General features: G+C 43.2%; 1 protein-coding gene and 1 long non-coding RNA gene across 3 annotated transcripts; both read right to left on the bottom strand.

Moving 5' to 3' along the window:
* Positions 1–34,252: 34,252 nt before the first annotated feature.
* LOC133884262 (uncharacterized) lies at positions 34,253–41,516 on the bottom strand. Its single transcript, XR_009903048.1, has 3 exons — positions 41,378–41,516; positions 38,473–40,818; positions 34,253–38,358 (listed from the first exon to the last, which is right to left on the bottom strand). It is a non-coding gene; the product is annotated as an uncharacterized LOC133884262 (long non-coding RNA).
* A 763-nt stretch (positions 41,517–42,279) lies between these two features.
* Positions 42,280–47,256, bottom strand: LOC133884261 (zinc transporter 7-like). 2 transcript variants are annotated; one of them, XR_009903047.1, is made up of 5 exons: positions 46,973–47,256; positions 46,240–46,889; positions 46,012–46,161; positions 44,077–44,440; positions 42,280–43,048 (listed from the first exon to the last, which is right to left on the bottom strand). XR_009903047.1 is itself a non-coding variant. In XM_062323613.1 (4 exons), the coding sequence occupies exons 1-4, from the start codon at positions 47,025–47,027 to the stop codon at positions 44,135–44,137; spliced, it is 1,161 nt and encodes a 386-aa protein (XP_062179597.1). In that variant the 5' UTR covers positions 47,028–47,256; the 3' UTR covers positions 43,707–44,134. The 2 variants fall into 2 exon arrangements, 1 of the variants encoding a protein (XP_062179597.1); XM_062323613.1 differs by lacking the exon at positions 42,280–43,048 and having other exon boundaries at positions 43,707–44,440.
* Between the last annotated feature and the right edge of the window lie 23,276 nt (positions 47,257–70,532).

Raw genomic sequence — 70,532 nt, 5'->3', positions numbered from 1 at the left:
AATTTACCTAGCAATTCTCTTAAGCGGTAGATTAGAACACACTAGATAAGCCTAGTGCACATTTAGATAAAAATTGAGATAGACTTATCTTGTGAAAGTTTTGGAGCCAATAGTTTTTAAGTGTCCTAATTCACCCCCCCCTCTTAGGATACAACCAGACGAACCCCAAGATGACCACAACATTCAGCCATGAAGTCAACAAGTGCTTGCAACTTGATTGCCGTTCGAGGTATGAAATGGACATCAAAATTTCCGAGTTCAACTGACCACTTAGCAATTTGTCTGATTGTATCTCTGTTGTACAGGTTCTCGCCCAGTGGGAATATTGATGATATGGTGATCTTGTGAGCCTGAAAAAAATATCGTAACTTACGAGAAGCCATCAGTACCACATGTAACATCTTCTGCACCTACGGATAGTTTTCTTTAGGACCGTGGAGCACTTCACTAATGTAGTACAACGGTCATTGGTTTTTCTCTCATTTGCCTTGGACTTCTCTTTCCACCACCAATACTTCACTTACAGCTCATGGTCCGGCCGCGATGTATAAGAGTAAATCTTGATTAGGGTTGGGAGCGACTAGCACATGGGGGGAGGGGGAGAAAGATACCTCTTCAAATTGTTGAATAACTCTCCTGCTTCTTTTGACCATTCATACTTGTCATGTTGTCTTAACAACTTGAAGGACGGAAGTGCTCAATCTCCTAGCCGGGAAATAAACCGACTAAGGGCTGTCATGGTTAGTCTCTGAACTTCTCGGACTGACTTAGGGGGTTGCATCCCTTCAATAGCTTTGATCTTCTCAGGATTGACTTCTATTCCCCTGTAAGACACAAGATATCCGAGCAATTTCCCCACGTTAACTCCAAATGTGCACTTCTCCGAGTTCAGCATGACTCAATTCTTGCGCAGGCTGTTGAACGTTTCTTGTAGGTTGGAGATAAAATCATCCTTCTTTTTAGCTTTCACTATGAGGTCATCAACGTAGGCCTCTACATTCTGGCTGATTTGTTTATGGAGTGTTATTTGCGTTCCTTGTTGGTATGTGGCACCAGTATTCTTCAATCTGATGGGCATCTTAACATAGCAATAGACTCCAAATAGAGTAATAAAGGAGGTTTTCTCCTCATCCTCTGGATGCATGCTAATCTGGTGATAACCAGAATAGGCATCAAGAAGGCTTAGATAGTCGTAGCCAGAGGTGGAGTTAACTATCTGATTTATTCACGGTAGAAGGAAAGAGTCCTTAGGACATGCTTTGTTGAAATCTGTGAAGTCGACACACATTCGTCATTTGTTGTTTGATTTTTTGACCATTACAGGATTTGCAAGCTATTAGGGGAAAATAAATCAGTCTGAGGATAATGGTTGAAGATTACTATCCAGGTCCCTCCAGGGCCTTGATCTCTGGACCCTCAGCTAAAGTCTCGACCTCCGAAGGCATCGGGCTCCTTCGTGCCACCTCATCGTACCTGCGAAGCCTTCCCACGACTCGGAACCACTCCTGGCCCCTCCGAAGCTTTCGGCCTCCAAACTCTCAGCAGCAAGCCTGACCCCCGGAGGTTGTGGACCCCTTCGTGCCACCCCACCGGCGCCCGGGCGGCTTTCCGAAGCCTGAGATACAGCAGGCCTCCGAAGACAATATCAGAGGAAAAAATGTCTCCCCCTGCCACCGACCGATGTGAAGTGACGGGCGATCAATGCCAGTGCATTTAAGGGTTCCCTGACACCCCTGACAGTACGGCGCTGTTGGGGGGTCGTTGTTAAGGACCCCCGATGGCCCATTGGCTTAACCAGCCCGACCTCTCGAAGCCTCGGCCTCCCGAAGGCTCAGCTTCCCAAAGACCGGCCTCCCGAAGCCCGGCCCCCCGAAACATCGTTCTTTCGAAGCCTCGATCCTCCGAAGCCATGCCTCCCGAGGCCCCCGTCTCCAGCTGCTCGGGCCGGCTTCCCGGAGGCTATAGGGTGAGTCATCAAGCCTCAGTAAAGATCTGCTAGAAGGGGAGCACCGGTCATACTTTGCCTGCAAGGAAGTGACCGGCATTAAATGCCTAGGTTGGTGGACGCCGCTCTGACACCCCGGCATAATGGAGGATATCCTGACACCCCTGATAGCGCGGCGCTGAGCCGCAATTGAAGATCGGCTCGCCTCCTTCAGGGGGCAGGCACCACGATAGTTACTACGATAGATATTTATCTCCCATACAGGGTAGAAAGTAGTTATCCGGGATAAGATCCAGTAATTCAATCAGATCCCAGATATTTATACATTGTGATAACTTGTACACCAAGCTACACACGGCCCTATAAATAGGAGCCATGGTCGCCTGGGCTAGAAAAGGCTAGACGACAGAAAGACACAGAGGTGAAAAAACACCAAGTCACACTGTAATACTCCCCCCAGATCGATCTATTTTTTCTACCATCAATACATTCGTGGTGTTCCTTCCTCTTAAACTTTGTCTCCAAGCTTGAGTCTCCTACTTAGAAGAAACTCTCGCCGTACTTGCTGGGGTAAGACGAACTCTTGCTCCAACACAAGCCACTCGGGGTGATCCACCTCTCAAATAAAACATGTCTGGGTAAGCCTTTTGATTTTCTCTTTAATGACTTCTTTCCAATCAGGTGTTAACCATCAGAGTTTCTATTTGATCAGTTTTGCATTGGGCCAGATAGCTAATTTATGCTCAATCATCTCCCTAGGGATCCTAGGCATGTAAGATAGTTTTCAAGAGAACACATTGGTTTTTTCCTGGTGGAAGGTGATGAGTGTGAGATCCTATTTGAGATCTAGGTTGGACCAAATTCGAACAGACTTAGCTGGCTCTATTGGGTCCAAAGGAATTGCTTTGACTTCATCGTGAGACTTTACGATGGCCTTAGGCCTCAAGTTTTTCGTCTCCTTGTCGGGTTGATACTGTGTGGCTATGTCTTGACTCTATTTATCACAGCGTAAGCCTGCTTTTGTGCAGCCCTGGATGGTGATGATTCCCTCGGGTCTCGGGATCTTCATGCACTAATAAGCGTAATACGTGTCTACCATAATTTGGTGAGAGTAGGTATTCCTAAGATGGCATTGTATGTCGTCACAAAGTCGAACAAAAAATTTTCTGTCCCAAAATTGTCATGCTTCCTGAAGGTAACAGGTAACGATATCTGATTGATGAGAGTGGCCGAAGACCCAGGTACTATATCGTGGAAGGCTTAAGTAACTGGGATGATAGCAAACTGAGAGATCTGTATACCTTCGAGTGAGTTAGCGAAGAGGATGTTCATGGAACTCCCTCCATCAATAAGGACTCGGGTAACCCTGTAGTTATTTATTGTAGACTTGACCACTATCAGGAAGTGACTTGGCCGTATGAAGTAATCAGGGCAGTCTTCTTGGCCGAAGCAGATTTCGGTGTCTGATCACTTCACGGCCTAACGACCCTTAGGGATGGTGGCTAGGACTTTTTGGGCCACCATCTTGTACTTCTGCCTGGACTCATAGGGTGTAGAACCATCGAACATATAGTCGATCATCTTCTCGCCCGGCTAGAAAGACATCGGGTCTATATCATTCTCACTGTCATCCGAGTCAGAGTCTCTGCCTTGGGTCACGACCTGAATATTCTTTCCCTTGGCCGCTTTTTTGACCCGCGCCTTGACCTACTATTCCAGAGGCGACACTCATAGATGTTGTGATTGTTAGTTTGGTGGAAGTCACACTAAGATTTTCTGCCTTGTATCGATCTGAGCCTATTACAAGGGGGGTGTAGCTAGCTTAGATGGATCTAAACCTAGTCAACAACTTTCTTCTTAGCTTCTGTCAGCTTCTAATAACTTGTTTAGTCTTGTATCGCCTATTGTCCTCTCTCCTTCTATAGGGCCCCTTGTCTCCGTATATATGGGGGTGTCATACATCCTCTGGACTCCTCATTCTTATTCTTAGAGATAGACCTTCCCGGTTACGGGACGCCTTGGGTATCTATATGTAGTTTTTTTTTCTATGGATCCTCTTCCCATAGATAAAGATATGCTCTGAGAATTACAGGAAACCCTGGGGTACTCACATACGATAACTATCCATTATTCATCGTCACTTTGCCATTGAAGGAGCCATTGTAAGCAACCTAATAGATTGGTGTATAAGAGTGTGAGAAACAGTGACGTCCTAAGAGGGGGGTGAATTAAGACATTTAAAAACTAATGACTCCAAAAATTTCACAAGATAACCTATCTCAATTTCTATCTAAATGTGTTCTAGGTTTATCTAGTGTGTCTACTCTATCGCTCAAGAGGATTATAACCTACCTTAGCAAGGTAAATTGCAAGTATAAATACGGAAATGTAAATAAGATAGAGAGACAAACTCGACACAATGGATTTTTATCATGTGCTATCGATGACACACAAGCCACCCCTAGTCCATGTTGGAGCTCCACAAAGGATATGCTTTCAATCGCCAAGTCTCTTCCGGTCACAGCTCTTGAGCTACCAAGTCACCAAGACAACCCTCAAGCACGATGAGCCACCAAGCCATTAAGGCAAGGTCGCACTACTAACCTCTCTTCTGGTCACTTGTTCACCGTCTTCAATTCAAATCTTTAGTCATAAATACAAGGGTCTTCATGTCCCCGCACAATCTTCTTGTCACTGCTCCACACCAAGTCAGAGTGTCAACAAGTTACCGATGAGTCAATAAGACTCCAAGGCGCTGACGTACCTCGTGGCACACATTTAGATCATTCCTTGATCCACTCTCTAGATTGCAAAACCTAGCAACACTACTCTATAGGCCTATAAGCACTAACCACTCTCTAATGGTGTGCTAATTGCCTAGGATGAACACTTTTAGCACTTTGTTGGCTTGATGTCTTCTCAAGTGTATAAGGGCTTCTCTAAACTCCAGCACCTTCAAATGACCGAGTAGGTGGGTATTTATAGCATCAAACCCGCCAACAAGCCGTTGCTCCAATGGCTCATAGAAACTATAAACACCGGATGATCCGGTGTTAACAGAAGTACTAACACTGGATCATCCGGTGAGTACAGCAGACGAAACTAGCAGTTGTAACCCCACTCAAACATAGTATAAAAATTTGATGTTCCGATGTAGCCTTCATTCCATCACCGGACTATCCAGTGAGTTGACTTGAGCCTAACTGCGCCACTTCTTCTCTATGCAAAAAGCTCTGGTGTTCACAATCTCCATCGTCGAACCTTCCGGTGTGTACAACACCATCTTTTTAGGATTTTTCACACTCTGTTAAATACTCCGATGTAAGCCTCCGGTGCACATAGCATTGATCACTAGACCATTCGGTGCCTTGATCTTCCCTCTTCAACTCTCAAAACGCCTCTGCAAGAAATAGTCCAGCGCATATTCTCCGGTGTGTTCGACTCAAGCATCAGACCTTCCGATGTTGTTCTCTTCTTCTGCCCGAAAGCAAAACACTCTGGTGCTCTTCAGTGCCTAGCACCGGACCATCCGGTGAGGCATTCCTCACCCTCTATCAGAATTTCTCCAGCGTGTTCATCGAGGTATCCTCAGACCTTTTGGTGAGTACAATCTGCATTGAACTCCACTGATAGAATACTCCGGTGTATACAAACTTCTCTGTGCTGGACCATCCGGTGAGGCAAATCTTACTATGAGTTTTCTAATTCAATCAAACTTTATTTCAGCTTCGGTGGCTTCTTCATGTATCGCATCTATGAGACTTACTAACATATATTCTTGACAAACATGGTAGTCTCAATAACTATATTATCATTAATCACCAAAATTACAATCATAACCTAATAGGGCTATTTTTCACTACAAAGAGATAATTGTTTACTTTGACCTTGGATAATGCAAGTAATAAAACATCAACATGTGAGGAGTTGATAGAGATAATCACAAACATGAACTATTGTTTGAGGGTGCACATTTGTATGTTAGATGTTGTGCACATATATGAAATATCTTGGTCCAAGAAGGAATGAAAATTGTTCATGTGGCAATAATGAAGATACGTGAGTTGTTGAAGCATATAGATTCTTCACCGGCACAAATTCAAGCTTTCAATTCACTTGCAACTAATGTGGGTCTACCTTCAATCTTGATATACCAAATCGATGGAATTATAGTTTCAAAATGATTTTAGAAGCACTAGAATACAGATTTGTCCTTAACAGCAATGCTAATCATTATGCATAAGTTTCCCCAAATGAGCAAGAATGGTTAAAAGTAGAAGCAATTTGTGCATTTCTTAAAGCTTTGAAGAGGCTATTAATGTTGTGTTAGCTCATCGGAAGCCAACTTCACACAAGTTCTTACGCCTAGTGCTTTATATTCTCCATGCCTTGAATGACCCGGCTCGGCAGACTAGTGTAACATCCCAATTTCTAAACCTAAAATAAATAAAAGTTATTTTTATAAAGGAAATATAACTTTTGCAAAAAAAAATCAATAAACCCTAAGTATATGTATGTGTATACAAGCATATCTACATATATAGAATTATGTATGTATGCGTATAGACATGTAAATATCTGGAAGGGACTATTTTCTTATTATGAGTATATAAATGAATATACATATCTATAAATAATTGCTTGTTCAATGTTTGATTGATTATGTGAGTCTATATATATGTATATAGATTATATGTTGTATATATACATAAATGTACAAGTAAATAGAATACTATACATAGAATTAGGGAGGAAAAAGGAAATAGAAAAGAAAAGGGAAAGAATAAACCCATCTCACAATGAAATCCGCAAGCCAGCCCATCTCTCTCCCCCTCTCTCTTTTTCCTTCGGCCTGCCTGGCTTCCAGACTGGCCTCTCTCTCTCTCTCTCTCTCTCTCTCTCTCTCTCTCTCTCTCTCTCTCTCTCTCTCTCTCTCCATTTCCTCTCTGGGCCGCATCACGTTGTCTCTCTTCCAGCCCATAGCGCGCGAGGATGAAGCCTAAGACAACGCCGTCTGCCTCCTCGCGCTTCCCCCTTTGGTCCTGTTCACTGACCAAAAAGGAGATGGAAACCTAGCCAAATCTGTGTCGACTACATGATGATGATCATCTAGAAGGACGCATATGTGAATGGGGTGGACTCTAGAGCCGATTGGGACGCTATTTGCAATGGGAGATGCTTTGAAGAGGTAGATTGAGCTCGGATCGTATGGACGCCGGACTCCATCGAAACCCTATCCGGCTCGATTACGAGCCCTTTCCCTCCCATGGATATATATGTGCCACCCAAGAGCATCTCCTCGTACTCTGCAACCTTTTGCCCAACTTTCCAGAGCAAAAGCGTCGGCAAAACCCTTCTTTTGACCAACTCTGAGAGCCACCGCCGTCTCCCATTGCCGAAGTTAGCCACATGCACTACTTCCTGATGACGACATGTAGGTCAAACAGAATTACCGTGAGCTCCTGAGTCTTTTCCGTTGCTCGTCGGAGAGTTTGGTGAAGCGCGACTCGATTCCGGAGTTTCTCCAATGAAGCACTACCGCAGATCAGTTCCTCATTGTCGTTCTCTCATCGGGGTTGACCGAAGATCGAAGAGGTAGGATCTCATCCATCGGATCTATCACATAGGGCTTAGATTAGATTGAACGTAATGGTTCTACGAGGATAGATCATGACCGTAGGATCTCGATCGATCGGTAAAGATTTAATGCACCTAACGGCATCGTTATACCGGCAGTAACACCATCATTAGCCACGTCATCCGCCACGTAGGTCACCCGCGTCAGCCTCTGAGCACACATGGTAGCGCCAACTCAGACGTGTGTGCACGCGTGGCATGCAAGTCAGCAATGCCTTTTCTATTGTTTATTTAAATAATATGATGATGTCATATATGATATATATTGTGTAATAATTATTTTTAGCACAAAAATAATTCTAAAAATAGGATTAATATGGTAAATAATTTTAATAATGTTTTAATATTTTTATTTAATTATGTTTAAGTTTTTATGTATTTTTAAAATTTAATTAAATGCTAGAAAAAGAATATCCTAGAAAATTATAGATGACTCAAAAAATCTAGAAAAAATTCTAGTAACATAATCTCATATGTAGTTAATATTTGTTTCCTATTTTAATCTTTTGAAAGTCATAACTTCTTAATTGTAGCTCCGCTTTGACTCATTCTTTCGCTAGAATGTCCGAAAACATGTGATCTTATGTGTGATGTTTTTTGTTATGTGATATTTTGTTCTTTTTTAATCTTGGTGTTTATGTGTTGCCTTTTCACTTCTGTTTACGAGTAGACATTAACGTTTTGGAGGAGCTAGAAGGATTATTGGATCAAGACTTTGAAGATCTAACTAAGTACAGTGAAGGCAAGTTATATTCTTGAACATATTTATCCTAGTTTTTAAAATATTTAGGTTTTTCTAATAGCACACAACAGACAACATCACTTAATAGATTAGGTTTTTCTGAAAATTTTGGCGAAAGAACAGATCAAATCGAAGCTACAGTTAATAAGTTATGGCTTCTGAAAGATTAAAACAGGACAAAAATATTAAGCATAGGTGAAACTATGTGTTTATGAATTTTTTTTTTCTAGAATTTTTCACAGCAATCTATGATTTTCTAGGATTTTTTGGAATTTATTTGAATTATTTACCTTAGAAAAGCGTTAAAGAATATTAATAAACATTGTTAAAACTATTATCAAATTAATCCTAATTATCATATTTTGTGCTAGAAAACATATTTAGTGCACTATTATTCTATTTAGGACGTTAGCATCAGAAAACAAATAAAAAAGAAAAGGAAAACCTGAGACTAGGCTGACACATGTCTTGACACGTTGGGCAGAAGGCTGAGCTGGCTTTGATATGGCATCTGAGGTGGCGATGAGGTGTTAGGCTGACTAGGTAGGTGACATGGCTGTTGACTATGCTGCCACATCGGATATTGGCATGATTTGGCGTCTACATGGCAGGATGATGAGGCAGGCTGACTGGGCTTACGAGTATTTAAATCTAGATTGCTAATTCCCAATCTGATGGCTTAGATCTATTCGACCCAACCGGTATGGATCTTCTAATCTCGACCATCTACTCAAGATCCGACGGTGCCCAACTATCGCGCTTCGCTCTGGCTGCGATTGTTTCGACGATGGCTCTTCGTTGGACTTTGGCTAGGACAGCGCTAGAAGCTGTGGTTTGCAACGGCAACGACAGAACAGGGAGAGAAGAGCATGGTGAACTCACCTAGGTGGCATGTCATCATCGGTGAGGCTCTGTTGAAGCTGGTGATGAGCAATGGCGAGTTTCTTCTTTGGAGGTCATCAGAGATGGTGTCTCGGCGGCAGATTCACTTTGATTTGCTAGGGTGAAAACTGTAGGATGCTCTGGGGATGCTCTATGTCGCTATTTATAGTCAAGAAGGACTAGAGGGTCATAACCAAATCAGACTAGGTTTTGCGGTGATGGAAACCATCCGAACTTGATCTCCTAGTTTAAATGTGCTCAGCTATGGATATGTTGGGCAAAAAAAATCTTGTTTAGCTCCTAGATTCTTCATGTTACACCTTGAGGTCGATCTCTTTCTAGTTTCACACGAATTTGAAATGGATTTCATGCGGTCGGCGGTTGAACTCAAACACACATTCCTCGATTAAGTCAGGCTCGACAAGAGTTAGTGCAGGCTACATCTCCATGAGGATAAACGAATGCATTTTGGTGTTCTTGTGCAAACTCCGGCTCGGATACGGCAGAGTTCATCCCGCGGCCTCCCGTTGTCACATTTGTGCTGGACAGGAACACACACACACACACACACACACACACACACACACACACACACACACACACACACACACACACACACACACACACACACACACACACACACACACACACACACACACACACACACACACACAGAGAGAGAGAGAGAGAGAAGAGGCGATAATGGTTGGGTTGTGCTCTCGCGTGAGAAGTGGGCCAAGATGATGTGTTGCATGGCCCAGAAGAGAAGAAAGAGCAGGAGGGAGAGAGAGGAGGGTTGGGTGGAGTTTTTTTATTTATATATTTTTTCGAGTTTAAATTTAAATAAATAGATTCCCGGCGAAAAGATTTACAAAAGTAGGCGCCCACCGCCCTCTCAGAGGGCTGCAGCTCTCTCAGAGGGCGGGTACGGTGCTAACCGCCCCCTGAGAGGGCGGTAGGCCTTCCCGCCCGGGCCCCACAGCTTACCGCCCCCTCAGGGGGCGGGTAGAGGTCCTTACCGCCCCCTGAGAGGGCGGTAAGGGCCCCTCCCTCCCGCCGCCCCGCGCCAGCCCCCTGCGCCCTGAGTCTATAAAAACCCCGAAAATTGGAGAAAAAACCAGAAAATTCGGAAAAAAAGAAAAGTTGAGAAGAGAGAGGAGAAGAGAGGAGAGGAGAGGGGAGGAAGAGAGATCGGCGAAGCCCTGCTGCATTTGGGCTGCGGATTTAGAAAAAAATTTCAGGTCAATCTTTTTATCCTTTTTATTGTTGTTAATTAGTGCAGTAGTAGTATATGACATAGATTTTAGATAGTTAGATCTAGGGTTTAGAAATTTGTAAAATTTAGTTAGAAAATTGCACGATAATAGTTGAATATAGAATATTATTTTTAGTACATTATTTTCAATTTGTTACCTGTAGTATATTATTTGTAGTATATTATTTTCAGTATGTTGTTTGTAGTATATAGTTTATAGTATATTACTTGTACATGCAGACGTATGAGTCAACAGTAGATGATAATTTGCGAACCTAGGGTAGCATTTAAAAACTATTTTATCCGATAATCAGAAATATAGTTTGTTGTCTTAACATGTGTTATGTTTGTGGGTGTTTCCAGGAATGGGAGATAAATTAATTTTTCAGATATATTATGGTGAGGGTGAAATTATGTACGGTCCCAACGGTGTAGATCTCTCTGGATTTCGCCATGTTATGAAGGGGCTTAGTAAGGCTAATGAGAGGACTATTGTGGGGGTGTGCAAATGGCTCATGCGGTTTTTTCAACTGGATCCGCAGCAATATGAGCTGAAGATGAAAGGTGTTCTGAGCCGTGCTAGTCATGGATACTTTGGTGAGCTTGTTCCCATCGAAGCCATATCAACTTGGAGGCAGTATGTAGATATATGCTGTGAACGTGGCATGCCGCTTGTTTTATTAGCTGCAGCGTACCTGAAAGATCAAAATGAGGTGAACTCTGAAGAAGCAGTAGCAGGACCAAGTGAGGCAATGGAAGATGAGTCAGAGGCGGCTAATGTAGGTCCAGAGAGGAGGTTGGTGATGTTCCAGACCTGGAGCCGATGGGTGTAGCTGATGAAGGGGAGCACATCCCTAGCATCATTGAAGATATGGATTTGGAGGATGAAGAGTTGGAGGAAGGCCTTGCCGATGGGGATTCTTCTGATGAGGAGGGTAATGCTGCAGTTCCTGCGGAGTGGCGGGATCAAGAATTTTTGAAGTTGGTGGTTAGCGAGGCTGACCAAACACCGTGGTCATACCATGAGAATGAGGTGTCATAGGGTGCTATATACCCTACAAAAGAGGCAGTTATTGATGCTGTGAAATTCTGGTCGTTGTCTCTTCGTAGGCAATTCAAGGTTGTTAAATCAAGTAAAAGAGAGTACGATGTGAAGTGCTTGGTTCCTGAGTGTCCTTGGCGGGTGCACGCATTTAGAGGGAAATGGGCAGACTACTAGCAATGCTCAATAGTTAAAGAACATAATTGTCATATTGAGGAAATAGAGTTCGCCCATCGGAACCTGTCTTCTGCTTTCATTGCAAATGTTATGTACGGAGAGATTGTGGACAACCTAAGGTATGAGCCACGATCAATAATCCGTGCTATTGAGCAAAGGTTCCAGTACACAATAAATTATGCGAAGGCATGGAGGGCGAAACAAAAGGCTATTGAGATTAGGTTCGGTACATATGAAGATTCGTATCACAATCTACCTCGTCAATTAGCCATAATTTGTGCAAGAAATCCAGGCAGCTACTATGATATCAAGCATTACCCCTCTACTGATGTGGAGTACAACGGAAAAAGAGTGTTGCAGCGTGCTTTCTTTGCATTCGGTGCAACAATCAAAGCATTTAGATATTGCCGACCCATCATATGCCTAGATGGAACATTCCTAACTGGGAAGTACAAAGGGCAGATATTGTCTGCAATAGGGGTCGACGGTAACAACCAAGTGCTGCCACTAGGGTTTGCGTTCATGGAGAGTGAGAATGGGGACAGCTGGTATTGGTTCCTAGAGCGGGTGAAGCATGCAATTGTTCTTGACCGACCAGCTGTGTGTCTCATTCATGATAGACATGCAGGATTGTTGCAGGCTTTGCTGGATATGCAACATGGTAGCGTGCGACGGGGTGTACCAGTACAGTGGTCAGATCTCAAAAGCAGGTGGTGCATGCGCCATATGGGTGCGAACTTCTACAGACAGTTTAAAAACAAAGAGTTAATGAAGCTCTTCAAGAAGTTGTGCAGTCAGAACCAACAACGTAAGTTCAATGCATTATGGGCAAGACTTGATGAACTGACTCTTAAACAAACTGCGGAGGCCGCACCTAACCGTGAGGAACCAATAGCTCTCGGTCGGCTCCCAACCGATACTTCGCAGATTGTACGGAGATATGGCTCATCTATTAGGAGCTTTTCACAGTGGATACGCAATGAGCCCAATGAAAAATGGGCTCTGTTGTACGACAGTGGTGGTGCCAGATATGGAGTAATGACTACAAACCTTGCAGAGGTTTATAACTGGGTCATGCGAGGAATGAGGTCCCTACCACTAGTTGGAATTGTAGAAGGCATTTTGCATGGCACCTGCAAGTACTTCATTGATCGGTTTGCAGCAGTTAAGGTTGTAATGGAGGACAATCGTATGCTTTATGACCGGATGCTATGTGAGTACATGGAGAAGGCAAATAGGAAGGCCCACATGCATCGCGCAAATCAAGAGGGCACAGCAGAGCACAGGTTCAGTGTCCTGTGTCGGGATAAGCGTCGGAGGGGGGGTAGACGTGAGCGGCATGTTCAAGAGTGTGTGCTAAGGAGTGGGACATGCATATGTAGTTGTCAGAAGCCACAATTACTCCACAAACCTTGTACACATGTCATAGCTGCGTGCGCGGAGCACCATATGCTTCCAAGGCAATATGTGTCACAATATTTCATGAAAGATCAAGTACTGAACACCTGGAACCAGGAGCTGTATGGTTACGGCATTGTTGACACTTTTACAAGTAACCCAGGGCCTTCAAGAATATATGTGCCTGATTTGGGAAAGATGAAGAACGCACCGGGCCGAAGACAATCTCGGCGGATTCGTAACGATATGGATGAATCCGAGGCTGGCCCTAGGATGCAGCGATGCAGTCAGTGCAATGAAGTAGGTCACACTTACAAATATTGTCCCAAAAGTGCAGGCGGTGATGCACCTGTTGTCTAGGTCAGCTAGTTTTGTACTTTGTATTAATATGTGTTAATTTCGCGTATGGTTAATTTGCATTCAAAGTTTGTTGTTCTTGTATTTATTTCTCAATGTACTAATGTACATGTCTTTCAAATGCAGAGATGACTCAGCCTTCGACCCCAGAGCTTTTGGACCCTGCCGTGGACAAGAAGCATCGCAGCTTCTTATCCGCCGAGCACCAGACGGACCTAGGAGTGTTTCGCCCACGAGGCCCTGGAGAGCTGCTGACGGTAGACGAGCGCTGGACCCACAGGTACTTAGAAAAGCTGATGGTGTTACATATCATTTCGCTGCTGTTGTTACATATTATTGATGTACTGCAATACTTATAGGTTGAGAGCGGCCGGACTCCTACCGCTTTGCCGGTTGGTCGAGGCCCGAACGACGGAGGACCCCGAGGTTGCGGCCCGTCGTTTCTACTTCGATCGGTCGCTGATAGCAGCACTGGTCGACCGTTGGAGGCCGGAGACACATACGTTCCACCTACCGTGCGGAGAGATGACCCCGACCCTACAGGATGTCTCCTACCTCTTAGGCCTTCCTTACGCGGGAGCTGCGGTTGGGGTGATCGATATGCAGGCTGACTGGTTGAACGACATGCATCAGCGATTTGGGCCGGTGGAGCGAAAGGCGGATGCACCCCCGTACGTGCCTGAGTTCTTAGCCGATGCACGAGGGCCAACGAAGAAGTGGATCCTACAGTTCCAGGTATGGTAACATGCAACCTATCGATTCCTAACAAATTATGTCGTAATGATTATTTCTGACACCAGTCATATATGCAGCCGACGTACATCCACCCACAAGCCAACGCATACGCGGTCTCGAGACATTTGGAGGCCTACCTCCTTTGGTTGTTTGGGTGGGTGATGTTCACTAGTGGCCAAGGCCACCTGGTTACGAGGACCCTTGTGCCGTACGCCCGGTCGATAGCGGACGCGCATGCAGAGGATGTACCGCAGTTCAGCTGGGCATCAGCTGTTCTTGCTACGACGTATCGGGCGCTCTGCGACGCATGCATGAAGAAGGAGGCGCTAGCCACTTTTGCCGGGTGTCCACTTCTTCTTCAGCTATGGTCGTACGAGCATTTCGCCATAGGTAGGCCAGTGGTGGATCGCTCCCCGTACCCAGAGGAGTGGTACGGCGAGATGGAAGAGGACGCGCCGACAATGGCCTCGCTGTGGTGTCGTCGACGGGTACGTAATTTACATTAACAGTTTCGTTCGCACACGCCGAGTCGTCTCGGCTGTCAGACGTGCACCGACGTTCTTCAGTGTCGGCACCCACACGACCCCTTCTATCACGTCTTGGAGGGTCCGAGCAACATGGTACGAATTATACTTTTGAAAATTATTGATCAATATCCTTTACTTATTGTTATTAAATATTCATTAGGTCCGTTTGCACAAGTCTCGACGCAGCCTCGCAGATTGAGCCCTGTACGTCCACAGTCAGGTACTCCGGGAACCCTTCTTCCTAATTTCTAGTACTTTCAGCAAAATAAGTTACAACTGTGTTGTCAACCCTTCTTCCTAATTTCTTCGGCGGCCCCACACCCTACCCCCCCCCCCCGCAACGTACTACGGCACGTCAGCGTGGCCTTCTTCTGCTGCACCGTCGTACCACGCAGGTACAATTATACATTTTTTACTACTACTTTCAATACCATATTGTTCGTATCTAACGTGATTATTTGTTCACAGGCCCCTCTAGCCAGTACACATGGACGTTTGCCGAGCCATCACAGTCCTCCTACCCTAGTCAGGAGGATGAGGCTGGCCCCGACACAGCATACAACATCGTCCGTGACTTCTTCGGGGGCACACCTGACTACGACGTCCTTCAGCGGTCCCAGGTTTCCAGTGCACCGCTTCGGACCCAGCCCACGCATGACGAGCCCTCGACACCGGTGGTCCCTACTAGGCCTAACAGACACGTCGGCCCACCTGACCCCCTCACCTACTCCAGGGATCACATGAGGGTTAACCAGCGGCATCGGGACCACGATGGGGCGCATGAACGACGGCAACGAGGGAGGCATGAGTAGCATTTTACATTTTTTGTAACTAACATATGCGTATTCGCTTCGTGATGTGCTCATATGTATTAAGACACGTTCACTTTGTATGGTCGACTTAGCATTTCGTAAATGCATTTCATATTTAGACACGTTCAATGAACAAGTGACCACACCACTAAACTTTAACCATGACTTGACAACACATGCCTCCTGCCGCAGGCTTTAAACAAGATGTGACAACACTACCCAGCTTTTTCAAATCAGTAAATGACAACACGGGTACCAATAAACGTGGAATCTCTGACCATGGGCAACGACAAAACTGTCCTATTCTTCAAGATGGAATCCGATGCTCCTCCCGCCAGCTACGCCCATGCCCTAATTCCTTTCTTTAAGAGCAAATCCAATGCTCCTGCCTCCCCCAACTATAAGTAGCCAAACCTCCTTACGGAGAAGCATCGCTCATTTCTCAAATATCTCAAGTGCAATGTCTTCCTCAGCTCCATCGAGCCCACCAAAGAAACATTGGGGGACTACCGTACCTGAAGGTCTCGAACCACCAATGTGCTTCTGTGGTGACTTTTGTAAGCTCCGCGAGTCGCAGGACATCTCATACACCTATGGACTACGCTTCTTCATGTGTGCCAACTACGAGTATGACAAGCCTCGCAATGCAACAACTGGTTATCGACCGGTACGGTAACAGATGTCCGCCTCATCTCTTCCGATTACGAACCCTCTTTTACTAACCGCTCATCTTGTTCCATTTGTTCAGTCCCCTCCACCGCTCTGTGATTTTATTCAGTGGCTCGACAATGAGCAAAATGACTCACAGAAGCAGTGGGTCGACATGAACATGAGGTGGAGAAGGGAAGCGTACGCACGTTGGGAGTACGAGCAACAGCAAGAGGAACTTCGTCTCAAGCGGGAGGAAGAAGAGCGCATGAGGAAGGCGGCGCACGACCGTACCGTGGCTCAGGCTCGAGAGGCTGAGAGGGAAAGGAAGCGGGAGAGAGCCCGTCGTGCTAAGGCGGCAGGTCCCGATGCCCTCCGAAAGGGAAAGTATCCTAGATGCACGCAGTAGAGAGTACCTAATGTAACCCGACATACTTTCCTTCCCTAAGGCATGTTATGATTAGGATCGGCGCACTAATAAGGTCTTAGTGCGAACCGTACATGCCACCTTTGTTTCCTCATCGTGTCGTCGCGGTTACAGTGTATTGTAATATTTTCACCATGTGTTCAATACTATGTTTGTCCTCGTTCGCACCCCATACCCACGTAAAATGCTGCAACTACTAATTACTGATTTTTTCCTCCCGTTATTACATAACCTACTCCAAATTTAATTTCTTAATTTCCTTACACCCCTTCTTTTTTTTCCTTCAATTAAAAAATAATACATTTTTACAGGATAAAATAGAAAAAAATTAATTTTACATGAAAAAAGCCCCTAACCGCCCCCTAAGAGGGCGGTTAGCCCCTCTTGCCGCCCTCTGAGGGGGCGGTTAGGCCTACCGCCCTCTCAGGGGGCGGTTAGCACCCGTACCCGCCCTCTGAGAGGGCGGTAGGCGCCTACTTTTACAAATCTTTTCGCCGGGAATCTATTTATTTAAATTTAAACTCGAAAAAATATTTAAAAAAACTCGGTTGGGTGGAGCAACTGATCGGGCCGGGAGTGAAAGAAAAGGGAGGGATTTGGGCTGAGGTGGAGAGATGTTGGCCGAGGGTTCCAACAAGGTTTTCTTCTTTTCTTTTCTATTTCCTACTTCATGTATTTCCTATTTACATATTCACACATGTATATATATACAATATATATTATATAGTATACACTGTAAATCAAATTATATATATATATATTCAAGAAATTTCAAACAAATATAAATCAAATATTTGCAAACAAAAATAAACACCTTTTGTATATCCATGTATATACACACACATAATTTGGTTTTATTTATTCTATTCCTTTGTTTTCTTTTGTACAAAAATATATTTTGATTTATTCTGGGTTTGGGCTGCTACAAGTTCGAGCACTTGATTTGCGGGCTAGGGTGGGTTAGGGGGAGTGAGCTTGTCTTGGTATGGGTTGGGGTGGTTATGAGCCAATTAGGTAGGGATAACAATTTAACTAGATTACATGTTTACCCGTGGGTAAAAACCCTAATAGGATCGGTATGGTTCAAATTTGGTACACACGAGTACGTTTATAGATGAAAAACGCTACACAATAGGTATAAGGGTACGGGTATGGGTTAGATATAACCGTAACCATAAAACTCATATACCCGTATAATCTCTTTGACAGGTGGGCCCAATCCTCCAACCTGCAAAGCAATACATAAAAAGCATGCAAGGAGCTATAACAGTCGGACCTCTCTTTCTTATCCAAGCCCGACGCGCAAGAGCCATCCATATCCCAATCCCCAAGCCATGGAAGCAATACACAGCCACCTTCTCCTCCTATAATTCTTGTTTCTTTCTCCCAAAGCCTTCGCCGCCAGCGTTGCCGGCGCGCTCGAAAAGGGCTGCAACATCACCAACGGGTACCCGCAAGCCCCGCCCTGCCTCGCTGCCACCAGCTCATACCTCCGCCAACCCTGCCTCCCCACCGCTGGCCCACGCCTTTGCCAACCTAGTCCCGCTGTCGCTAGCCCATGTTGCAATGAGCCAGCCTTGCCCCGCTACCGCCCTGCCCCGTGCTGCCGCGCACTGCACACCTCACTACCAGGCAAATAGGTATACCCGTGGGTAATGGATTTAACGCCCGCTTTTCACTCGTTCGTAAGTATACCATGAATAGTTAAAAACCAACGGATATAGATAGAACATTACCCATACCCGCTATTGCCATCCCTACCATTAGCATGGTTATCCGAGCTAGCCAGATCAGCATCTCTCTCCTGCCGCTGCCATCGTGCACTTCTATGTCTCCAGTTACCTTCTTCCCTGCTGCGCTGGCGGACCCTCCTCCTCTGGGCCTCCCCGACCCAGCTCGTGTTTCCTTCTTCCTGCCCGTGCCCCGCCGTCCTGAGGACGCGCCGCATGCCAGCGTTGATAAAGAAGACAAGAAGCTTCGATCTGAAACTCTACCCATACTGGAACAATTCAATTACATGGCTAGAACAGTTTCCTTCCAAATCCGGAACATTTTCCGTAGTTGATGAGAACAATTTCTTGTGAGGTACGGGCTCGCCGGAGAAGAGCTCGCTACAGGGGAGGTGGCTTGGGGTGCTGCGTCGGCAGCGGAGAGCCACCACGGCCGCAGCAAGGCAACACGCCAACATGCGATCGCTTTCTTGTCCGGCTGCACGTGTCGGCGCGGACGGAGGCGGGATCCGGTGCTGCGGCGCACCGTCGGATTCGAGCGACGGACGGGCAGCCCGGGTTAACGCCTCGATCCGCAAGCTCAAGCTATCTCTGGAGTCGTATAGAAAGTCAGCAAATCAGGAGCTAAAATCGTACAAATTTCACACAAAGTATGAATCACTTAACGTGCGGTCATCTTTTGTACTCACCTCTCCGGAGTCCGGACCGATCTTTTGTGGAGCAAGGAAGGCCATGCTGGAGCATTTTGGCTTCTAACATATATTTGGTGAGTGAAGTAATTCTTTGCAATTTGCTGTAGACATCAATATATTTCTATTGGAACTTTTTTTATTTAAGCCTTTGGATCTGAATTGCACGCAGCAGCGTTTTCCAAGGGGAGGCCCGCCCGACCCAGACAGAGTCAGGTATTCGGGACCCAGTTCTTCTTCGTAGGCCTGGATGGCCCCAAAACCCTGGCAATAGAATTGGGCCCAGCTTATCCAACCGTTAGATGCCTTATCGACTGCACAGCTTCTTTGGAGTTCGTTCGCAGTTCTTCAGACTTGGACGTCTCGCGTGCGTCTGACCCGGGGATAACACCTGTGGCGTTGGTGGAATTTTTAGATTTTGGCTCTTTTAAAAAACTTTTTCTATGCATAAATCTATAGGGAACAATGAGGAAAAATAGATTTTGGAGCTGTGACATTTAGCACAGTAATTGAATAGCATAGCATCGTGGTAGCTATCACGTATGATTTTTCAAATCTGAAATATAATATCGTTAGTACAACACCAAATGTTACGATATCGTGCTATTGAATCATGACATAAAATATCATAACGCCGTTCAAAGGGTCTATTTTTAAAATGGATGCGACTAAAGAATGCATGTGCAAGTTATAGTCATATAGCATGCACACACCTCTTAGAGAAATGTCTTAACAGACTTTCTCCTTTCCATTTTTAGTAATGTGTTATATTGTGCAAGCGTGATGCAAACTACACATGTTCTTTCCCTGTTCAGCTGACCCGGTTCACCAAAGACTCTAAAAGCAATGTTGTTAACAATTGCAAGCAGTCACAAAAGATTCAAAAAGTAATTTAGAAACCATGTAAAAGCAAAATCAAATCAATCTACTACATGTTTCCAAACAAAAATCAAAGCAATTTGTATGCTTCCCTAGGTTTTAGAGAGCAGATTGCCTCAATTTACAAAACCTAGTAAGACACAAAAGACAATATTTGTTTAGTTTTAGAAGTAAATTTGTGCCAACTCATAAAGCAAGTTCGTTTTATTTACAAACAAATGGATCCATACAGGTTTAGAGGACACATTGTTTAAATTTATAAGCAAAAATTCGAACTAACTCAGAGAGAAAGTCCATATACAAACTAAAAAACAAATTTGTTTCAGTTTACAAGCAAATAAATATGAAAAAAGAGCAAGTTTTCTCCAATTTACAAATGTAAATCCACAAAAAATCAAAAAGTAAATTTATATCATTTTATGAGCAAATCCATACCAAATCCAAGAGCAAATTCGTTTAAATCAAAAGGCAAATCTAGCGAGCTCATAGCCAAGGACGAGATCGTTGCTCTAAACGAACGGCTCCAAAGCCCAGAGCGACAGGAGCATTAGTGACAGGTTGGGATGAGGTATCAGTTGCGAGATTGGTGATTGTAGCCTCTTCTTCCTCCACTTCCTATATGCTAGATATGTGACAAGAAAGGTTAACATCGAGATGCTTAATGGAGAGTAGGTTCCCGGAGCAAAAGCCACTTCCTCCACTTCCCTAGATATCATGAACCTCCTGCACCCCTAGCAACAAAAACAAAAACAAAAAAAAAACAGCAAGAGATATGTATAAACTCACCTTCCTGGTCACTATCTGATTCAAATTCTCCCTACTAAAATGATTCTTAGATTCAAACTCAAATCGATGTAGCACATTGAACTGGATTAACCAAACAAAAAAGGCAAAAACTCCGATTAAACCCCCTGATTCAAGGAAACGAAATTTGAATGCAAAGGCAAACCAAATCCCTGATTCATCCCAAAACAAAACCTAACCAACACACAAATCCAGTGAGCTCACCTCCATGTAGAACCCCCCCCCCCCCCGGCTTCCACTGTGCTGAATAAAAAAACCATTGCAAAACTAAAAAAATCCATACATAATTTGGGGAAAAATAGGAACGGATTCGAATGCATAAAGCATGACAACGAACTCACTTTCATATCTACCCCTTCCTACTCTGTTCTGATTTCCATTTTCCCCACTGGATCAACAACAAAATTAAACCTAGTCAAAATCGATTTGGGGGGCAGGACAAAAATCGCCTGAGAGAGATGAACCTGGTGATAGAGAGAAGGGCCACCAAATAAACCAACGTGACTCGTTGGTCAAAATAGGTGTGTTCCAAAAGTGATCCCTCTCCACATTGTTGCTTTTCACTAAAGAACTGGGATGACATGTGGACCGCAAAATAGAAGCATTAGTTAGGTAGTAAAAACACTTGTGAGAAAATTTTACCAAAGAGAAGTGGGCCTAGAAAAGAAATAGACATCGCGTCGTGCCATGTGAATGCAACAGAAGGATCAAGCATTCGTGCCACACGATAGAAGCATGCACACTCAGAAATTAGATATTACCTTTTAAAATTGTTTTCGCGGGAATTTACCTATAGAATATGTTTAAAAAAAGTTAAAATATAAAAATTCCACTGTAGCGCTGTGCACTGGACATGACCCACCCCTGCACCCGGCCGACCTAACGGAACCCTACTCCATCATAACCTGGCCGGCTGGGTCAGCACCAGCAGCAGCGATGCAAAGCAGAGTTCGCTGCTGCAATCGACGAGACGACAGTCGAAGCATGCAGTGGTGGAGTCGGAATAATGCGCGACAGAGATGACAACTTGCCTGCCTCTCTTTGCCTTCCTGCCTGCGCGCGTCTCAGGTGCATGCAGTGATGCTGGGTGTCAAATCGGACCGTCAGGAGCGGACGGACGGACGGATCTGCACGGCCCCTGTCGCGAGGGTCAATGCGCCGGATCCGTTCCCGAGCTCAGCCGCCTATAAATGCACCGTCAGGCACGGAGCAAATGCGCGCGTACTTGCGATCCCCCTTCTGGGGCCTTTCCTTCCTTCGTCTCATCGGTCAATGTGGTGCCGTATTGCGAGCGATTTCACAGGGGCACTTTACCGAATATATCCGATCAAAATTTAAATAAATTTAATCAAATACCGTTAAATATAGTAATATATATACATATTTGTTACTCCCAAAGTATGTACTTCACATACGTATCTCATAATATACAAAATATCTCATATAATAAGTGATATATACATAAAGCATGTGAGTATATAAGATCATTCAAGTGATATGTATATATTTTTAAGTAATTTACATATTTTTTATATATTACATTTTTATGTATAAATATAAATGTATTATCAGAATCTATTAAAAAAGATTAACTTTTTTTCAATTTTTTCATATAGTTTACATTGAAGGATCTTAGAATAAATATATAAATATACTTATAATGATAAAATAGTATATTCAATTTATTTATATGATATATTATAGTAGAGAGTATATATTCTGAAAGTACAACCTAGTTTATATATATATATATATATATATATATATATATATATATATATATATATATATATATATATATATATATATTATAAGAGGCCGAAATTTTTTCCGTGAAGAGCGTAGGCTGGTAGGAACTAGGAAGAACACATGGTGATTTATGCATGACACCTGCAAGCCAACATTGGTAGGGGTACATTTCGTCCGTACGACACTCGGGGTGCAGGTCTAAATTTGTGTACCCAATAGTGGTTCCATTCTCACGTTCCAATAATGTGAGAATAATATAAGTAAAGTTAATGTTATTGTTAATGTATTTGTATATACCTAGAAATATGCTAATGGTGTGGTTTTGAGCTTGCCTCTATGGCATCCATGGTTCAACTTTATATCTTTGACTACAAACATGCATGGAAGTATCAATATTTGTCTTTATTTAAATAATATCAATATATTTGTTATGTATGGAAACTGCAGTCACAAATTATATATTTGTAAATTATAATGTTCCAGCTAGGGTGAACGTAGAAATCCCTCCATTTTTCTCCATTATACTGGATTTAATCTTGTTTAACGACTGGTTCTCACGAGATAAATGGATTTACCACCCATTATGCTGGATTTAATCTTATTTGCTTGAGATCATAAAATTTTGTTGTCCAAAATAGAACTCATTTCCTCTCTAGTGTGAAAGAGACTCGATCCACCTTCTCCTATTTGATGTTATAGCATTTTAAGACAAGATATTTTTTTTTAAAATACACTTCTAATTTAATATGTTAGTACAATTTATAGGACTTGTCTTTTTTGTCTATTATAATGCGTGTTTTTTTCTTGCGAACTCTATTATATAGTAGTGTTCTTTAGGAGACAATTAACTTTTACCAGAGGCACGTTGTTATCTGTATTTCTCCTATTAAGTGCAGATAAATTATATTATCTCCGATCATAAATACATATCATCTAGAATATAACTTTAATCACTATTTTTATTAAAATATACTACCTTTATTTTTAATGTCGTTTTAGGCTTTTTTTCTTATATAGATACCGTTCTTCGATTCCTAGGTATTCTTTTCTCAAATACCCTCTATTAAAAACTAGTGGGTTAACATGCCATGCGCGAAGACTTGGGCTAGAATTAACTTACGGCTGGTGAAGTGAATGAATCAAAGGAGGGTAGATATGTCAAATCAAAAGCTATTAATGGCTGTCTAATTATGCCATGCAGAGTCAGTATGAATTTGTGATATTATGAATTATTTTTCAAGACAAATATAAATTTATAATTTAAGATTTTTAAACTAAATATTTTAAAAACTTTTGTTAGTTAAAATTTTATAAGATTTACCCAACCTTTACCTGCCTGCCTGCACGATTTCACAGCACGAGCCTCGTAGAAGAAAACCCAGTTTACCGAAGCGCGCACAAAAAGCCTACTGCTACAGGGGTGAAAACGGTTGCAGGGATCCGACCCGAGCGACATCGCACGGTTGCAGGGAGCTTGGTTCGTGATCCGACGACTCGGCTTTGGCCTTATCCATGTCCCTTAGCATATCGCCCGTGAGAGTATAAAATGCAAGCCCCCCCCCCCCCCTCGCGGCCACCGCCACGCAAGCCACTGCCCTGCCCCACTCGATCAGCTGCCGCGGAGAGCCGAAGAAGGAATGGAGGCGGCGGAGGTGGCGGCGGTGGTCGGTAAGGTGGCGGAGCGCTTGGACGCGGAGGACTACGACGACCACAAGGGCATCACGGAGGAGTCCGTCGCCGAGGTCATGAGCTGGCTCGAGCTCGAGATCAAGCTCTCCGCCGGGGCCATCCTCGTTCTGCCGCCGCCGCCGGCAGGTGGGTGCGCGATGGTGAGCGGGAACACGGAGAGCTGCGGGTCGTCGCTCTCGGGGCCGGCGTCCACGGTGATGGCCTCGGTGGACGGGCGGGTGGGCGCGCCGCCGCCTCCAACAGTGCCATGGCCGTGGCCGTTTGCAGGGGCGGTGGCGGTGGCGGTGGCGGTGGCGGTGGGGGATGAGGAGGAGGACGACGGCGACAGTGACGATGACTGGGTTTCGCAGCTGCTGACAGATGGGCCCGCGGGGGAGGGCAGTACGGCAGGCACTAGCAGTGCGAGTAGGTGTTCTTGAGCTCTGCGGTAACGAGAGTACTAGTTTGGACAGTAGTGCGCAACGACTGACTGGTGGGCCCATCTCTTCAGATGCATTTGGTAGCAATGCAGCAATAGGAACATCTTTTGTTGGTGTACATAAATGAAGTGGACTTTGGTTTCTGTTGCAACGTGCAAATGTGGCCTGACTGGGAAATGAGCAAGTGGACTTTGGTTTCTGGTGCAACGTGCAAATGTGGGCTGTTAGAAAGTATTTTTCTTTCATAACATTTGTTAGCTTTGGATCATTAAATGGAAAATTCTTTCGATGGCACCATAAACTTCTCATATCTGGAAATGCCATCGAAAACACGTATATCCCTGTAGCACCATGCTTCTTAAACTTGATCCCTAGCCATGCCATTGATATCACTTTTTGACAGCCAACTTGTGACACATACGTGAAAATATCATTTTGCCCCTAGGCTACATGTCATTTCTTTCTTCTTCCTTTCCCCCTCTCATCTTTTCATCTTCTCATGTAAAGTTGTGTTGCTCCTAGCAGCTCGTTCAACTTCTTCTCGCTTACATAGACAGATCTGGAGGTCAGTGCGACCATCTCCTCTTGGCTTCTACCCCAATTTGCCACTGATAGATGGATCCACTTCGGGATAGACCTCTGCAAAGCAAACAAATCCATCCGAGCAAACTAGGATCGTATACAACAAAAAGAGGAAATCAATACAATTTGGGATGGTGGCCCAGTGTCCTACACAACGTCAAGCTAGTCGTAGCAGGGGCAATGTGGTCCCTGGGCCGCTAAGGTGCCATTAGTGACACACAGGGATCACAGTTGTGGTCTCTGTTGATTTGGTAGACCTCCTCGCATCGGCTATCGTCAATCCAGTGGACTTCCTCGCACAGATGGCAGCAGTGTGATCGAAGAGCTCTTCACCCTCACTGAGCTCCATTGACAAGGTTGACCTAGTGCCTATACTCGTAGGCGCTGTGGAGCTTGACAATGTTGTGGCGTTCGCTGCCAAGGCCTGGCGCTGGCTGGGACTTTAGCTTCGACTGATGTAGCGGTGTCGGTTCTAATGTTGCTGCTATGGTGGTGGCAAGGGTTCTGGGGCATGGGCTGGGACAGGGCCAGCTATTAGTCGGGGGCATGGCAGTGGCGGTGCGATGAGGGGGAATGGGAGAGCACCAGCGTGGAATGCAGAGTGGCGAGGATAGCAAGACGCAAATATCGGCGCTAGACAGTAGGAGGAGAAGAACAAGGATTAAGGAGGGGCATGATGGACAATATTAAACTGTCAAAACTAATGGAACCAACGACAGTGGCATTGCCGGGGAACAATATGACAAGAATTGTGAGGGCATGTCAAAATATTTATTGGCAAGCCAAAGTTTGTTAACAATCGAAATAATAGCCAAATGGATTTGCATGATCAATTTTTTGGTAGGATAAGCAAGGTCAACCAACAGAACAAATACATCAGTGAACTGTGGAGATTAGAGATATATCCGTGTGCACAAGGACACACTCATTATTGATTTTTTATCACTTTGCACATGACATTCAGTTTATGCATATAAGTGTTTCTTTTATTTTTTGTTCCTAAGTGGACCCTAAACATCCTCATGTTGACTAACAAAATAAGATACTACGAAACTCATACCTCCTAGTTCCCCCCTCCCTTGCAGGCACGTTGAGTACAAATCAATTAATGGTGGGAAAAAAATTGAACATGAAATGCTAAAATAATATAGTTAGATAGAAGTAGCGATAATTAGAACAGTAATTAGTAACTTATAAAATCAAAGGAAAATATTTGAATAATCTTTCTGCATGGATATACTCAAGACTGTAATTTCTTGTTTCTACTTTGTCACATCCCAAAATTCCGATTTTGGGTTGTGAGTATTTTAAAACAATAAAATAATATTTTTTTTGGAATTTGAAAGCTTTTCAAAAAATTTGTTTAGAGTTTAAAAAGAATTTGTTTTGTGTGATGAAAAATATATTTATAAAATATTAGAATAGGTTAAGAAATTTTAAGGTTGGATAAATCCTTATACCATTTTTTTCATATCATCCAAAAATCCTTTACTGACAATCTCATCTCGCGTACTTTTGATCCCACCCAACGTGCCATGCCTTTCCTCAATATTTTTTTTTTCTATCTAGCCAGTGGCTCCAAATCAGCAACATGCCATCAACCTTGCATCACATCAGATTGCTAGCAGGATGGCCACACCACACCGGAGCGCCGCTGCCACCGACAATTTTTCGCCGCCCAACCTCACCGCACACGATCGTCCGGCTACCCATCTCCATGACACTTGCCCTCCCCTCTGTCCCTCATCATTTCTTCATTCAATCCCCCACATCAATCCCCTCTTTATTCCCCTCAATTCAAGATCAAAAATTGTTGCTCTAAATGTCTCTAATGGTCATAATGGCAATTAAAGCCAGCTGCCAGTTACTCCTCGTCACTAGCCTCGTCTTCTCACTCATATTCGTAGTTCAAGATAGCATCAAATGCAAATCTTGATAATACCAAAGTTGTAGGTCTCGTCGACAGCTTCGATTCGTACCTATGGAAGTCTCTATTTGGATAATGTATCTAGGAGTTACTGCCCCCGAGATCACTGCTGTGCAATTAAGGCTGAATTCAAATAATTTTTATTGTGGCACAGTTTTGGAAATCAAGATGGCATTTTCAGAAATTCCAATGAATACCAAAGTTGTATATCTTTTCGAGTACTACAGGATATAGTCTGAAAAGGTCCAATTTAGAGTTGCAACGTTGAAGTTATTGTCCTTGAACCAGAGCCGTTCGTTTCATCTTCCTAAGCCATTTATTTCGTCTTCCACCTCCAGCCTCTTCCTCTTCCCCTTCGTGTCCAGCATCACCCAAGCCATCAAGAGGAGCTCCACACCCTCCCTTGCCCCTTCCCATTCCTCCCAAATCATATCCACAGCTGCTGCCCTTCCCGTGCATCGCCGCTGCCATCGTTCGCCGCCGTTCCGATGAGTCGTCACCCATGGAGGAGCTGCCCCATCGCTCCACCACCGTCGACGATGTCTCTGCACTACAGCATGTTGTCAACACCATCGAGGAACCTCTCCGTACCCTTGCTCGCTAGACAGCGCCGCCGTGCCACCGGTGCCACATGCCATCGCCGCCGGTGCCATCGTCATCTCTACGAATTCTTCTTCACCGATTGTTGCAGCAAAGTGAGGACCCAGACCAGCCCATTCCCCTCCTCTCTTCCCTTGTATGTACGCCATTTGTGATCCCTAACCGAACCCTGAGCCCGGCTGAAGCCCTCGCTGTGCCGCCACGGTCGTCGCCGTTGTAGGCAAACCCACGGCCGCAGATTGGCATCGACGTTCCCGGCCAATCTGAGGTCGGATCACAGCGCCCTTTGACCAGCACGTGCCCCAGGATATCCCACACACTCTCACCAACCCGTTTGGCCATTAGATCCCCGACGCCACCGGGATCACGATCGCCATGCCCGTTGCCCAGTCTGGAGTTTTGCGTGTGCACCGCAGGTTCAGATCCGTTCCCCAGCGAACTAGCACTCCAATCCATGAGTCCTTTGGCCGAGACGTGCCCCTGCTAGTCCTCTATATCCTCCCAAAATCGGTTTGTCCAAATCTGCAACAGAGCCCCCGTTCTCAACGTCGTAATTCCTACTGCCCAGTCCCATACACGTTCTGCGTACCTAGAATGTCAGGCGCGTTCCCCGGCGAACTGGAGCTCCAATCATCGATCCCTTTCACTGAGGCACACCCCTGGTTATCCTCAACAATCCCTAAAAGTAGTTCAACCAGAAGAGCACCGACACCGATGATTTTGTGGTTGCTACACCGCTGCCCCATGTTTGTGAGGGTTCTACGCGTGCACCCGGAATGCATTCGCGTTCCCCATCAATCTAGGAGCCGTTTGGATGCACCGATCGTGTCATGGTGTGTCCCATCACATATTCTATGTGGCTACATGAGGGTTCCCTCGCATTTGCAGTGACACCACCAGGAACGCGATCCTAACTTCCAACATCAGTGCGCAATCTCGCCAAAGTTCCAACCGATCGATCTCCTTCTCAGGTGAAGCCCTATCCAAACCATCTCTGTAGAATCATGTTCTAGAAAATATGAATAATTCTATTCAAACTATTTATTGTATATCATAGCCAATCTCCTAGAATGCGAACGTCTTCTTCTCTATGTCTATGCGCGGTCACCACCGAACCTGAGAGCGTTCGTTGCTATATTGCTGCTACCTCAGAACACCTCTGCCAAGACAAACCATAAAACCGAGCTTACCTTCTCACGTTCTACACCATGCTCACCTCAATTTGTTGAAACTCACTGTTGCCGACGTCGACGTCAGTGACCACCACAGCCATCGTCCGTGTCCTCCATCGCCGGCGACGTTGAGAGCCCACCACCGGTCATTGCCTTGTTCCACTCTGTTCCAATTGTTAGTTAGGGTTTTCCTTCATCAAATAATCGGTCCAGAATATTTTTAGGGAATATTCTGGCTCCTTTTTCTTCAACCCTAATTTAATCTTCTGAGAACATGTTCGTCTCCGTCTGAACTCTGATTTGAGCGGTTTTTGCACCAAATTCTTCTAAAACCGTACTCTATCCAACGATAGTGTTTTTATGATGTGTTGTCTCTATTTGGTGTATTATTTCTTAGTTGTTTGTACTTTCTCTTTTGTCGGTAGATCTTGTGAGTAGAATATGACGTTTCTAGAGATTCGATGAGCTACAAGGTCGAGACTTCAAGATATGCTAGAGCCGAGTTTACGAAGATAACCGAGCAGTAGCCAGGCAAGTGTCCTTGCTCATTTTGCACCTATTTTAGGATTTATGTGTTAGTTGTTTATCCTTCATGCATGCTTGTCTAAAATTGGAAACCTATGATTAGGGTTTACTAGTAATTATCTGATTATTCTTGTCGCCATTGAAAGAGTCATGGGAATGAGGGTAGATATGCTAGTCGTTTCCATGGTTGGTTTATGAGTTAAACTTGATTAATATCTATTCAACATGATCAGGAGTGGTAATCTTTTTTAGCAGCATGGTATAGGGATCCTAACTAGATGGTTGGTTTGAGGTGGTGCTGCACAACAAGTCTGTGGTTATTCCTGTGTGGGATCTTAAGGACCGGTTCTTAAACATATAACCAAGCTAAAATTGCAACCATCCACGGGGCCTATATGGGTACAGCCTGCCAATTAATTAGCTACCCTCTGGTTCTGTGAACACCATTTGGACAGTTAAGTGGCACAAGAGGGGTTTTCTGCAGCGATGCAATCGTCTGTTAGCGGTGAAACCTCAGTGGGGTATTTACAGGTCGACGGGAGCTTTGTAAAGGTCTTGTAGTGATTTCTTGGCACACACCTCGGGAGTGTATAAGTGCCTGATCAGCATGGCAACATGGAGACTGTCACCTGGTAATACGGGTGATGAAATCATGACCTGTGGGGAAAGATGGGCAAACTCTGCAGAGTATAAATCTGATCGATCAGCCGTGCTCACGGTTAAGAGCGGCTTGGACTTCTTCTGGATTAGTTGGGATCAGGGTTTTGATGTGGATGGTCGGGTAGCCAGGTAATGGGATTACCTGGTGAGTTATGATAGCCGGATATGGAATATCTGGTGAGTTTGGTAGTCGGATGGGATCCAATGAGTTGTTCCTCTTGTTTAGTTGTGTCCTCACACTTAGTAAATAGGATGCCTGTTGTTGATATCATAGGTTAAGATTGCTTAGTGCAGTTAACCAGTGTCTAACCATTTCTTGACTTAAGCCCTCATGTCATATTTTCCTACACTTGCGGAGTACGATATGTACTCACACTTACTGTTTCCAATAATAAATGGTGCTCAGTGGGAGACGTCTATGTGGTGATCAAGGAAGTTGAAGGCTATATGAAGACGGAGTGTTCCGGGTCGCGTTGCCCCTAGTCGATTGCATGTTGTGTGCCCTGAAGCTTTCAATGGAGTTTCCTCCTGATCTTCCGCTGTTGTGTAAAAACTCTGGTAACCTTTTCAATAAAGTTGTTTTATTCGATAAAGAACTGTATATCACTTATTATGTCACTGCATGCATGATAAAACTGATTCTGGCATACATGTGGAATGCATCTGATTATTCTTTTGAGAAAAACGAGCGTAACATACTTTGTCTTCTTCCCTCCTTAACTCTGTTTTGTACTTCTCCTTTTATGTATATTATATAATCTGTAGGGGGCAATCCCTTCATAAAAAAAAATTAGAACAGTACACACTACAAAGTATTCATCATTTCCTGAGAGTTATGTTGCCAAGTGGCTGACTATGTAGCACATTTGCTACAAACATTTTTTCTTGAATATCAAAGTATTTGCTAGGAACAATAACTCTTGGCTGGTAAATCTATGTTGATGATTTGAATTTACTATCGAGAACTGCCACATGAGAAAATTCTAAAAGAGAACAATAATAAACCGTCGCCACCTACAAATAACCTTCGAAAATATTGAAAATCTTGTAGAACCTTGAAATCATAAGAAAGTAGTTTTTTTAGCGCTGGACCTAACAAAAGGAAATCGCCGTATACTAGATCCTCCAATTTTTTAATGGGTTTATCAAGTAGAAGTGGTTGTTCTACAGTTAGATCAGCTTACCCCATGCTTATACAAACGAAATGCCAGCGAGAGGATTGGCTAGAAGGAAGAGCCGGTAACTCCAATACGCAAGAGAGTAAAAAACAGTGGAAGCTATTGTGGAATGTTAAATTTCCATCGAGAATACGAGTTTTTGCTTGGCGATCAATGCAGAACTCTCTACCGATGGTCAACGTGCTACTTAGGCATGGTATGGCCACTTGAGAAGCATGTGATATGTGCAGTGTCGGATGATTCTTGGTGACATTCTTTGTTGGACTGCACGATGGCCCGCTGTGTCAGAGAGCTAGTCGATGAATAACAGACTGAACATTTTTCAATATGAAATATTGAAGATCCAACACAATGGTTGTTTAATCTTAAGATAAATCTTTGTCGCATGAGGACTTTGAGAAGATTCCGATAGCCCTTTGGGCAATATGGACGGCTCACCGGAAAGTAATACACGAATGTCCATTATCCACTTTCAGACCTTGTTTGGAAAGGGGGTTTTAGGATCCAAAACCCTAGGATTTAGTACAAGCTTGAACTAAATTCTAAAATTTCCTAGACCACCCGGAATCTAATCCTATGAGACCAGGTCTCATGCATGTGACACATGGAATTATTATTTCTTTCATGATTTTCTCAGCTATGATTTCCCTTAATTCATCCATGATGGTTAGTTATGTCACGTGTCACTGTAAAACTACATAGAAAAGATTGGGTCGAGGCACTCAAACATTGGGTAGCCTGGTCTTTATATAGTATTGTTGCTAGGCCATTCACAAGATTCAAATGGCATCATGTTTGTTATAGAGGAGATTACTTTCATAGGATTCAAGCAAAGGAATGCAACAAACTTCTAGATTCTTGGTAACAACTAGATTACACATGTACTAATAATCTTAACATCCTTACTCAATCTCAACCGAGCCATTCAAGGTTGAGATTGTGCCAAAGTCAATCAAATGCTGATATTGGAAGGAGTTTCATCAGAATATCTGCCACCTGATCAGTTGATGAGATAAACCGAATATCTAGAGCCTTTTGTGCTACATGCTCACGCATGAAATGAAAATCAATTTCGATGTGCTTTGTATGAGCATGAAAAAGGTTGCACCTAGATTATCACACCAAAGCACCAATGACCTCCTCTAATATATGCAAGCTCTCCGAGTAGAGACTGAATCCAAGCCATTTCTACCGTTGAATTTGCAAGTGTCTTATATTCAGATTCAATGCTTGACCCGGACACCGTCGCTTGATTCCTTGATATTGGAACCTAAGTATACGATGAAGCCTCCAGTTGACCTTCTTTCCTCAACACATCTTGCCCAATCTGCGTTAAAAAAACACATTCACAAGAGTAGATAAGGAGCATCTGGTCTTGAGTCCAACTTGCATTGTATGCTTTAGGTACCGTAGCATCCTTTTAATAGTTGTCAGATGACTCAATGTCGGAGAATGCCGAAATTGGCACACCTTGTTTACAGGGAAGGTAATGTCAGGCCTTGTCAAAGTAGCATATTGTAAATCTCCCACAATGCTTCAGTATATTGTGGCTTCACTTGAGGAAAGAGGATCACCCTCAAATCTGGACAATTTTTCTAAAATTGTCATAGGTGTGTTACTGGCTTGCAATTTTCCATGTTCAGTTTGTGCAGTACATCATGAATGTATTCGTGTTGTCTCAATACAATTCCTTCTTGAGTCTTCTCACTTCTACACCAAGAAAGTAGTGTAGCTCTCCTAAATCCTTGATTGCAAAGTCTTGTTGTAACGGACCAAGCAACCAATTTGTGGCCTTGTCTGAGGAACTTGCCACAATAATGTCATCCACATAAATTAGCATATACATGGTGACACCTTCATGTTGATACACACACAACGAAGTATCTGCTACTGAAAATTGGAACCCAATTTCCCGTAGTTTGGAGCTAAGCTGAGAGTGCCATGCTCTTGCGGATTGTTTAAGTCAATATAATGCTTTACCCATCTTGAAAAGATAATCTGGGTGTTTTGACTGTACATATCCAGGTGGTTGCCTCACATAGACTTCCTCTTCTAAAATTTCATGCAAGAAAACATTTTAAACATCGAGTTGCTTCAAGGTCCACCCTCTTGACAAAAAATGGAAAGAACACACGAACAATGATAGGTTTTACAACAGGACTAAATGTATCTTCATAGCCCAACCCATATCTTTGTTTGAACCCCTTGTCCACCAACCTGGCTTTGTACCGGTCAATGGTGACATGTTTTATTCCTACTTCATGTCAATCACATTAACACCTCACTTGGGATAAAATAGAGCAACCATGTTTTATTACGAAGTAAGGCCATATACTCTTGATCCATTGCATCTTTCTATTATAGTGTTTGCAGGGCCACGGTATGATCGGTAGGTTTAGGAGTACTGAGAAGAGCTCGCTTATATGTACAATAGAAAATTGTCCCATCTCTGAGTTATTTAGAATGTTGTATATTATCTCAAAACCTAGTTCTCATGTGATGTTGTGGCTCAGGTTTCTCAGGTTACAACTCAGGAACAACATCAATGTTCTATTGTTGCTGCTATGGCATCGATGTTTTGCTGCTACTACAAGGCATCATCAAGAGCTTGTTCCAGTTGTGTAGTCATTTGCCCCCCTGGTTGCAACACATATGTAGACAAGTGATCAGTAGACATGGAAATAGGAATAATGTCATAGCTCTCACGAGGATCATGTAGAGCAAAATCTAAAGCAGGGAGAAGAACCATGGATTCAGTGAGAGTGGTGCTTTGGGTTTGGGATGGAGGTGAAGTGGCAAAAGGATAGTGATGTTCATCAAAGACCACATCTCTAGATATGTAAACTCGAGATGTAGGTACATGAAATCATTCATACCCCTTGTGCATATATACCCCAAGAACACACATTGTTGGGATCTAAACTGAAGCTTTCTTGAACTATATGGACGAAGGTGTGGCCAACATCCACAACCAAATGTGCAAAGCCTATTAAATTTTGGTTTAACTCATAGTAATTTTTTCTAGAGGAGTTGTTTGACTGATTACTTGGAAGATGGTTTCTAAGATAACAAGCCATCAGAAAATCCACATCCCCAAATCTCAAGGGCATTGATGCTAGAGAGAGCAAGGTAAGCCCCATCTTAACAATGTGTCTATGTTTCCTTTCTGCATAGCCATTCTGCTAGTGAGTATGAGGACATGACACATGATGCTCTATTCCTACTTGTTTAAAGAATGGATTGAGCTTTTGGTACTTGCAACCCCAATCAACTTGTATGCACAAGATCTTTCTATCTAGCAACCTTCCCACATGCTTTTGGAATTGCACAAATACATGGAACACACCAGATTTAGAGATAAGCCCATGTAAATTTGCTGAAATCATCTATAAAACACACATAGTATTTATAACCTCATGAGGATCTATGTAACACGTCACCTCCAAAATTCGCTTACAGCCCAGCCCACTTGTGGGGTGGCCCCGCATACGCATAGTACCTCGTAACTTTCGTCATCGCTTCATGTAAAAGAGTTAACCCGAAGATGCTATGTTTGGAGCACGAAGGCTTATAAGATGACCTCAACCTATCTAAATTACCAAGGTGGTATTAAACCCACCACACCAGTATAGTTGGGCCACACAGGCCTAAACCAGAAACACTAATGGGCCGGGGTATTTCAATCTATAAGCAACACCTCATACATCTAAAAAAACAAGTTTCAGAGGTGTAGAAGAAACACTTAATGATTTTGGGAAAGGTAACTGGTGACTCTTGCATTGTTGACAGGCATTACAAGTTGATTTTTTTAATTAGCTAGCATGACATCATAAATTATTGGAGTTCAAGACAAGTTGAACTACTGACGATGAAGGATAACCAAGGCGACAGTGCCAATCCTCATAAGATAGCTTGACATTTGAAAAAAAAAACTTTTTTTGGTGGTGACATAATTGGATAGAGCCCCCTCTCACATTGGCCTTGAAGAAGGACTCTCTTTGTTAAAAGATCCTTCACAAGAAATAAGTTTGGATGGAATTCAAGAAACACATTGTTATCAGATGCTAGGCGATAAACAGAGACAAGGTTTTTAGTGACTCTAGGGACATGAAGAATATTTGCAAGGTTTAAATTCTTTGTAGCAGATGTAAGAACGGCATGACCTCCATGAGAGATGGACAAACCTGATCCATTTTGTAGTGTGCACTTGCTCCTTGCTAGTGTAGCATCCGTGGAACGTCAGCTTATCAAACTTGCCGATGATGTGATCAGCAACCCCGATATCTGTGTACCAATTCGGGTCTACACCATAGGAGTGGTATGTTGATGCTGCCATGGCTTGTGCGTGTGGATCATCCCTTTAGTTGGTGTGGTTGAAGCGATGCCAGCATTTGGCGACGACATGGCTAGCATTTTCACATAACTAGTAGATGTCCTTCTTGTCCCTTGTATTGTCAGTGTTGTCATTATGGCCACTTCACTACTGGTTCCCACAGCCGTGACCACAGCCACGGATTGGCTTGTTGCTGGTGCCACGACCATCACCTTGACATGCCGTGAAGTTTGCCAAAGGATCACCCGTCTGGAGCACATAATTGTTGCGCACCTTGCAACTCAAAGCTGACGAGGTGTGCGTAAAAGTCGGTGAGGGAGATGGGCTCTGGTCTTGTAGTCACCGACATCACCAGAGATTCGTAGTCATCATTGAGCCCGATAAGCATGTATGTGATGATTTCTTCCTCCTGCATTGGATGTCCAATAGAAGTGAGGGTGTCGGTGCACATCTTCATCTTGTTGTAGTATGTCGCCATTGACATCTCATTGCGAAGGGTTGCCATCTGAACCCAGATCTACATGACTCAGGCATTGGAGCGTGTAGAATACATTTGCACCAAGGTCATCCACACTTCAAATGTTGACATGAAGAACATGACTGTAACACCCCAGGGGCCACAAGACCTAGAATGCCACTTAACTACACGACATATAGCTGAACTTACAGAAAATTCAGTAGCATCTCCTCTATAAATTCAGTAGCATCTCCTCTATAAATTCAGCAGCATCTCCTCTATATTTTAAGTAATACGAGAGCAACAACATAGATAAACAACATGTAAGTCATAACACACTAGCATTTAAAATTATCCTAACAAGGGCCAAGAGTAAAATATTGAATTCAACATCACAACAACACAATAAATTTGAACACACGACTCTAACGACTAACGATAATTTATTATTACAACTCAATGATATTAAGTGCATACATGAAGTGCAAGATGTGCTTCTAATCCCTTCCCTCCATGCTAGCTTCAAGAACACCTTGGGGGAGAAATTGCAAGGGTGAGATTGAAAAAAATCTCAGCAAGTGAACTACTTTAACAAGCTATTTAAACCACAATAGATTAAATAATAATTTAATATTATAACAAGTATTCAGAAGAGCATCATGATAACAATATTTATAGCATCTTCATTCTACAACAGTTTTAAAGCTCCACTTCTTCATGTTAAGTATTATGTGATCATAGCAAAATTATGACATCATAGGTTTGTAAAAGAACTCCTCAACTCGAATAGCCTATAATTCATAAGGAATAATAGATAACAACACAACAAACCACCAACTTATATAACCCTAGAAGAATCGTAAGTGTAGGTGTTGCACACGATTGAACATAAGCATAATAAAATAAAATAACTTCTGTAGTGCATATGAATGCAAATGCAAAACCATATATAAAATCTTCATGATTCCAAAATCCATACAGCAATGCATATCATCACTGAGAAGCATCGCTTCTCATAATAACTTTTAAAGCATCAGCAACGTATCCAACAATTACTTCCATAGTAATTTGATATATAACTCTTCCACATGAATAATCTTCAATGATTGTAAATAAAATGCATATATATGTAGTGCAATGCATATGTCCACTGCCTTCGTACCCAACAAGGTATGAAGTTGCATCATATTACAACAATATACGATGCTATATCGGTATAGTCGCAGCTATAAGATCATGACATAACTTCAAGAGCACTCTGGAATAGTCATATAACTTTCTCATCGACCTGGCTTATGCACTCCAGAATAGTTATATGACTTTCTCACCGACCTGGCTCAAATGCAAAGCAATGAAATGCAATGCAGATGATATATTGCAATCGTAAGAAAGAGAACCATATATTTCAACATCGTCCACCTATCCACATCTAAGGCATACTTAAAGGTAAATGACATAAGTTATGATTATCAATATGTATAACATACTTCAAATTATCGAATAGACTACTCCACTGTAAGATCTCATATAAAAATATTTCTATGCAAAACATAGACATGATAAGTATTTCACATATGCCAACTTCTGATTCACCAGTTTTATCTTTTACATAATGTATAAAATATTAATATTGTATTATCAACTACTTATGACTATATAAAATAGCTCAAGTTATGAACTTCACTTAAATCCCTACCTTCTTGCTGTAAAGATTTAGATACAATCTTCATTTAGATATGAGTGAGACAACATGTCCATTTTATCTTCCATTTAATATGGTTTTCCAACTTACTTCGCTACCCTCATCAAAGGTCATAGTATGATCTCTTCTGTAAACTTCTACATAACTCGCATCATTATCCTCATGTATTCTAGCCATTGAAAGATAAAATGTGTGAATGTCCTAAAAGATTCTAAAACCACCAAAATCAACACAACCACTACACTAAGCTTCATCGCCAATGAACCCCTTAAGGAAAAAAATAATCTTTATTATTATAATTAAAGTAAGTCATGTCACAGATGGGCAACATAAGGAAGCATCACGCATAAACAATATATCAACAACCACATTCTGAATTTCTAAAGCCATCATAAAAAAGTATTATCATACAAGCATGAAGCAATATACTAACAACATAGCCACATTACCACCTTCTTATCCAAACCTTCTAACATAAATAGCACATCATGCACAATACCTCAAATTATTAAATATAATCAATACCTCAAATTATTAAATATAATCACATGTGCTGCACTTTAAAGATGCAGATAGTAAAAATAACAGGTTAAAATTGTAGCAACATAACAATTACGTTCACTTGCCTTTACGGACGACGAGCACAACAAGCCTCAAGTGCGATTCAGAGTACCACCACCTAATTCACAACCACATCTTAGCACAAGCACTCCAAGTAACAAGCTCATATAGAATATAAGGCATTCCTATGCCCAAAACCCTCATACAAGCAAAAACGTTAAAAATAGCACACCTCGCATTCGTTTGATAAGACCAGCAATGCTTCTCTTTTTCGTCTCTATTTTTATACTGCAGATATAGTGGCAAATAATTACATTCTCGAAATCTACATAACAATACCTACACTTTTTGTAGAGAAAACATATTTTTATTGTGCCATTAAGTGACCTAAATGGCAACTATAATCAAACTTCAAAAACTATCTCAAAATTCAATATGACATATAAATTTTCATCCTCAACAACTTTTTTATATATTGGATCTTCAGAAAATATCATTATCAAGCTCTAACTAAACTCTAGAGATTCATCAGCGTAATCTATCAACAAATGACAGCACAAAATTCAGAGAACTATAACAGGAATTCTATACAAAAGTTACATACTTTACCAATCTGTAAAACTTATAAAAAGTACTACAACTTTGGTATTTATAGGAAAAACAATTTGGCACCTAAGGTGGTCCAAAACTGAATAGATTTATTACCGTCTAAAACCTCATCAGAATCGAACAACCAAAATAAAAAATTCATATCTCCTATACTACCTGGTCAAAAATTATGAAATAGGACTTTGTGGAAAGGTTTTCAAATTCTCTACTACTTTGTCAACCGAACTAAAAATTAACTTGGCCTTTAACAGGACAAAAATCTAAGTCGTAGACGAACTGCATGAACTGCATTAAACAGAATGGGCAGAAATGGTCAATTTAACGGTCCCTGACGAAACCTTACCACTAATCGACCACCACATAAACAATTAAGCCCTATAACACAGCAAAATAAAGGGAAAACAAGGATTCAATACCTAGGACATAAAAAAACGGAATTGAAACGAGTCCTCCTCCCTCTACCATCTCTGTTTTCTCTATTTCCCCTTCTTCTTTTCTTCCTTCTCTTCCTCTTCTCCCCCCTCTCTCTCCTACTCTCTTCCCATTTGGCACTGTAGCATCAGAGCACTGTAACACGCGATTACTGCAGCAAGGTGGCAGACAAGTGGGGGTGGGAGGGAGAGAAAGCTAACTCTAGAAGACAAGAGGTCAGTTTGGGTCTTAGATTCAAAGTGGGGTGGCAGCTTGGACCCAAGTTAGATCCAAGTGTGAAAAGGGGTTGGCTGGCCCCCAAAGTCACCTAAACATTATTTATTTATATTTTAAATATTGTATAAGGTATTATACTTTTCATAATTAAAAAAAATAAAAAATGACTTTTCGACTTTAAAGTATTGCAATGATCTGAGAGAGAACTTCGGAGAGGGAGGAGAGGAGCACACTAAGAACCATCTAGTCCCGGTGCAGCCACACCTAGTATTCGGGATTCGGTTCTTGGATTGCCTCTCCTTCAGCGACAGTCTGGGTGACCATGTTTGCTGACGCGCGTGCAGATCCATCAATGAAACTGACCAACTTGACATTATCTGCCTCTTCCACAGAAGGAAGTTGGAGACATTCAACTTGACATTAATCAAGTGGTTGAAAGCAGGGGAAGGTGGATTGGTCGACATAGAGGAGCCGACAGAGATGGATTTGTGGGCGGCGGAGTTGGTGGACTTAGCATCGGAACTATCATAGGTGTTGTTGGTTGTTATCTATTGAGAACTATGACTTATGATACCATGTAAAACTACTCAGGAAAGATTGGATCGGTGCACCTCAAACATTGGGTGGCCTGGTCTTTGTATAGTGCTGTTGCCGGACCATGCACAAGATCCGAACGGCAGCATGTTTGTTACAGAGGAGATTGCTTTTGTAGGATTCAAGCAAAGGACTACAACAAATTTCTAGATTCTAGGTAACGACATGAATGAGGTCTACACAAAAAAATATATGAGATTAGATCTCATAGGATTATTTTTCTAGAGAGTTCCCCTCTTCCAAACAGGCCCTCGGTAGTTTCATTAACAAGTTCCTCTAGGACCTAGAAGTGGCCAATGTGAAGCAAACTAATGGCAAACCGCTGAAGCCGGCTAGGAAATCTGTAAAATGGATCGAATCACCTCACGGTCTCAGACAAAATCAACGTCGATGGTGCTGTTTCGAGAGCAGGGAGCAGAGGTGTAACACCCTACTTTACCACTAAGCCTAATTATATGAAAACAGAAAATTTTGACGACATTTCCTCTATAGGACGGTATAACTGACCAAAAGAGATCACAGGCAGACAGTATATGACATAACCGGCATATATATATATAGAAACCTTCACGACGCTACCAGCGTCGTACCACGACATAAACCAAGCAAACGACAGACCACCAAAACCACCATTTATAACACCGGTTGAGCTATCAACATGGTGATGAGGTAGTGTGTGCAGCTACCAAGATCCATCCCCAAAATGCACGTCAACATCTAAACATACCTGTAAAGAAAGCACGGGTGAGATTCAAAAAAATCTCAGCAAGTAAAAGGTACTTTAACAAAAAGCTATTTAGCCACAGTTGAATGTGCTAACAATTCTAAATAGAAACTAGTAATGAAACAGACCGCCAACACTAGGAGAAACAATTATAACTAAGCAAGTCCAACGATAACATTAAAATTTTTAACATTCGGTTGGTATAAGCCTTCAGAGCCGCATATATATCTATATACAAGCTAACTAAAGGAAATAAGATTTGATGCGAATGATTCATTGAATTTCATAAAAAGACATAACCATGCACATGATATGCTCTCCTCACCCTTACCCCTCCTCGGGTAACGTAAGGGTGTGCACCGTACCCCTCCTCGGGTGACATACGGTACTGTACCGGTACGGTCGCGGCCAGAAGACGACGACAAACTTCCAATGCATGAGATGTATATGTATGACGTGCTTCAAGCATAACCAACATAACTTCCGGAATATGCTTGAGACTTCCAAAAAAACATTGCATACAACACTAATGAACAACTGCAGAATGGCATATCGTGCCTACTGCACTTCATAAATCAATCATCGAGTAAACTTCTGGAAACGTAAACAACATAGTACCCAGCTCAGAATCAGTCATTCAGATTAGATGAATGCACTGAAATTAAAGAATGTAGGCAACCCAATATTAGGTTAAAGCATAGTCATACAATACATTCACTTGCCTTTACCGACGATGAAGAAAATTCGATCAAGAACGTCCGGAAATAGTACCACCTGTACAGGTATGCTATTAGAACTAAAACACATTTAAAACACTTAAAATATAAAGCGTCAACTCTACGTCGGAAAACGTCGCATAAATGCCTACATTCCGAAAAACTGAACAGAAATTATATCACATGAAATGATACACTATTCCCAATTCAGAGTCAAACTAAAATCTCACTAATTAGACCTCGCTCTGATGATCAAAATGAATACTTCAACTCGGATATCGTATCTTCGAATCAATAATGATTATCAAAACAAAACAGACTATCGATCACATGAAATAATACGACAGGAATTGATTGATTTGATTTAATCCAACCACGAACGTCCAGAAATTACTGAGAATTCACCTTCGAGAGATTGACGACGAATCCAACGAAATTCCGAAATTTCCAACTTCCCCCCCCCCCCCCTTTTTTTTCCTTTTTTTTTCTCTTTCTTCCCTTTTCTTTTCTTTTTCTTTCCTTCTCTTCCTTCCTGGCTTCCTTCTCCCGCCGGCTGCTTGCTTGCTTCTCCTGTGCTTGCTTCTTCTCACAGCGCAGAGGCACGGCGGCCGGCGACGGACGGTGGCGCACGGCAGGCGGTGTGCAAGCGGCGGCGCCGGCAGCAGCAGCAGCGCAGGCACGCGGCGCACGGCAGCTCGGCAACTCGCGGCGCGGCGGCGGGAACTCGGCCGGTGCACGGCGGCGAGCGCGACGGCGACAGCAGGGGCGCGACGGCCGGAGCAAGCAGGTCGGCCGGCGAGCAGCCCAGCGCAGAACACGCACCGTGGAAGCTCGGCGCCGACAGAGAGAGAGACGCGCGCGAGAGAGAGAAACGCGAAGCACGAGTGCTGAAAAGTCTGATGGATCGGCAGATACTTATCCTTTATTTCTTTTTTTTTTTTTAAACAACGAACGGTCTAAAATTATTGGGCTTTCTACGGGTCACAAAATGCCCGGAACGGATATATGAATAGCAAAATGGGTTCGTCTCGACAAGATGAACGCAACCGCGGTCTCCGATCGTCCATACAAGCAACGGATCAAAAAGTAAAATTTTTAGTCAAATCTCTTTTTATTTTTTCTCCAAAAATTCGGTATTACAAGAGGTGCCATCAGCGCAGTCAGGGGCTGATTCAACGGTGCAGCAGGGGGCTGGAGCTGCCCGCTGTGCCACGGAGCCAAGAAGGAGAAGAGGAGGGAGATGAAATGGAGAAGAGGAGGAAGAAGAAGATGGGGGCTGGAGAAGGAAGGAGATGAGTCCCTGAGTTGCTTGCTGGCTCGGCCACTGTGAGGTGATCAGGGTGGGATGCCAATGGTAACTTTTTGGCGGACTCTGCTGTTGTAGTGGATGGTCTGACAGATCCTCCAGAGTTGGAGCCTTGGAGGCAACAGCTTTGCAGTGAAGCTTTGCCATTGGCTCTGGACGTCAGGAGCGCAATGTCCTGGTTGCATCGGACTGCATGGAGGTTATCAGTAACCTGCATAGTGACAATTTAAGCAGTTATCGTATGCTCTTGATTGAGATCATGGAGACATCAAAGCAGTTCCAACAGGTTCTTAGCCTTTCAGTTGGCCGGCATGTGTGGTATTGGCGAACATCAATATGAAACAAAGCCTCTTCCTTTTGCTAAAAAAAATTCTAGTAGAAGTATGCTTGAAGTTAAACTTTACTGGGCGGCGACAGATATCCAAATTTTCTTATTGACAATAAATGGAATAAATGATGGGAAAACATAAGCCTCAATCAGCAAAGAGTGGCGCGGCGAGAGTAAAAACTCTAAAAGCTAAAGAAGAAGAAAAGGCAGACAGCCTTAGGCTAACTTTTCTAGCGCTACAGTCCCCTCCAGTGATGCGGAGGCAGTATCTTTGCCAGACGAAGGCTGCATTTTTACAGGAGATGTTGAGCTACCATATCACTGTACCGTGCGTATACGAGTGAATCCGAGAGGAAAAAGAGAGTAATAGTACGTATACGAGTGGGTCCGAGGAGAAAAAGAAAGTAATAAAAGATAGAAAATAAGATAGTTATTGAAGATAAAAAAAATAAGAATACTGTAATAGTATTAGGGATGTTACAATAGTGTTAGAAATGAAATAAGATAGCTAGGAGATGAATTTTTAGAGTATCTCTAAGTGTTAAATCCGTCAACGCCAATATTTTAACATTTGCCAGTTGCCACTAGAGGACCTGGTACAGATTACAGAAAACCAGCAGCAGGTGCGGCTGGCAGCTGCAGTCTACATCTCACTGTTTCAGCTTCTTGTTTCAGAAAACTACAGAAATTTACACTCAAGTTTAACCAAACCCAACTTGATCACCATCTCTTGTAAGCAACCGCCTGTGTGGGGGCGGTACAGATAACAAGTACTCAAGTTTATACAGCGGCTGTGTTTCTTTCATGCCCTTTAAAAACAGGGCATGTTATCCTATGATGAACCAAAGCAGGCTAACATAGTATGATATGATCAGAACACTAGAGGAAACATCAGTACTGTACACATGTACCTCGTATGTTTTCCCGGAACAATGTCGCTCCTTTATCTTCACCTCATCGAAGGTGGGTTCAAGCCCATATTGCAAGTGATGACATGGAGAGAGCACCAAGGAACAGGGCGATGTATGCCATCAATTGCTGCCGCAGGGATCCTGCTATCTTTCCACCCAAGAAATCGGCAGCAATGAGATCCACTAGCGACATGTATATGAGGATGCCAGCTGATACTGAGTCAAGAATGCCCTCCACCACAAGAGCTCTCGGGCTATTCGGATTGTAGAATGAGGCCAATCCTGCCCCAGCAGCTATCCCCGCCGGTGTTGTAATGGCAAAGAAGGATGCCATTAGAACTGCCGAAACGGTCTTGAATTGTGCCTGTAAGGAGATAATATGTTAGGGCGTCAAATATGATAATTTAGGTGAGAAACAATATAAACCATCAGAGAACTAAAGAAAACAATGAAATAAGAAAAAACACAAAGGCAAAACAAAATAATAAATATTTGTCCACGAATATTAGTGAGGTCCATTTAATGCTAATGCGATGCAATCAGTAAATGAGCATCTAAGACCATGCCTAACAGATTCCCCTTGTGGACGAAATTCCCGTTGTGAAGGGATTTTCGTTCCTTTCAACGGTTTCCCTTCACGGTTCCCTTCACGACGGGATTCTCAAGGTTATTCCCTTCAGAACGGGATTCTCTCTCCTTTCCCTTCACGATTCCCTTGAAGGGAAGTTGTTGATGATAAGAGAAAATAAAAGGAATGGAAACGGAAAAATAAATCGAAAAGGAAACGAAATAAAGGGAATATGGTTGGGGATGGTCTAACCAGATAGTCATGACTCTGGACTCCTGTCGATAAAGTAGTAGGCAACCACAACTTATAAGCAAAGTCATAGATAAATATTTACATGAGTAAACGAAAAGAAATTGAAAGAAAAGGAAAACATAATCTAAAGCCAACAAACAACAAGCCCCAGATATATTATTAAAGTGAATTGTTTGGATTCTGAGATGCCAAATACCATTCTAGAATATATCAAGTATATAAAAACTCGTACAAGTAGTGGCAAGATATTAGTTTTCGAAACATTAAAGCATGATTTGGAAGCATGTCAATAGTGCAGAGTGCAGAGAAGTCAGAGTTCCTGATGTCATGTCACAAATAGCAGTACGGAAGGTAGAAACAAGCAACTTGAACGCTCAATACATGAATACAATGAACAATGTAGCAAATGATAGAAACACACCAAATGAGTCGGTCAAGATCAAATTGAAGTGTGAGAATCAGCTGGATTTTCCACGAAGCAAAAATCATGTAACATCACTCTTAACTAAAGAAGTTCAACGTCAGAGTATCAAACATTTGCTTTAGGAGTGTGATGTCTACCACTAAATTGTGGAAACCTAGAACCTAAGAAACAAACTGATACCAAAAAGAATCAATAGCACCCCACCAGAGGAAGAAGAACAGTTTACGTAATGCTATACCTAATGTATCATGTTTTATTTCATCTGTATTTATGTAGAAATGATGCAAGTTAAATTGTCCACAACTTCAACTGGAAATAGCAACTGGATAAAGAATAATTTGGTAGAGAAAATATAGTTGAGATGTAACTGGCCAGAATATAATTTTTCCACAATAATTTCAACGAACATTGACAAGCCAGTGATTGAACATCCACAATGTAAGTTATCAAAAAGTTTCAAATTGACAGCCCCCATGTTCCTGAAGGCAAATTCCTCATCCATCAAACTGACAAAGAAGCAAGCTCAAAGCAGAAGATTATTGAACAGATGAAATGCTAAAATCCAGTGTCATTTAAATAGTTTGAACTCCATGCTCGTCACTTTGAGCATAAATCATGGTGCGTCCGTGCGATAAACAATTCTTGATTACACAATGAGAATTGCTCAATGGCAGGATACTAAAATTCTCACCTGAGCAATGCTCCCGCCAAGTGCAAAACCCTCGAAGAACTGGTGGAATGCAAGAGCTGCGACAAGCGGCCTGATTGTGCATGGGCTCCGCGACACTCCCAATGACAACCCGATAATCACGGAGTGCGACACGATCCCCATCTCCAGTATCTGCAATCAAGACAACTGTTATTACAGTGCGTTCCATGAAGCACCAAAGCATTCCAAATTAAAGGATAAAACAACCACCTGTGACACAACGACAGACCGCACGTGCGCCGACACCTCCCCCTCGCTACCCTCTACTTGCACTAGCTCGTGCACATGGTTGCGGTTGTGGCCGTGGCTATGTCCGTGGCACTGCGTTTGCAAGAGCGGGGCCTTGTGTTCGTCCTCAGTGACGGTGACCACGGTGATGTCCTCGTCGCTCGCAGATGAGGCAGCGAGCGCGGTGGCGGCGGCGGCCTTGACGCGGGCGGCCTCAGCACGATGCTTGATTTCATAGAATCTGGTGGCCAAGAAGTCGAGAACCAGCGTGGCGAGCGCGGCGATCATGGCGACGAACCCAGGGAACGGGAACCGGCGCCACGGCGCGGCGGGGAGGCAGGGGTTCGTGAGCGCGCGCTCGGCGTCGTGGAGCATGTGGACGAATCCCGTGGCCAGGATGACCCCGGCGGCGAACGCCTTGGCCGCCATGAACGCGGCGCTGTCCGTCCGCAGGGCGCGCCGCTTCCGCCCCGCTAGCGGGAGGCCCACCCCAAGCACCCCGGCCACCAGGATCGCCGCCATGGCCATCTCTTTCAGCCTCAGCGCCGCCGAGTCGTCTCGGCATCCAGCCCGCTCCGCCTTCTCTACCTCGTCGGGGCAGCTCGCCGCAGACAGCGACGCCGCCATAAGCTCTGCAGACACACCACATCAAGCCATCAATCTCACACCAAACGGCGCAAGAACCCAAGAAAACCTCGGAAAGCAATCGAATTACCATTGCTGATGGTTAAGAATTGGCCGACGTGCCTGCGGACGCCGGCGAGAGCCATGGACGGAGAATCCAACTCTGCGAGGTTAGGAAGGACAAAAATCTCGGAAAGATTGGTGCTTTAGCCAACCACTTTTCTGCTGCCGAGGGTGGACCGGTGGGTTGGATTCCTCGCTCAATTCGCACGTCAAGGCACCGGTCTGGTCAGTGGACAGAGAGAAGAGAGAGAGGAAGTCGAAGAGGTGGGCAAACAGTCGCAGAGAGAGGAAAGAGAGAATGTCGTCATGGTGGTGGGAGTGCACCGAACAGCGGAGGCGATGCGTCGACGGCTCGACGCCATGGACGACGTGGACGGCCGCGGCTGCACCCAGGTGGGAAGCCTATGAGGTCTCTGACATATGGGGCTGGAAGGCCTTGACGGCGGTGGCCGATCTGGATCCTTTAACCGCGAGATAACTCTACCGTCGATCTGTTCTATGGACGGTGGACCAGGGAGTCGGCATTGGATTTTGGGGCGGGGGGGGGGGGGGGACTTCGCGGCCGGTTGACACTGGCCCCACGTACGGAGGAGCCTGTGTGTGGCACGCGCTAGTTAGGCTTGAAAGAATGATATGTGGGCCCGGATAATGCGGGACCCGTTAGTCAGTGGACGAGGTGGGAGCTAGAGGTCAGCGGCTGGTCACGTGCGGGATCGGTGGATTGAGTCGTGGGGCCGCGGGCAAACGGTGTCGACATAGTGACGACTGACGAGGGTCGCGGGGCCCACTCGAGGCCATCTGGATGGGATCGACGAGATTCGGCTCCATTTGTGATCTTTCGAGCAGGTTCGAAAATTTGTGGAAAACAGCTCGATATTTGCGAAAATCTCTCAATTCGGTTTCATAGAACTATGAATTTGACCGATTTTTAATTTAAATTTAAAAAATTAAAAATCACAAAAGATCATTAAATTTTTTAAAAATTTAGAAATAATTCTAAAACCTTCTGTGAAAAACAAATTCAAAAATAATGTCGTTTGCATCATATTTTATATGAAAGAAGTTTGAAAAGTACTGAAATTGATCATATTAATATGATGATTTGGCTCATCATGTTAAGTAAAAGCTTAACATGTAAATACATATTTTTCTTTTGTATAGCGTATTTTAAGACATCTTTAAAATTCATCTCAGTTCATATAGAGTTTTATTAATTTTTTTATAATTTTTAAAAAGTTCACAAGCATAAAGTGACATATTAAGAAACATCACTATAATTAACTTTTTCATATCTACTAGTATTTTTCTACATAAAGTATAGTATAATTAAACTAATAAAAATAATTTCACTAATTCTAGAGATATGTGAGTTAGTTATGAATTAATCTAGTTGCAATATATTTACACAATCTTTTATGTTACAATAACTACTTCATGAGTTTATGTATTTTTAAAAGATATAGGATCACGTAAGAAGACTAATAAATTTGGTTTTCATGATCTTTAGATTAGCAAATAATTAACTATGCATTTAACTAGATTTAGAGAATACATTTTCTTATGGAAAATATTCAACTTTTTTATGATTATAAATATTTTTATCATGTAGATCATGTTATAAGAAAATCAACAAAATTTGTTTCACTTGATTTTAAGCCCAGGTGAATTAGTTATTGATTTTACAATATTAAGCTATTTTTGTTTTTTAAAACTTGACTAAATTTCGAATAATGTACTCAGTAAATCGAGAAATTCACCGATTTTCGACTAATTCATTCAAAATGCGTTCAATGTGGAAAATGCAAAAAATACGATGGTAAATCAGAGAATTCGTTCGGTTTTCGATGGAATCCGACTGATTTTTGTTGACTCGATTCGATCAATTTTATCTTTAATTTATAAATTTGATCAAGTGAATTTGTTCGAATTCTCACCAAATTTTGATTGAATTTTTCAATTTCACGAATTTCAAATATCGGTGGGTAGCGGTTTTTGTTGCCCAAACAAATTTGTTAACCCTACTTCTGACGCTAACAATTTTACTGCAAGGGATGACAATCACATCCATGCGTCAGTGTTTTAGCAAGTGCGGGTTTAAAAGTGTGCCCACAAGTCTGGCAAGGTGGGGCCCTGAGGAGGGTGCGGCCGTGCGGGTTAGGAATTTCGCTCGCGCATGCCATTGGGAGCTTGAAACAGTAAGAATATGTGGCATATAACACTTGTTAGAAATTAAATACCCTCACAAACGTGATCTCCACATCAATATATCACCTAACCAACGAACGACTCCTTTGCTATGTCTTGTTAAAAGAGTGACATGGCTAGATTGGGCTCACTAAAAAAGATATCATCTGTTCAATAAATGACACCTTTTTCACACATACGCTATTATGGTGTTGTATGCATGGATTCCTAAAAAAGCTAGCCGGCACTATTATAAAATTGGTCATATATACCGATCCATTACTGTTGGTACCTAATAGTCCGATAGTGGTGGGGTATCACTGTCGGTTTAAAAATCATACGAAAAGAAAAGTCAATGTGACTTATGAACCAGCAGTGATGAAGGACATCACTCCAACTTAAGGTTTGAGTCGGCAGTGATACTTCACTGCTGGGTGAGGGCATCGACCGACAGTGATATCTAAACTATCACTGTCGATTCTAGCCACGAACTGACAGTGATAGTTCGTCAAGTATCATTGCCGGTTCGTATTATGAACTGACAATAATAATAGGTATCACTATCGCCTCGTGTGACGAGCCGGCAGTGATAATATATAACAACATACCTTAAAAAATTCATAACTTTTTTATACAAAGTCGGATGGAAAAAACTTTATATGAAAATTATAGTTCTCGACGAGATATATAACTTTGTAGTTGAAAACTTTTTAATTTGAGGTCATTTAAATACCCAAATAATCTTAATAAAGTTTCAGTCGTTGTCGATAACAACTCATCTTAAAACAATCACAACTTTTTGATACGAAGTCAGATGAAGATAAACTTTATATGAAAATTATAGCTCTCGACGAGATCTATAACTTTATAGTTGATCATTTTTTATTTGACAACATATAGATAAAAAGTAAATATCTAAAACTAATATAGAGGGAGCCACATACTTGACTACAAATTTGTGGTTTAGATCTAGTGAAAACTAATAGGAATCATTGGAAAAGCCATACATAAGGTCACAAAGTTGAAACTGCAAATTCAAATATTTTTATCATGAGTTTGTAAGTCCAATTGATGAAATATCTATACAACACTGACTTTTAGATGTAGTACTATGTCTCAAAAATTATCAGGTAAATTGGAGAAGTCAGTTTTAGCCAAAAACTTTAGAGATCCTGTCGAGAATCTTTGAAGCTTTTTTTTTTAGAGTTAAGGAAGGTATATGTCTAAAGATCTGTATTTTTTCGGATACACCTTGTTATTATCTTCGAAAGTAAAGAACGTCGAAATCGGACTCTGTATAAAAAATTATGGTTGTTTTACTGAACGCTACATGGATTAGACACAAGCTTTTTCATACGGAGTCGGACAGAGACAAACTTTATATTAATATTGTAGAACTCGATGAGATGTAAAACTTTGTAGTTAATAACCTTTTCATTTATGATCATTTAGATGTGCAAATAGTCATTTAAACATTCGATGAGAAAATTTCAAAAAGGATCAATTTTGTTATTGCACTCAAGAACGAACAAGAGGTGAGATAGTTAGAGAGTTCATGCATGTGGAGCTTTTGATCGAGGTCGTGAGTTCGAGTCCTAGAACCCGCGTGAAAAATAGCGAGTGAGCAGTGATCGGTACTCGAGCTTTTAGTTGAGGGCGGTTGAGCAGTAATCGATCGCGTGCCTCTAGTCGTAAAAAATAAAATTATTTTTTTTATCACAAACATGTCGAATCGGAGATTGAAAATCACTGTCGGCTGAAGCCTTCAGCCGACAGTGATAACCCCTTCACTGTCGGTCCCCGAGCCGACAGTGATAGTCAATGACTATGACTGCATATTTCTCACTGCCGGCTCTAAAACCGTCGAAGCATGGGGTTTTGAAGTCGGCAATATTAAAGGTTTCTACAGTAGTATGAGTTGATATGCACGCATACCTAAAAAGCTAACCGGCCTGATAGTTAACTTCAATGGCCCCCCGGTGTTATTGTGCCGTGCTTGCATGCATGCATTTCAATGCACCGTCATATGCTCGTCTAGGGTATTTAATTTCTGATATGTCACGACATGACCCCACGAGGTGATATTGTCTTTCCAACGGATGATAGTAACCTAAATATACAATATTTTAAATAGACGTCTATTTTTACAAATATTAAAAAAATAAAAAAATTCGAACATGTGTTGCCCTCTCAATCATAGCCCAAGATCAAAGCACAACGCCCATAAATCATTCCCATGACACTTATCCGAATTTAGGACCCAATCAACGCGTCTCTCTCAACTCTTTCTTTTAAATAATGGAATAAAATATCTCAGCATTTAGCGTAAGCTTCTGGTCACAGAATTTATTACAAAAATTTGCACTCAGACTTCTACATCACACATTATGATTGTAGAGAAACATATACCAATGAAAGCTAACATAGTTCAGATAAAAATAATTTATAAGCAGTAATCGTATTGCTAAATCTTCATCCATGATTTACGAAAAGCTACATCATCTTAGTCTTAAGAGTATGGTATGCAAGACACATCCTCTTTTTGTCTTCATCACACTTTTGCAGTTGCGCCTAGAATCGGAGCCAATATATTTCTCTGTATAGTACTGCACATAAGTTTTTTTTAAGATAATTTATCAAAAATTATATTATTTCTACTAAACCATAAAACCCAGCATAGAGTAGAAGCCCCAATTAACAACAACCTCTTCTCGTTTGTTCCCCTCCCAGCCAGCCAATCTCCAAATAAGTTATCCATGTTGGAAGATAAATTCAAGTTAAAGGCCATCTAAATCGTACGCCATAGAAACTTAGCAAAATGACATTCCAAAAAAGATGTGGAATGATTTCATTGCTACTACAAAATCAACATGTTTAACTTCTATTCCAGTTTCATCTAACTAAGTTATCTTTAGTAAGAATAACATCTTTTTTAGGTTAAAAAAATATTTTTAAAGGAAGCTACATATTCTAAACTATTCTGCTCACTCCTATATTACCATTGTTCACAAAAGTTCTATACATAGAATTAACTAAAAACTGTTATTTAAATCCTATTAAAAACATCATGATTATCCTCATGTAAATCTCAACTCTTCTGTCTCCCGTTAGGCTTCCCTTCGTCGCCCTTTTCTAGGATCTGTGCCGACGCAGCCGCCCACCCCCCTCGATAGGCAGCACTGAGCCAGGAATAGGTCATGGTGATATACAAGTTTTTTTTTTTTTTGAGTTCTTGCAACCAACACAACATTGGTCAGGTGGTACTTTGGTCGACAACATGGCTCTCCACATTCATGCAAGCACTTGGGGGTGGCGTAGAAGCCCAGATGATAGGATAGGATTGTATCCAAAGGCCTAGTAGGCCTTTTCCAGAAGAAAGACCTATGGGATTCGGCCCAAGACATAGTGCTAACACGATGCAGAAGAAGCCACCCCGGAAGCTTATAAGCGCTGGAACCTGTTTATAATCCGGCTTTGTCCGGAGTTCCGACAAGCGCGATTTTTTTTAACAGGATCTGTTGTATAGGATCTATCGCTGCATCTCTTGACAAGTAAGGAGGGACTGTGCTAATTCGCGCGCAAGCAAACGAAATTTTTGAACAGAAAGTTATCGAAAGCTTTTCAAAAAAAATTTAACAATTATTTTTGCAAAAAGTTTTAGTGAAAAAAGAAGAGAGAGAAAGCGAGAAGAAAGATATGCAACTAACTTTTTCAGAAAAGATTTTTCGAAAGAAGATCAAACTTTTCAAAAAAGATGAACGCGTAACTTTTTCGAGATAATTTTAACAACAAAAGTTTATAATATAACTCATACAGATATGTTCATGATGCATCCATGACTTTTGATAAACTTTTGTAACGAAGCCTTTCGATAGTTAATTTTTTAAGACTTACATATAAATATTTCTTAGAAAACTTGTCTATAAAATTTTATACTGCAATTTTTTTTAAAATATATATAAAAAATTAATTTAAGAAATAGCTTATCAAAACTTTTCGATAGAACTTTTACATATAACTTTATAATGAACATATAACTTTTGAATAAATCTTCAAAAATAACTTTATCATAAACTTTACAAGACTTAGGTAATGCACGGGACATGTGGACCATCACTGGTGGATAAGTCGTGCGGGACTTGCTGCACTCACGCGTGTGCTTGGAACAAGATTTACCAATAAGGAGGCAAGCACAAAAGTTTGATCGACTATTCTAAGACATGTGGACCAGAGCGTGATTAACAGCGAGGGTTAGAGCCTTAATGGCTCAGCCCAGAGCCGTATAGGATCGTTCCCGGTTACAAAGGACACCCTAGTACAACAAAAATTATACACATAACCTCCACGATCCTCCTGTCATCGTCACCATTGTCGGCCGCTCCTGCCAAACGCCATAATCGGACCAGGTCTACCTCCCACCTCAACTAGGGACATTAACACTTTGGATTTGCTGCAAAAAGCCAGCACCTTGGCTCATCCGGGGCGCATTGATTCCAAAGAAAGGCCATCAGTCGTCACCTCGACAAGGAAAGGAGAGGAAGAAAACATCCGACTCCGCCAGTCTCCGACAACCGAAAAGTAGTTCCGCTGCTGTTGAGAACAACGACAACCCGAAATTCAAGCCCATCGCAGGGGAAATCGAAGTTTCCCACCCTTTCACAATGAGGTAGGGAAATAGTAACCTCTTAGGTCTTTTGGAGATGTCGGTGTTGAAGTCATCGGTGTCGGAAATGCACTGGAGGAACAAAAACAGAAATGCACCATCATCGTAGCAAACATTGCCACCGGACCCAATGGTGAAGACACCAAAAATCCCATGCGAAAGAGATGCCATGGGAAGCCTTAACCTAGCACCTAATTCCTACCAGGACCTACGTACTGGACCTAAAATATATACAACAGACAATAGAACCCGCTTCCCCTCCCCCTCCGGTGCCGATGAGGCCACCAGAGAGGAGGGGGAAGCAATGGATTCAACGAGGTGCTGGATTCGTTGCTCGGTCGCCTCTCCTTACAGTAGCATGGGGAAAGTAGGAGGACCCTTAAATAAGAAGGTTGATCTTTTTTTTTGCGATAAACTAGGATATATTTCATATATGCATATACAGGCTTACATACATAGCTTACAAAGACACCATGTGGAAAAACAAAATTACATTTAGGTCCTTGCAAGGATATCCCGGTCTTCTTCATCGCCAGCACTAGGAGCAAGCACTCGATGGACTGCCACTGCTGGCAAGAGAGCACATCGAGGATGCTTCTTGAAGCCGAAAACCTTCTCGACGAAGAAACTTTACAGTTTTTTGATGCTCCACCTATTAGCACCTTAATCATGTCGACATGTTGTTGAGATGTTGAACGCACATGCCCTTCACAGGCCCTGCTTGATGGCCAGAGGCCGCATCACCGCCGAAAAGACGATCCAACTCCAACTTGGCTCCATCGGCCATCGACTTATCGGAGTTGGTGGCCCAGAGACCTATCCCGGCGTCGTCGAAACAAAATCCAACAACCCGACCATACAAATTCCTCCCAGCAACCATGACAGAGCACGCGCCAAGATTAATGCATACGCCAGGAAGGAACTAGAGGAAACACGACACCAGCGCTCCAACCAAAATAACCCCTACTACACTGCAACACATACACAAACACAAACAAATCTCCTGCAACTCACCTCCAGAACAACACCGCAGAAAGCGTCGACACCGGAGAGAACATGCAGATGCAAAAGCTGGACCTCGATCTGAGGGCACGAGTAGAAGTCCAGCGGCCACGATGGAACTTGTGAGTTTAGCAGCGCTAGCATCGTCTCCATCAATGACGACGAACACTAGCACCCGCCAGCGCCGTCACACACACTTCGGCTGCATCTCCCCCGATGGAGACCGCCGAAGCCCCTGGTCCACCACCATAGACATAGTAGGGGCCGTCGGTGCCAAAGAGCCCTCGATCCCTAACCCTACACCTGTCATAGCAACACTACACCTAAAAGAAGTACTAGCAACCTAAACTAAACACCCCGGGCGTCGATCCAGCCGTTTCCCTTCCTCGGGCGGGTGGGAAATGGTCGGATTAACAGCGGGAATTGAGAATTGCCTCGCTACCGCTTCTCTCTACTGTAGATGGGGGAACGGATGGTTCTCAGTCATTTAGCTTGTTTTTTTATAAGGTTTATCTATTCAAGACATCCCAAAGGATAAAGATTATCTGTTCAAGTCTCTACATAATTTAGAATTTGCTAATGTTTGCTTTTTTTTAAGGAATTTATCAATGTTCATGCTCATGGGTTTACATACATTCAGTGGGTCTACCCCTTTCTGTTTGAAGTAGTCAAGCCCATATTTATATGTGGCAACAAAATCTCTTTCTTGACCAGATTTTGAACAGTATCTCTCCTACTTAAAAACGTAGTAAGATATGTTCCGTCCATCCGGATGATTCCTCTGCCATCGTCCATCTTCGATGGCTGTTCGTTCCTGATTGGATGCTCGTGCCCACGGTCGACATGCCCGCACGACCGCCCCACCCCTCTCTTTGTCGGATTCCCCGCCCCCAGCTTCTTCACCTGTGCCACATCCTCCTCACCCCGCTCCCGAGATCGCCGCTTACCCCATCCTCATCCTCACCCCTCCGCTGCCCTAGCTTCTTCACCATCGTGTAGTCCTGGAGAGCCACTCCTATCACGATGCATAGTGCACCTTCGGCTTCTCCATGCTCTTGCCCACCGCCGCTAGCCCTGCCTCGGCTGTGCCACATCCTCCTCGCCCCAACCCACTGCTGCTAGCCCTGCCTCAGCTTCTCCGCACCCCTCCCAACGCCTTATCGTGGGTCCATGGTGGCTATCTTGCTACCAACACTGCCGCCAGCCCCGCCCTTTGGCTCCTTTGCGCCCCCTATAAGTATGTTGATGTTTGTTCCTTTCCATTTCAATGTGACGACGACAACGATGAACGTGGTGAGCGCGATCCCTCTCGACTGCGAGGAAGCCAGGGCGCTGCGAGGACGAGAAGCAAGAAGGCTAGGTTGGCGAGGAGGACGCCAAGGCCCGGGCTTGGCATCTTCCACTCCGCTGTTGAAGGTGTCACTAAGCTAAGGTGCTTCATTTTCCCTTCAAATTTTTTTGTCGTCTCTGGTGGTGGTGGTGTATCTAAGATGCATCATCTCAATATCCCCCTTCGAATTTGCATTCATGAGGTGGTGGTGTATCCGAGATGCTTCGTCTTGATTCGGAGGGGGCAGAGGGCGAGCAAGAGAGTGACTACTGATTTCAAAAGAAAATTGTTTCCACCTCATTTTTTTTATGATATACATTATAGTTAGATTATTATTGCATCCTTACTTCGTAAATACCTTCATTAGCGTGCCACTTGTGCAACCATTCAGTATTAAGCCTTTAATGGCCTCCCTTGACAGTTTCACCATTGTTGTTTGTCACCGCTAATATTTTATCATGATTGTTCACATTGCCATTGCCATGCCAGTCACCCTGTTGCAAACTTGCAACCACCGTTGCTCTTCGTGATGCCACATAGACCACTATGATCACTACAGTGTTATGCAAATTGGTGTGACAGGTGAAGGCATCCAGGAGCCTTGCAATAATTAAATTATGTTGTTTTGGGCTTTCCCTCAAATTAGTTGGGCAAATCTTGCAGTTCTAATTGCCAGCTAGAAGTAACCAAATTAAGTTAGCTATGATTATGTCATTATTGAGGGCTATTTTTCCACTGGTGAGTCTAGCTGTTTAATTGAGTAAGTTTTTCTGAAAAAATGTTGATGCAGTACTAACTCCTTTTTTTAGGGTCCTTTAGAAATCATTCGTGCTGATTGTTCTGTGGTCGGTGGTATTATAGCTGGACCTCTCATAGCTGCAACACCTATATAAGTACTTTCAGATGTTCCGACTTTCATACTGCAATCCATGAAAATTATTGTAAATACTTTTTTATGCACAAACTTCTTTGGTGTTTTATCATGGAAAGAATCGATCTATAGTGATCAAATTTTCGGCCTCGTTGCAGCGAACCGGCAATTATCTAGTTAGTTAAAAGCAAGTGACTTATCTTACTCTACTGCCATCTGCTGCTATCTCTTTCTCTCCGATCCAATTCACCATTTCCTATATTTTTTCGACGAACTAGCTGTTTTCCTACTCGCCCGGCTCGGGTGCGGCCACGATGTTACATCTATATAGCTGTAACACCTATATAAGTCATCAGAGGCCGCGCGGGGCTACGTCCACGGCCACCGCCATGCTGCTGCTTGTGAGGCTCATCTGAGGTCCGCGCGCAGCACGAATCCTGCGCTGGCTGCCAGTATGCTCTGAAGATTTCGGTCTTGCTATGCTAATCTCTGTCCACAAGTCCATGGTCCAATCGAACTATTGAGCTGCATATATCAACTAGTTCATTAAAAAGCTAGATTGATAAGGAAATATAAACGATTTACTTATACTTCAATACTGCTATTCACGTGGAGACTCTCAAATCTCAGATGTGAAAATAGGAGTTAGCTGTAATTTTTTGTTTAATTATGCCCGCTAGACAGATTCGGTCTGAGATTTCGGTGGCTTGAGACGAAACTAAAAACGGAGACCATATTGAATTGAAACATAAAAATATATATAAATTTTAAAGATAATATTCGATACATTAAAATTTATTGCCGATAAACACTTAAAGTATATAAAAATAACACTCATCTTAACCATATGGTAGAGATCATCTTAAATAATTTCTTCTAATATATGCTAAAAATTAAAAAAAATACATTAACAGTTGAAAACTAGTGCAAAGCTATAAAAACACGTAATCAACTTAAAGAAATATTACCAATTAGCACATGGTGATGTAGAACTCCTAAAAATTTGTATCCCCCTGACCTCAACTCATGCCATTGATAGCTTACTCCAAACGTGATCTTACCCGTTAGGCCAAGTCACTGATAGAGGTAGTATGATTACTTCAAAAGTGCAATTGATCAAAGTCATCACGTGCTAACTGTTAAATTGTAAAAGTGGAAAATCTAAAAGAGCATGTTGCATGTTTGATGTTGCATTGATCAAGTCATCACTCATCAAGAACAGGTTTTGATGTTGTCTACGTGAAAATTGAGATGAGAATTTTTTTTAACCTTCACTTCAGTCTTCAAGCTAAGCGGCAATCCTAGATGGATGGATGCTCGGGCACCAGCATCAATCCCAGATGGCCTGAAGTTCAGGCTGACTTGATCGATTGCACTCAGCACGTGAATACGTGACGACTTGATCGATTTTCCCGGTAGAGCAGTCAGGCTATTAGGGTCACCGTCGTTAGCGGCGCTGCGACCATGGGCTGCTACCTACGGCGGCACTCGCCAGATGCCAGATGATGAGATGAGCCGACGAGGAGGCAAGAAGACACTAGAATACGAGATCAGATTGGCTGCATTGGCACTTTGACAATCGGCATACGTGTGTGGGCGACGTGCTATTGCTAGTGCTAACCGTACGATATGGGCCATATAGCCATATGGGCTGTTGGTATGTGATATAGCGTGCACAATATGTGCTTAACAGACTGACATGAGCCAAATCTCAGTACAAAATAGAAAGTACACTATATGTATGTATATGAGAGGCCCCTCTAGGTTTTGCGGGCCCGCGGTGGCCGCCCTGCTTGATACCCTCAGGACTGGCCTTGCTGTCTGGATTTAAACTCGTGATATCTAACTCTAATATTATATTAAGCTGTATGTATCAACTAGTTTAATTAAAAACTTAAGTTGATGAAAAAAGATAAATAATTTATTTATACTTTAACATAAATATTGTGCAACATTTTTCTGCTCACGTTGGCACGGATAGATATTTGATCTATCGTTTGCTCTCGTGCCGTTCTTCTGGTCTGAAATGCATTGGTAGTGTGTCTGAATCACTGAATACCATAGTTGGAGTTTGTGGTAGTAGCCCCTATAAGTTTCGATTTTGTTGGAAGTTCAAGTATCGCATGGTTGCACTATAGGTTATGGTGATATACAAGTGTTTTTTTTTTAAATTCAAAATATGTATGTTCGATGATGTGGATGTATTTTCTCTTCTCACTTAAGCTTACATCGGAGACAACCTTACAGGGTGATTGATTGCTCGTATAATAGATCTCAGCTCGGTCGATATGTATAATCTCAGATAGAAATATATTTAGTTATCTATATGTATTGTTCTAAATTAACCCGGTGGATACAAATATACGTCCATAGCCTGGGTCAGGAGGAAAGCTCGAGCTTTCCTCTGTAGCTTGGTTTAATGTATACAGACTGCTGCATCCACTCATGTAGACGGATCCACTTATCAGTGTCACGAAATCACTTTCATACGAGCAACCAATCACAATATCAACTCTTATATCTGCTTATGCGACCTGAGATTCAGTCAACCAAAGAAAAACTCAATTAAACTTCTTCAAACAAATACAACTAACTAAATACATTTCTTTTTAACAAATATAACTCCCTTCAACTTGTTTATCCTCAACCTACGTATATGATACATACACCCTTCATGTCCATATGTGATGTGCAGTACAAGCATCTTACAATTAAAAGGGCGGGGTAGGTGTCTGGAGGGGGTCACCTTTAATCCCCAATTTATATAGTTCTAATATATTACACGCGTCGTGACGAGTACGTATTCTTTTCCAAATTTTGAAATGCTATAACTTTCGAAACGAAGTGCCCGATTTGTAGTCTGAGTTAAGCAACACGCTACAGAACATGACCAATTCAAGATTATAAGAGCTGTCCTCCAAAAAATAAAAAAAAAACACGCGCCGGGTAGGCGTCAAAGCCAACCCGATTTCGCCATCGGGCCCCCACCTGGCACGAAATTCAGCGTCAACCAAGGCCGAATTTGCTCATGTATTTCAAGGCCGGCCGTGCTCTACCGTACACGATTTCACCTTGGGAATCCACGGGCCGTGGCACCGCTGGTGGCTTCTAGCCCCTAGGCAGGCAGCATCAGGCCTCCTCAGAGTACATATGAAGGGGAAAAAAAAAAAACGAGGAGTGCTATTTGGAGGTTGACCTCCAGTATCCGGACTAGACCTGTTCATTCCTCATTCCTCAGGTCAGACTGGGCTTCGGGTCGGGCTTTAAAAACACGACCTCAAACCTGTAAGCCTGAGCCCGCTCGAAGCTTGACACAAAACATACTTTTCAAGCCTGTGCCCGCCCGACGTAAAAAAGCTGAAGCCCAAAGCCCGACCCAAAGCCTGACAAATGCAGCATTTTCAGACCAAATCAGATAGGTCAATGGAATTCTGAACCAATATATTCAATTTGTGCCTACATGAACAACTATAATACAACTCAACAAACACATAATAAAGTCAAAGACATTTAGATACTCTGAAGATCAAAAATACCTTCAAAATTCTATAAGCATACTTATGTCTTATTTGAAACTCAAAAGTTTCACAAGATGGTATAATTCTGACATAAATCATAGGAAATTCCACTGGAAACACGGTGAAAGAACAACAACACAACATTCAAATTTCAAGTGCTACTAGAGTTGAACCATAACTCAGAAAATGTGGATTAAGAAATGTAACAAAGATCCATCACAGGACAAGGCAAAGAAAACAAATCAACAATTAGAGACTGAGGGAACCCAAGCTCCACAACAAGTGAAAACTGCTTATATATTGTAATAGTAGTGCATAGTAATATTTTTTCAAAGGCTTAGGCTGCAGATATAGTTATAACTGACAATCAGTGTTCAGAGACACAAAATTCATAAGCAAGCAACCAAAGATATAAGGCACTAGGCCTAAAACCAACAGCACATCACAAGGCATGGATGAATGATGGATCTGTCCAGCAGCATCAACTTCCAACCTCTTCTTCAGATTCTGTCAAGACTCCAGAACTACAATTTAGCCTTCCTGTAACATGTTAAATCGAAACCAAAGAAGTAAGTGATGTACAAGGCTAAAGAGAAACAAATTGCAAGAAATGTAATTGGTGCTTACATTTAGATTCAGATGAATCTACATCATTTGTAGTAGTACTTTTAGCAACTTATGTGCTAGCAGATCCTGCAAAATACAGATATATCCGAGCACTAGGCAAAATTAGTATCAAACAACTAAATGAAACAGAAACCTTATAATTGCATTTACCTTCATGCATCCTACCATGATACCAATCTTGGAGACACATTAGAGCTTCAATACTCTTGGACTTGAGTGAACACCGGTTGTAGGTTATGACTTTATGACTTGTGCTAAATGCCAACTTTGGGGCAACACTAGACACTGGAATAGCAAGGAAATCACGAGCCATTGCGGCAAGCTTTGGATAGCATGCAGACTTCTTGCTCCAATAATCCAGAACATCAATATTGTCATTTATGTTCTTACTTGGCTCAGCCAAGTAAAGGTCCAACTGAGATTTCTCTTCATGGGTCTAACGAGCACTCAAGAACTGACCGTAATCACTGAACATATCAGCACCCCTACTCTCACTCACAACACTTGATCTATTTGAATTATGTGTATCAACAGCATCATAAACAACACTACCACGGTATCCCTCAAAAAGATTTTGCAAGTTTTGTCTAACTTCATCAACACGACGTTGACCATCTTCACCATAAAGCTTTGTGTAACAATAGCTTAGGAAATCAAGTTTGTAGTGAGGATCAAGAATAGCAGCACATGAAAGAATAATTCTATAATCAACCCAATATTTGTCAAACTTCACTTTCATTGCTTTCAACATTGGAGTCATAAAATTTTAAGATTCACTCAGTGATTCATTAAGATGTGAATGCACCATAAAAACTGACCTAAAGTAGTGCAAAAGATAAATTAATAGTAGGAATCAATGAGTGTAAAGCTGTAAAGAAAAACTTACAAACATACAAATTTATAATATGAAAAATAGACATAAAGTATAGGTTAGAATTAGGATACTTAGTCCTAGAGAATATTTTAGTTGCCTTATAGAATGTCTGCAAGAAATTGTGCATGGTATCAAGCTTGTTCCATTCTTCAAGAGATGTCACGAAGTTGAACTTAAATGTGCTATCCATATGAGCCAAGTGTTCCAATACTTCTTGGAAGTGCAAAACAGTGTTAATCATCATGTAAGTTGAATTCAAACAAACTGGCATATCAACATGCAATCTTCTTTTGACATCTAACTGAAATATTTTTTCTACAACATCATAAAACTTATGCATTCTAATAGAAGAAGCCTTGATATACTGAAATCCGTTTCTCAATTTGTTACCTGAACTATCAATCAACTCTAAACCAACCTTAACAATCAAATTTAATATGTGTGCGCAGCAACACACTTGGAAAAATGTGCCATAGCATGGAAGAGAACCTTTAGGCAACAAGTGATTCTTCAAGGTTGTAATCATTTTGTCATTGTACGAGGCATTATCAAGAGTCATGCACATGATTTTGGTGTCAATCTTCCATTCACAAAAGCACAAGTGCACTTCATCAGCAATAGATGCACCATCAAGTGGTGGGTTCAATTTCTTGAACCATATGATTCTCTTACGCAATTTCCATTTAGCATCAATATAATGAGAAGTAATGCAAATATAATAGGTCTAATGCAAATATAAGAGAATCATATGGTTCAATTTCTTGAACCATATGATTATCTTATGATTCTCTTATGCAATTTCCACTACGACCGGGACTAAGGTGGTGCCAGAACCCCTTTATAAGGATAGGACCCTGACCCCCAGGCTGAGACATATCGACGCAAGCAACTCCAAGACCCTAGCCATCGGAGATACTCGGTGACTTCAACTCTAGATTAGTCTAGATCCAATCCCCTCCATTATAATAGATCTAGCCACATTGCCTGTACTCGAGATACTAATATACACCAACATCCACACATGATGTAGGGTATTACTCCAATCAGGGGCCCGAACCTGTCTACATAGTGTGTCTTATTTTCTACCTGATCTCTGATCTCAAAGGTACCCCTGTTTAGTTACGGATATATTGTTGGGCACTAATCTTCAACAGTTGGATTCTCCTACACCGGCTTCTATGATCACTTCAACATGATCGATCATGTCTCAAGTGCACGTCTGTGTCGGATTCTCCTACAACGGCTTTTATGATCACTTCGACTCAACGGTAGCCATCTTTGTATTGCCTTTTGCCAGCTCTGAGATCACCTTAGGAACTATGGTGTACTGCTGGGATGATCAAGGTGGATTGATCCACACTGGTATCCTCAAGTCCAGTCCATTGGACACATACCGCAAGATGAGACACCTCAACTGGAATCCCAAGGAGCCTAACGTCCTTCAGTTCATGGACACTGACAACGACGGCGAAAGTCATGAGAGTGGCGATGACAACTCCACAACCCCGCACATGATCTCCCAAAACCCTAGCCCCACACGCGGTGCTAGCACATCGGCGCTCGGCGATCTTGCCTAGTACGTGTGGATACTGTAGATGCACTGCTGCTATTACATTATTGATCTCCTCGACGTGAAGATTGCGACGCTTCTCTATGGTTGGTCGAGGACGTACTCAGCTGATCGACAAACCTGCTCGCCTGGTCATGGAGCACGACGCGACCACTCAGAACTGGTTGAGGATGCAACATTCCTGCTTGAGGAACTGGTTGAGGAACTAGTCAAGAAGCACGACCACCTGATCAGAACTGGTTGAGAATCACAACCACCTCATTGGAGCTGGTCAAGGAGTGTGACCACCTGTGCGAGACTGGTCACGGATCTGATCTAGATGCTGCTCAAGGATTTTGACGCGTACGACGTTGGATCGGTCTACCCCAACTCTTCTTCCACTGCACTGCGTGTCAAATCGTTTCTTGGGTGAATGTAGTAGACATTTTTTGTTTTTAGGCTAGCGTAACCAACCCGTTCATCAACAGTGCTAGCTGCGGAGGGTTCTGCAAGGCCAGATGATCCACCTGCCGGCTAGCCAGTGGCCTGCGATCCTCAGATCGCTCCTTGGTGGCCTCCTCAGTTGAGGCGAAGGCTGCCTGCCTCCCGAGGTACTCTTCTCGGAAGGTGGTGAGGGTACGATAGTTGACGGTGTTATGTCCTAGTCCTACACCGTGTAGAGTGCACCAGGATTCCTCCTCGAAACACCGGTTTGGAGCGCGGCTTCGCTTCGGGAGGTCTCCGGGGCTTCCCTAGCCACGTCCCCCCTGGGGTGGTTTTGGTTTGGAGCCCGTGGCTTGGGCTGATGTTGTTGATGTTTTGGCGTTATCGCTGCCGCCGCATTTGGGACCTGGAGGTATGAGCTTCCTCGAAACCCCTCTTCGCTGGGGGGGGGGGAGGGGGCGTATGACGATCCCGCCTGTGAGTGTGACTTATTGGGGTTGACATGGGAAGTCTCGGTAGCTCGCGAGCGCCTTCAGCGGAGTTTTTTCTCTTCTGCCCGCACATATTCCTTGAACTTACTCATGAGGACTTCCATCGCGCGTATTGGACGCCGGTTTAGCCGATCGTATAGGGGGCCTTCGGCCAGGCCCTGGGTTGCGGCATCGATGACCGAAGAGTCTGATATGCCCCTAATCTGGGCCTTGGTCTAGGAGAACCTTCGGAAGTAATCTCGGAGGGTTTCGTCCGTCTCCTGCCTGATAGTTAACAGGATTCTGGAGGTTACTGGCTCGATGAAGGTTCCTTGGAAGTTGCTGCGGAAGTGGTCTCGGAGTTGGGACCAGGTGTGAATGATGCCAGGGTCCAGTGCCCAGAAGCAGCGTATGGCCACCCCTTCTAAGGCGGGAGGGATGTATTTAGCCATGGTGGTCGGTCCGCCCCCGCTGGCCTCTACGACGAGGGTGTAGGAACGGATGAACTCATCGAGGTCCGAATCGTCCTTGAACTTAGGTAGCTTTAGGGTCCGAAAGCCCTCCGGGAAGGGCGTAGTGCAGGTTGGTCTACAGGGGAGAGTCGTAGTCTTGCAGGGGATCCTCGCGAGGCCGGCTCCGAGGCTCCGGAGGCTGAACATGTAGGGTCCTGGTGTCAAAGAGTTCATTGGCCCGTAGGCCTACAGGGGAGAGTCGTAGTCTTGTAGGGGATCCTCGCGACGCTGGCTCCGAGGCTCCGGAGGCCGAATGTGCAGGGTCTTGGTGTCGAAGAGTTCATCGCCCTGTAGGGCTTGGGTCAAAATAGCGCCGGTCGTCACGGGGGCGGTGGCGGTCGTGCGGGTAGCTTGCTGCTCGACTCGCAGAGCCATTTGCAGTTCTTCCATATGGGTCAGGAGCATCGCCAAGCGTGATTGACACTTAGTTGGAATGGTGTTTTCGGCGGTGGCACTGACCGCAGCCCCTAGGGGCGCAGTGAGGGCCTCGCCTTGCTGCTGGGTCTCTGGGGGTAGAGGGCCCTTTAGTGCCGGCCACAGCTATGGTCATGGCTGGGTCGGCGGTGGCCGTAAGGCCCTCGTTTCTCCCGGTTGGGGGGCCATCATTGGCACGTCCTGTGTTTAGTCACCTGGATTGTCGCACGGGCGTGACCTAGGGGTCGGCCGCCATTGCTGCAGCCTTGGTGGTCTTCTTGTTGGATGGCATCCTACCTCTCTGAGCACTTCTGTGTTCGAATCCCCACGGACGGCGTGCTGTTGGAGCAAGAGATCGTTTTACCCTAGCAAGTACGGCAAGAGTTTCTTCTAAGGAGGAGACTCAAGCTTGGATATAAAGTTTAAGAGGAAGGAATACCACACATGTATTGATAGTAGAAAAAATGGATCAGTCGGGGGGGGGGGAGTATCACAGCGTGATTTTGTGTTTGAGAACCTCTGTGTCCTGTGTCTTTCCTTGAGCGTTCTCCTTGTGACCTCCTACCCAGATGACCATAACCCCCTATTTATAGGGTGGTACGTAGCTTAGTGTACAAGTTATCATGATGTACAAATATATAGGATCTGACCGAATTACTGGGTCTTATCCCGGATAACTACTTTTTACCCTGCATAGAAGATAAATATCTACCATAGTAACTATTGTGGTGCCGGCACCCTGAGGGGTGAGTCGGTCGCCAATTGCGGTTGACGTCGCGCTATCAGGGGTGTCATGATAACCTCCATTGTACTGGTATGTTAGGACGGTGTCCACTAGCCTGGGTATTTAACGCCGGTCACTTCCTTGCAGGCAAAGGATGACCGGCGCTCCCCTTCTGGCTGATTTTTCTTCAGGCTTGATGACTCACCCCATAGCCTTTGGGAAGCCTACCCGAGCCCCGGGGATGGGGGCTCCGGGGGAGGCATGGCTCTGGGAGATGGAGGCTTCAAAAGGCATGGCTCCGGGAGATGGAGGCTTCGTGAGGTATGGCTCTCGGAAATGGAGGCTTCGGGAGGCATGGCTCCATGGGCATGGGCTAGCTGAGCCATGGGGCCGTTGGAGGTCCTTAACAATGACCCCCAACAGATAGCAAGAAGATAAAGTGCAGGACCGGCACATGTATTAATTGATGATCATGTTTCACGGATTATAGTTATAGAGATAAATGGTCAATAATATGGACACTTATGTTGAAGAACATGATGTTGGATAGAACCACCATGAGATACTACCGGGATTGTTAGTTATGATGTGTCATCAGTTATTATCTCAGATGATGTACCTGCAGGATCCTTAGATATGAGATTATCCTTGATTCCCAGAATGTTTAGTGATATACTTTGGGGGTGCCAAACGCTATTCCATAATTAGGTAGTCATAAAGGTAGTTTTTGGGTTTGTCATGAAACATGTCATGGGGTGTGAGTGATCAAGATGAAATTTGCCCCTCCTTGATAACGGGAGAGATATATCTGGGCCCCTCGAGGTAATTGGATTAAGGAAGTGCATGGTCATATGAAAGTGCATCTAGCCCCCTATGTGGGTTTTGGATAATTGATGACAAAAGATTAAGGGACTAATGAGTTTTTAAAGTTATGAACATGTTTTAGTTCCATCAAAGAAGTTAAATGACGTTGGTATCCCTCAAAAGGAGAAGAGAAGCGGCATGTAGTCACTCAATAGATTTAAATTGATTTTATTTTCAAATAGTTTAGGTATGTCGTTCTATCAAGAGGGATGCATATAGATAGACTTGAAGATGTCTCAGTGCTCAAAGTACCCATTTAGACCAAAGAAGAGAGACACAAATCACCCCACAAACACCGGGAAGTTCTAAGTCTTAGTCTGTACCCGGAGTCTCTGGGCTGACCTGGATACTCCGGATTACCTGGAGTCTCCAATTCCAGCTTCGGCTGGTGGTGTTTGGTTAGGGCCCTTGTGTTTTACCCGGAGTCTCTGGGTTGATCCGAATACTTCGAGATCTATCAGTCATTCAGATCCTCCATGCTGGGTTTCGGACATGGTTCTCAGTTACACGTTAAAGTGCCAACTTGGAGTCTCTAGGTTGAACCTGGATACTCTGGTCAATACATAAAACACTGTAACGGCTAGTCATTTTAGGGAAAGGGTATAAATGCCCCTCCCCCCTCTCCATTTAAGTGATGCTGTTGCTGAACCAACACGAGACAAACATATTCATAGCCATTCAATAGCCCTCCTAACTCCTCTAGTGCATCAAATCTTGTAAAATTTTGAGAGTTGGGTTGGGAAAGTGAGATTGAGTACTAGTGAGCATAAATCCATCTTTTGAGCACTTGAGTTCGTCATCAAGCTGTCGATTCGCGTTCTCTACTCTTAGAGCTTAGAGCACCTAGACGACTAGGCATCACCCGGAGAGCACCCAAGCTTGTGGAGTGCTCCAGAAAGTTTGTGAAGGTCATCCTCGCCTCCGCAAGTGAAGAGGAAGCTTTGAGTAAATCCAAGCTCGATCTTCGTAGTCACTTGGTGAGGATAAGGGTTTAAAGAGACCCGGCTCTTGTGAGAACCTCAACAGAGACGTAGGATCGTTTGATCCAAACTTCGGGAAACAAGTTCTTGTCTGCATTACTTTCTTGCATTCTTTCTTGTTCTAATTGATCTTTTGGGAAAGTTGTCTGATCTATGTGTTTGTGACTTTGTAGATGTAGGTGGTTGGTGAAATTATCCTTAAGGTTCCTTTTCTATGGTAATCCTTAGATTCAACTAGACTTTCTTAGGTGTTCTTAGTTTTTGATTTCTTATTCTATCTGGACTGTCTGGGTTAAGCTCGGAACCTCCGGACCCTGGAGTCTCTGGATTGACCTAGAGTATCCGGAATCTGTATCCACTGTGAAGTTTTAATTTTCAAGAAATGTCTATTCACCCCCCTCTAGGTGACATCACGTACATTCACCATGCCAGTATGATTAAAGAGTTAATCATGATGAATCCTACTTGATCGAGTCAATGGTCGAGCTATCACAAGGGTGGCATGTATCTCACATTGAGCTTGATTGGCATTGTGAGGCGAAGGGTTCGATGCATGTGTATATCAAGGTTCAGCCAATATGATCTTTTTTTATACTTGGGAGTCAACATGTCATGCTAGGGACCACTATTAATTTCAGTTTGGAAAAGTTTCCAAGTCGTAGCCATTTGTACATGGATCTAACGGGTCACACACTTGATGGATTGGAAGAAAACATACGAATTGGATTCGTATATGTGTTTGATTGGATTGTGATCCATGAGGTGTTAGAGTCCTAAAGAGCTTCCAACGTGGGAGCCCATTAGCGAGCTCTATATAAGAAGAGGTATGTGGTCGAATGTGGAGAGGGGATCCACTCTAAAACCCTAGCCGCAACCCTCCACAAGATCTCTGAAAACCTTAGCCGTACACGCGTTGCTAGCACATCGGCGCTCGGTGATCTTGCCTAGTACGTGTGGATACCGTAGAGGCACTGCTGCTGTTGCGGCACTGATCTCCTTGGTGTGAAGATTGCGATGCTTCTGTCTGGCTGGTCGAGAACCTACTCGGCTGGTCGACATACCTACTCGCCTAGTCATGAAGCACGATGCGACCACTCAGAGGTAGTCGAGGACGTGACAGACCAGCTCTGATCGAAACTGGTTGAGAAGCACGACCACCTAATCGGAGCTGGTTGATGAGCATGACCACCTGCACAAGCTGGTCGTGGATCTAATTGAGAAGCTGCTCGTGGAGTATGACACATACGATGTTGTATCGGTCTACTCCAACTCTTCTTCCACCACACTGCGCGCCAAATGGTAACGATCTATGATCTCCTACTTGCATGGTTTTTTTGGGTGAATGTGGTAGATTTTTTTTTGTTTTTAGGCTAGTGTAGCCAACCCTTTTCCCAACATTAACGGCCTGAGTATCCGAATAGATCAATTCGTGTTCATAGCTCGTGCCAATGGCACACCCGCTGAGTAGAATGTGGAAGATCCGGACACCGTTGTAAACAATGGTATAGGAATCCCTGAGGGATCAACTGAGCTATTGCTCATGGTATTGACGTAGCCAGAGGGTTACCGCTAGGGATATTTGCTGCTAGAACCTTACATGCCCCTGATACCACTCATCATGTATGTAATATGGATAATCAGGTAAACCCTGATATTATATGACAGCTTGTCATAGGGACGCCTCTCGATCAGGCATCAAGGACAAGGACCTGGTCAGAAAACTGGCTACCTGAAAAATTCAAATGGTCAAAGAACTCTTCAAGTTGGTTGATAAGTTTGCAAAACATGCTGAAACCTAGGCACATGCCAAGGACCCTTCGTCCAACAAAGACAAGCTTGAGCCTTTAAAAAATGAGGGGAAGAAGAATAAATCTGGTGACAAGAATAAGGGTCCAGACACGACCATAGCCACGGTTGAGAGGAATAAGTCATGCAACACCGGAGACAACATTGGCTAGAGCCATGGTGGCAGGAAGTGGTGTCCAGTTCATCGGTCCAACCAACAAAACTTTGATGAGTGTCAAGTTATCAACAAAAGGCTTGAAGAGATGCTCAAGGCTGCTATCGCTGACTATTATAGCAAACTAGCCAGGCTAGGCACTGACAAGGACTAGCCCAATTTCCGCAGGGCCGATCAGAACTTAGCACACATGTTTAGAGGATCTACCATGTACGAATCCATGAGGTAGTACAAGGAAGTTGAAAGGGAGGTTAACCTGGCGTTGACTGGGCCTCCCCGATACCTCAAGTGGTTGAAAGTTCCAATTACCTTCGATCAAGCTAACCATCTAGCCACGGTTCCACATCCGGGGCGTTACCTCGTTGTGATCTAGCCCACTATCCTCAACATCAAGGTTTTTAGGACCTTGGTTGACAGGGGTAGTTTGCTCAACCTTATCTTCGCTAAGACGTTAGAAAAGATGGGAATCCATAGGTCGGAGTTGAAGGTAGGGGTTGAGCCTTTCCTTGGTATTACCCCAAACTCATCAACCATGTCTCTTGGTCAGATTGAGTTACCTTTCATGTTCGGCGCACCTAACAACTTCCGCACAGAGAAGCTAA

Source organism: Phragmites australis, chromosome 11 (genome assembly GCF_958298935.1).
Source record: "Phragmites australis chromosome 11, lpPhrAust1.1, whole genome shotgun sequence".
Taxonomy (NCBI): Eukaryota; Viridiplantae; Streptophyta; class Magnoliopsida; order Poales; family Poaceae; genus Phragmites; species Phragmites australis.
The sequence above is the reverse complement of the archived record's forward strand: the minus strand, read 5'-3'. Positions and strand labels throughout refer to the sequence as shown.

What these genes read in the sequence shown, in the direction of transcription:
- LOC133884261 (XM_062323613.1), bottom strand. Translation starts at nt 47,027, where the DNA reads ATGGCTCTCGCCGGCGTCCGCAGGCACGTCGGCCAATTCTTAACCATC. An exon ending in GGTCTGTCGTTGTGTCACAG is followed by an intron (nt 46,162 to 46,239) that starts GTGGTTGTTTTA and finishes TCTTGATTGCAG; the next exon opens with ATACTGGAGATGGGGATCGT. An exon ending in TTGGCGGGAGCATTGCTCAG is followed by an intron (nt 44,441 to 46,011) that starts GTGAGAATTTTA and finishes ATCTCCTTACAG; the next exon opens with GCACAATTCAAGACCGTTTC.